Source organism: Vigna unguiculata, chromosome 4 (assembly GCF_037176805.1).
Source record: "Vigna unguiculata cultivar grain cowpea cultivar isolate G323 ecotype 2 chromosome 4, ASM3717680v1, whole genome shotgun sequence".
Classification (NCBI taxonomy): domain Eukaryota; kingdom Viridiplantae; phylum Streptophyta; class Magnoliopsida; order Fabales; family Fabaceae; genus Vigna; species Vigna unguiculata.
Genome location: NC_140795.1, coordinates 943,062 through 1,015,150, shown reverse-complemented (window position 1 = coordinate 1,015,150; position 72,089 = coordinate 943,062). Strand labels below are relative to the sequence as shown.

At 30.7% G+C, this 72,089-nt stretch overlaps 5 protein-coding genes and 2 pseudogenes across 6 annotated transcripts; 6 read left to right on the top strand and 1 right to left on the bottom strand.

The window, feature by feature from the left end:
- The first annotated feature begins 17,767 nt into the window (after positions 1-17,767).
- Positions 17,768-18,528, top strand: LOC114181612 (uncharacterized). The gene has a single exon (XM_028068113.2). It carries the CDS (start codon positions 17,828-17,830, stop codon positions 18,395-18,397), a length of 570 nt encoding a protein of 189 aa, XP_027923914.2. The 5' UTR covers positions 17,768-17,827; the 3' UTR covers positions 18,398-18,528.
- A 7,020-nt stretch (positions 18,529-25,548) lies between these two features.
- On the top strand, positions 25,549-34,396 carry LOC114182040 (golgin Putative 1). Its single transcript, XM_028068783.2, has 21 exons — positions 25,549-25,797; positions 26,289-26,369; positions 27,096-27,145; positions 27,220-27,831; positions 27,917-27,979; positions 28,103-28,180; positions 28,288-28,491; positions 29,038-29,094; positions 29,195-29,269; positions 29,355-29,426; positions 30,168-30,230; positions 30,338-30,436; positions 30,987-31,064; positions 31,176-31,244; positions 32,409-32,456; positions 32,530-32,625; positions 32,706-32,782; positions 33,377-33,422; positions 33,521-33,619; positions 33,711-33,755; positions 33,881-34,396. The coding sequence occupies exons 1-21, from the start codon at positions 25,770-25,772 to the stop codon at positions 33,950-33,952; spliced, it is 2,112 nt and encodes a 703-aa protein (XP_027924584.2). The 5' UTR covers positions 25,549-25,769; the 3' UTR covers positions 33,953-34,396.
- A 3,499-nt stretch (positions 34,397-37,895) lies between these two features.
- On the top strand, positions 37,896-52,416 carry LOC114182675 (putative RNA-dependent RNA polymerase 5). The gene is made up of 18 exons (XM_028069589.2): positions 37,896-38,420; positions 39,057-39,189; positions 39,723-39,797; positions 40,194-40,383; positions 41,423-41,621; positions 41,744-41,831; positions 41,915-42,055; positions 43,038-43,118; positions 43,230-43,301; positions 43,658-43,761; positions 46,368-46,516; positions 46,639-46,861; positions 48,086-48,311; positions 49,915-50,075; positions 50,443-50,614; positions 51,420-51,558; positions 51,755-51,915; positions 52,121-52,416. Exons 1-18 carry the CDS (start codon positions 38,059-38,061, stop codon positions 52,361-52,363), a joined length of 2,919 nt encoding a protein of 972 aa, XP_027925390.2. The 5' UTR covers positions 37,896-38,058; the 3' UTR covers positions 52,364-52,416.
- A 1,608-nt stretch (positions 52,417-54,024) lies between these two features.
- Positions 54,025-56,248, top strand: LOC114181842 (SNW/SKI-interacting protein A pseudogene; annotated as a pseudogene). Its single transcript, XR_014994629.1, has one exon. The product of XR_014994629.1 is annotated as an SNW/SKI-interacting protein A pseudogene (transcript).
- A 3,530-nt stretch (positions 56,249-59,778) lies between these two features.
- On the top strand, positions 59,779-64,565 carry LOC114182184 (NADP-dependent malic enzyme). The gene is made up of 19 exons (XM_028068985.2): positions 59,779-59,945; positions 60,500-60,620; positions 60,846-60,920; positions 61,114-61,265; positions 61,349-61,454; positions 61,563-61,628; positions 61,787-61,882; positions 61,967-62,038; positions 62,120-62,203; positions 62,281-62,379; positions 62,783-62,830; positions 62,930-62,983; positions 63,093-63,191; positions 63,272-63,361; positions 63,472-63,549; positions 63,675-63,749; positions 63,842-63,932; positions 64,073-64,201; positions 64,313-64,565. The coding sequence occupies exons 1-19, from the start codon at positions 59,794-59,796 to the stop codon at positions 64,399-64,401; spliced, it is 1,776 nt and encodes a 591-aa protein (XP_027924786.1). The 5' UTR covers positions 59,779-59,793; the 3' UTR covers positions 64,402-64,565.
- Positions 64,566-64,748: 183 nt separating this feature from the next.
- On the top strand, positions 64,749-66,642 carry LOC114182185 (pentatricopeptide repeat-containing protein At4g21065 pseudogene; annotated as a pseudogene).
- A 600-nt stretch (positions 66,643-67,242) lies between these two features.
- On the bottom strand, positions 67,243-71,431 carry LOC114182186 (kihadalactone A synthase LFS). The gene is made up of 11 exons (XM_028068987.2): positions 71,233-71,431; positions 70,971-71,166; positions 70,377-70,475; positions 70,188-70,239; positions 69,649-69,770; positions 69,441-69,541; positions 69,298-69,356; positions 68,891-68,947; positions 68,554-68,599; positions 68,007-68,086; positions 67,243-67,736 (listed from the first exon to the last, which is right to left on the bottom strand). Exons 1-11 carry the CDS (start codon positions 71,401-71,403, stop codon positions 67,646-67,648), a joined length of 1,074 nt encoding a protein of 357 aa, XP_027924788.2. The 5' UTR covers positions 71,404-71,431; the 3' UTR covers positions 67,243-67,645.
- Between the last annotated feature and the right edge of the window lie 658 nt (positions 71,432-72,089).

Sequence of the window (72,089 nt, the reverse complement as noted above, 5' to 3'; positions counted from 1 at the left end):
GCGTGTTTGAGATTCATTTGCTATATTAGATTGTCCAACAGGAATATCAATTCTGATTGGAGTATTAGCAGCGGGTATATGCGACTTAGTTACCCTTTTTGTGTCAGTAAAAGCATCTGGTAATTGGTTGGCCAATTTTTGTAAATGAATTATCCGTTGAACTTCTAGTTCACACTCTTTTGTACGAGGATCAAGATGAGATAATGATAATTCATTCCAACCAATATCTTTTTCCAGTTTCTTTCTTTCTCCCCCTAACGTTGGAAAAATTGATTCATCAAAATGACTATCAGCAAATCGAGCTGTAAATAAGTCACCTGTTGATGGTTCAAGATATTTTATTATCGATGGAGAATCATATCCAACATATATTCCCAAACGTCTTTGAGGACCCATCATAGTCCTTTTTGGTGGGGAAATTGGGACATATACAGCACACCCAAAAATTCTTAAATGAGAAATATTTGGTTGTTGACCAAAAACCAACTGTAAAGGAGAGTATTTGTGATAACTTGTTGGTCTGATGCGAATCAATACTGCAGCATGCAGAATTGCATATCCCCAAGTAGTCATTGGAAGATTAGCTTTCATAAGTAAAGGTCGTGCAATCAATTTTAGACGTTTTATCAATGATTCTGCAAGTCCATTTTGAGTATGAACATGTGCTACTGGATGTTCAACTTCAATTCCAATTGACATACAATACTCATTAAAAGCATGAGATGTAAATTCACCAGCATTATCAAGACGAATTTTCTTAATTGGATAATCTGGGAAGTGGGCTCTTAACTTGATCAATTGTGCTAATAACTTAGCAAATGCTTGATTTCGAGTTGATAGTAAACAAATATGTGACCATCTAGTGGACGCATCAATTAATACCATGAAATATCTAAATGATCCACATGGTGGGTGTATTGGACCACAAATATCACCTTGTATTCGTTCTAAAAATGAGATTGACTCATTTCTAATTTTTTCTGGTGATGGTCTTATTATCAATTTTCCCTGCGAACATGCAGTACATGAGAAATCATTGGACTGAAGAAGCTTTTGACTTTTAAGTGGATGTCCACATGAGTTTTCAGCTATTTTTCGCATCATGATATATCCAGGATGACCCAACCGATCATGCCAAACAAGAAATTCATTCTTATTTGTAAGCTTCTGGCTTACAATAACATGCGTCTCAATCGCATTAATATATGTGTAGTACAAGCCATAAGAGAAGGCTGATAATTTCTCCAATACACATTTTTTATTTGACTCAATTTGAGTGATATAAAGATATTCAACATCTCCTTCATTATTTGTCTCAATATGATATCCATTTAGACGAATATCCTTGAAACTTAATAAGTTTCTATTGGACTTAGGAGAATAAAATGCATTTTTAATATGCAATCTTGTACCTCTTGGCAGAAGTACTGTAGCTCTTCCAGAGCCTTCAATTATATTTGTAGTACCAGAAATAGTACTAACATTGACTTCTCGCATTACCAAAGTAGAGAAAAATTTATTACTCTTGAGAATTGTATGAGTTGTTGCACTATCAGCAAGGCACAGATCCTCATCATTGGTGTTAATGCCAATATTCATTCTTCATATAAACATAAATATCAATATTAGAGATTACTTTGTAAGAGGAGAGAAAGAAAAAAAAAAATAAAATAAAATAGAGGATTTTATTCATAAAAACATAAAAACTTGTACATATAAAAGCAACATGAATTAAATATAAAACATTGTCTTAAAAATTAATCATAAAATAAAACTATTTTCTAACACTCCCATCACCAATAAGGTGATCAATGCTTCCATCGGGTTTAGAAAAGAAATCACCAATATCAAGATGAGTAGTATCCATATGACCATAATCAGAATCACCATCTTCATAAGCAAAGTGTGTTTCTACATTCTTCTTTTTAAGTGATTCTTGGTAGAGTTCAACAAGATGCTTTGGTGTATAACAGGCACGGGTCCAATGACCTTTACTACCACAACGGTAACATATATTTTCAGCCTTTTTGCCATTATTTTCACCCCTTTCTTTTTCCTTTTTCGCATTCTTGTTCCACTTCTGTTGATGAAGTTTCTCTTTGAAATTTCCTTTATAACCATGTCCACGACCATGATTAATTGCACGACCACGACCACGACCATGGCTACGACCACGGCCAAAATTACGACCACGATTATTATTATGGTCTTGACCTCGTCCATGATTATATGGATCAGATGTTGCTGCATTCACTTCTGGGAATGGAGCAGAACCAGTTGGTCGGGCCTCATGATTTTTCATCAAGAGCTCATTATTTTGTTCAGCCACAAGAAGGCATGAAATCAATTCATAATATTGATTGCTCCATTCACTTCTGGGAATGGAGCAGATTAGGCGGATCTCATGATTTTTCATCAAAAGCTTTATTGCTTTGTCCAGCCAGCCATGCATAGGCATGAAATAAATTCACAATATTTGTGAAGTCTCTTTTCACAATATTTTTGTTATGAGCAAATTAGTTGCTTTATTTCTTTATTTAATGGTATCCCAATATCCATTGCATCTAAATATATTTCAACATTTAAAATCCAATATAAGGAATTCTTCCTTACAATATCAAGGGTCACAAATCCAAATTTTGCAACGTTTCGCGTGTTTAAAACTAACACATAAAATAATAATATTAATAATAATCATCATCATCAAAATAATAATATTAATAATAATCATCGTCATAATAAAAATATTATGACAGAGAATTTTGCAACGTTTCGCGTGTTTAAAACTAGCACATAAAATATTAATATAATCAAATTTCATGTATGAAATTATTAAAATCAAATAATAATAATAATAATAATATGACAGAGAAAAATAAATCAAACAATTATCATTACACAAAAAAAAAATGAGATAAAGTTTGTGAATGAGAAAAAGATTAGAAAGAACCTCGGTTAAGGAATATAGAGCGTTGTTCTTGGGGAGAAAAAAAAAATATGCCTTCACGCTCAGTTGGATAACCCTCGTGCTGATAACGTGTTATAAAATAAAGGTAATAAGAGAGACAAAGGAGAGGAAGAATAGAGAATGAGAGAGTAGGGAGCAACTTCTGTTTGTATGTGTGTCTTATTACTGATAGGACGAGTCCTATTTATAGGTACAATATGGTAACCCAGAAAGGATATAAAATCAAATAGTAAATACAAAATATTACATCATAAAGAGTAATGAATAATATGATTATCAATCATATGAGTAATTGTATAAATCAATGGACGACCATTAATTCATAACAGTATTCATTTATTTAAGGATAAAATAAGAATTATATATGTTTGTAATACTTAATTTTCACTGAAAATTAAAATTAACCTCTTTTTTAAATTTTGAATCAATTTAATTTCCCAATTTAAAAAATACATGAATTAAAATTGTATTTATAAAAGAATAAAAAATAAAAGATAATAACGCATTAATGTAAAAAAAAATATGGAGTGTCAAAAATACCCTTTTCATTTTTGAGAGTGTGCACTATTTAATATCCCTTAGATGATAGTCATCGTTGGGATATGTCTAACCAAGAAAATTGGACAACTCCATGAATGACTTTATTTCTGAGGTTTTGCAGAATACGACAAAGAGACATCGTACATTAAAATAGCCATGAGAATCATATTCTAAATCTTTCAACAATTGTACTACTAACAACTCTTGAATTCAAATATTCACTCCTTTTCAATATTTTCATTACCTACTGAATATATTCATGAATTTGTGTTTTTGCTCCCATCTAAACCTTAAATACTCATTAATGTTTTCTTTCTTCCTTTTTAAATGTCCTTTTTCATTAAAAACTCACTTCTCTTTATTTATTTATTTATATATATATATATATATATATATATATATATATATAGAGAGAGAGAGAGAGAGAGAGAGATATGTATATATATTTAACTATTTATAATATCATTATTGTTTGAAAATTTTATCTTTTAAAAAATTATATCATTATATAAAATATTTTTTAAAATTAAACAATATATCTTTTAATAAATAAATTATTTTTATATAAAATACATAAGTCTTAAATTTCCCTCCTCAGGTATAATTACATAATTTTTTTACTTGCATAACTTATATGTGCTTTTTATAATTTTTAAATTATTCTTTTAAAATTATATCTTTTGGAAATAGCGGAGCTCGTCTGTTTTGTGACTAGTAAATAAATAAAAAAAGGGAACACCGTAATTTATATTTAATATTCTAAAGTGTTACTTTTTTTCAATTTCCACGAGATATTGTCGGAAAATCATGCGTGTTACCTAATGTCCAATTCAATGTCTTTGTATTAAATTTATGAATGGTTGCTTATCCAACATATGTACGATTAATCATTAGTGTCACCCAACATTGAATGACTTTTTTATGCCTTCGAAAAATATTATTATCTAAATATAATGATTACTTTTTTTAATATCTTTCGGTTATGACTAAAATGTGGGAATGCAAAAGCTTTTAGGTCGAATTGATTGTAGAGTCATATAAAAGTAAGATTTGTATTTTATAATTTTTTTTCACTAAAATAAACTACTGTAAAGTTAACTACGATATAAAAATGAAAATATATTATTTTTTTTGTTAATTACTAAATAAAATATTAATGAGATAAGAGACTTATAAAAATCTTTATATATATATATATATATATATATATATATATATATATATATATATATATATATATATATATATTTGTTAGTAAAACTACCTCGTACAGCGAACATGCATGATCCATAATTCCAGTATATCTTCTATCCACAAATTCAATATTTTTATGTTTTAGAAGACAAATATATATATATATATATATATATATGTATATATATATATATATATATATATATATATATATATATATATATATTAACAATTGACTTTATTAGTTAAATGTAAACGTACTGAGTAAGGTATTTCATGAACGCAAACTCTCCAATTTATAATTCGATTTCTTATATTATTTTATTTTTAAGAACTTTTCCAATAAATATTGATGACGATTCCATAATATTAAAATAGCACATGTCGTCCAAACGTTTTTTTAAAAATCACTGCATTTTGAATTGGTCAAAAGTTGAAAAGTAGAGTTTCTAAGATATCATGTTAAAACTTTATATAAGGGGAACCAAATTTTGAAACACCACAAAACAAATCATATAGGCACTCATATGAGAATCACACTTTTAGGTTTGTATCCATTACTCAATACACACACACACACACACACACATATATATATATATATATATATATATATATATATATATATATATATATATATATATATTCTGTTATCAGCATTCAATACTCATATACTAACATTTAAGACTACTATTTAAATTTTATAATACTTTTGTGTCAAATTTTGGTAATACGATACAAAAAGAAGAGAGTTTTAATTAGAAAATTATTTTTTATTTAAAATTATATATTTACCAACAATCAAATAATTTGTAGTAAAAATATATGTTTTATAAAATGTTTTTAATACTGAAACAAAAATTGAAAAAATATCTTAAAAGTATAAATAAAATATCTTATTTATTTATATATATTGATATATACTTTTTAACAGTAGAATGAATATATATGGACAAAGTTGGTCTGCGCCAACTCATCTAATAATCACAAATCAACTCCATACCATATTAAGATAATTGAAAATATATTGTTTAAATAAATAAAAATAAAGAAAAAATAATTCGAAGAATTTCTCATAGTAAGATAATAAGATAAATATAATTATAAATAGGTTGTTTAAATAAACAAAGAAAAAATAATATAAAATTTCTCAACCTAAATAATTAGAGGAGTATATATATGAATGATGGAGAAAATTGTTGGAAAATTAAAGGAGAGTTTAAATCACACGTCAAATAAAGATAAGCAAATTAGACACATTATAAAATAAATTATACATAAATCCATTGTCTTAGAAGAATTGATGCATTATCTTATACGACTAAATTTAATCGTGAATGTCTCGAGATATCTATCCGTAGAATCAAAGGCAATAATAATCATCTTATGTAAATTATGAACTTGTTCGAATTAATCGGACATTTTTTTTTTAAATATTATTTGGATGAGAGAAATATATTTGAAAAAGTAGAATAAATAAAAGTTAACTTTAATCGAATAAGTTTTTTTTTTTAAATTATTAACATTTTTTTCAAAACTTTGTATTTCATTTCTTTAGATCACCATATTATTGAAAAATCAATTTTGACATCAATACTTAATAATTCGTATTGGCATCCAACCTCATAATCAATGGCGGAGCCGGAGTTTAGTGGGGGAGGGACCTTGGTCCCCTCCCACCATTTTTTTTTTATATTAATTAATATAATTTAAAATATTTTTTTTTAAAACATTGATATATTTTTATATATTTATATAAAAAAATTTAGCACCTTAAAAAAAACTTATAATCAATTTTTAGATGTGATTGGTTACATATATTATCTTTTTACTAATTATATTTTGTAATTTTTTATTAGATTATGATAAATTATTTTTTAGTTTATTTTTAAAAATAGGTTTATTGATGAAAAATAAATGAATTGATTTATTTTCTAAAATTGATAAAAGAAAAAATATTTGTGAAGATGAAAACATAACAATATGATTACTTGTCTATAACAAATAATGAAAGCTATTGAAAACTTGTTAAATTAATCTATACATATTAATAAAACGAAAATGAAAGATTAATTTCTTATCAATAATATAATGATGTGCATTGAAAAAAAAAACTGAAAATTTTAATTTCGATTCTATTAGTAATAAGTTACAAAATATAAAAATACAGAGGAAGGAAGAATAATTATTTATATATATATATATATATATATATATATATATATATATATATATATATATATATATATATATATATATATGTGACTTACTTGTATTGTAGGGTTAACATCCTTAGTGCTCATAATTATTCTTCCTTTCTTTCACATAATAGAGACAACACAGAGAAGAAAAATAATTCAAATTGTCATTTTATAACTTTGGTGCTTAAAATACTTTTTTAAAAGGATAAAATTTTCAGTTCTCCTCGTTAGAATAATTTATAATTATTCAATTTCTATTCTATCACAAAAATGTATTAGAGTCTATACGTTTACATAAATTCTAAAGTAAAAGATGTTAGAATTTATAATCCTCTTAACATATTTATCTTTTTCTTTAAATATTTAAATTTTTGCAGTGTGATGAAAAAGTGAGAAAGTGAAAAAAAAAAAATTAAAACAAAAACATGTTTTCATTAAGTAAAGATAATGAAAAGATAATATAAATGAATGAAAATTTTATAAACTATGTATATTTAACCACTCCATATTTAGCTAGATTTGCATTCATGATGACAACATAGTTAATTATGGTTAAACAAAGCTAATTATGTCCTATTTAATATATTTGTATTTAGTCAAGTACATAATAATTAAACTTACACTATGTATGAAAAAATTGATAGATTTGGACCTATCATGTACATCGCATATTCAATTATTTAAACTTTGTAATTATAAGAGGAACAAAGTCAACCTCACTTTCACTTACCTCTTTCGGAATATAAATCAGTTTATGATTCGCATCCACAATTTATTGCATTTTTTTTTCCTTTAATGAAAGAGCACAAGCACCTTTCATAATGGATTCTCCGATGCAAGTATAATAAATCATATCGGTTATTTTTAAACATAGATATTAAATTGAAATGAAAAATGATTTTTTTCTTAGATATATTTTTATTTTAAAATTTTAAATTAAATGAATATAATTATTTTAATTCAATAATCTTGTTTTTTTACGTTTTAAAATATATTTTAATTAATATTTGAGTTTAAATAATGTTAGAAGTGAGTTTTAAGCCTAACTCAAGTCCACGAAATTGACTTGTAAGATCAAATCTGCACCTCACCTATATATTATGAAATTATCTTATCTCTATTCGATGTGAGACTTCTACCAAATATATTAAATATATTTATATATATATATATATAACCTATATGGTCCAAAATAGAATTACTTTTTTTTTTGTCGTTGGAACCCACCTCTCCAATAATGGTAGTATTATATTTATGTGGCAGGCAAGAAAATGTATTTATATGTGATTGGAACTTTATTATATAATAAAATAATGTATAAATACATGGTGGCTGTTGCTTGATTATTTTTAACTTCACACTTTATTATGAAATTAAATAAAAAAGTTTATAATATCCAAATATCAATAATATTGATAGATTCTGTAATTAAGTAGTGGAAGTGGGTGGGTGTAGCTTTATACAAAAACACTTTTCAACCTTTTGCAAACCTAAACCATCCACATCCCACCACATTGTGTGTGACACTTACCAACAAGTTTTAAGACCCACCCTTACAAAATTGAAAAAAGACAAAAAAAATAAAATTGATCAAATTAATTTGCAGAAAAATGAAACTAAAAATCACTTCAGCCTTGCATAAATGAGAGGAAAATATGTCTGTAAAAAAGTGAAAATAAACTATTTGATTAAAAATAATGAAAGTGTAATTTATTAATTAAATTTAATTAGATTTTGTAAATCTCTCATTATCCTCGTACTCAAATTTTTTATATTTTTTTGTAGTCTTTGTAGTTTATTTATTTTGATTAATAACTTATTATGCGTCTTGCTTATTTTTCTTTATGTCTTAAGAAATATAAAGTGTTGTAGTTAATATAAAATAATATTAATATTAATATTAATGTAAAACGATAAATAACTTTTATCGTTCAATATATTTTTATGTTAATCGATCAATATCGTATTATTTACCATAAAAATATATGTAAGTAAGAGACGACGGGAAAAAAATAAAAATAATGTCACCTAGTTGAAAAAAAAGTTATAAAGACTAAACCGAAAAAAAAATACAAATTTTAAGTACTTCATAGAAACTATATTTAATAAAAAATTAAGTAAATATATTTAATTATTTAAAAAAAATCTTGAAACTTAATTAAATTTTATTATTATAATAAAAAATATGAGTTTTTTCACGTAAATAAACTCTAAGACAGTGATAATTTTAAGACTTTAGGTAAGGACAATATGCTAAAATGGAGAAAAGACAAATATATAAAATTAAAGGATAATATGCTAAAAAGGGAAAAAACAAATATATAAAATTAAAGAGAACAAGATATTTTTTTTAATATATTTAATAATAATTTAACAAAAATAAAAAATGCGTTTATCCACAAAAACTCGTGTACACCCTTATTTCTTCATTATTGTTACCTCTTTAACCTCATATTCTTCTATTTTTTGCGGTCCACTCATTCAAACCTAAGATATCGTAATAAAGCTGAAAATGACTTCTCATTTAAGAATGTTTCGCGTTCTCTCATGGACATCACTTTTGTGTGTTTTCCGTTTTAAATAATTATGGCTCCGGTGTAAACTTTTTTTCTTTTCTGTACGAAATTTTAAGAAAATGATTAATTTTTAAAAAAAGTTGAAATATTTTAAGATGAAATGTATAATTGGAATAAATAATTTTAAATTTCATTTAAAAGTTAATGATTTGAGAATTTTTATATTCTTAAGTTTATTATTTTCTTTTTATGTTCTTTGATTTCTCTGGTTTTGTTTGGAAAGTTAACTTAATTAAGATTAAAATATCGTTGGGGAGATTATTTTTAGAATAAGGTCACAACTACAATATTTTTATCAATGTCATTTAACAAATATTTTCTATTTAAATTTATATAATTATTTGTATTGTTAGTATAAATTATTATTATTACTTTTATTTGTGTATCACGGATATTGCGTTTATTCTTTATTAGTCATTTGTAATAGTTACAGGAAAATTCAACAAACATTAACTAAAACTTCTTGTTGATATAAATTGAAGAAAATTCTGGACAAATATTAGGTCAAAAAAATCTAACAATGTTGTTTGTAAGAATAATGTAATTAATATTTTAAACTAAACAATTATGATTGATATTAACTAAAAATAGTATAAATTAAAATAAATATTGACGAAGTTTGATTGAAAAATAATATCAACGATTACTAATATTAACATGTTTAAATTATAAATTACTGTTCAATATTTTAAAAAACTATATATTTTGTGATTATTAAAATAATTTATTCAGAGAAGGAAAACTTATATTCAATAATTTTGATTTTTTTAAATAAAACTTTTGAAAAGTTAGATAATTTAAAATAAATTCAATGTTTTTAAATATTTGAATAAAATTTATTATCCAAGCATAAAAACAACAAAATTAATCTAATTGAATATTTTGCAATTCTACTATAATACTTTACGAGTGTTATAAATTTTATCATTTATCTTCTTTTTGCATTTAATCACTAAAATGTCATTTTTTTTTGTCGTATTTCCACCATATTTTTTCTTTAAATTTATTAATTTTTTTTTCTTATAACCATTTTGAAATCCAAACAAAACTTAGGATTCAGTTTGTTTATAAGTATTAAAATGCGACTAAATATTATACATAAGGAATTAAAAATAAAATACACTAAAAATGGAAAATAAGAACTAAATTAAAATAAAATAAAAAGCGACAATATATCAGTAAGAAAGCACAAGAAACCAGAGAAATAAATATTAAAATTAAAAAAATATATAATCTTTTATCATGAACTGTTAAATGTCAATTTTTTTGGTAATGGAAAGAATCAAAACCACAATCCTTTTTCTTCCTTTTCATTTGATCGTTAAATCACTTCATCGCTCTTAGATATAATCTTTACTTTTCATTAAAAATATGAAAAAACAAATTACATATAAATATAATAAAATATTAATGTGTATAATTGATTTTTAATATACTTATTGTTATCAAAATAAAATCACTAAAACAATTAATAAAATAAATTTTATCGATTTAAAATTTGATATATAACATAATACATAATTGAAATATGTATATATAAATAATAATTAGATATTTATAAATACATTTTACTGTTAAATAAAATGAATAATCAAAATAAAATAAAATTGATCAATTTAAATTTAAACAAATAAATATTTCAATAAAGTCATTCACTCACTTTCATATATAACATTTTTATTATTTCTCATTTTCTTTTTTCAATTCAAATATCATCATTTCTCATCTTCTTCTCATTTTCCACGATTAATTTCATAAATATCTAATTAATCTTTAATCTAACTTTATCCGTACTTCACAAAATAATTGAAATCTGAATGTGAATCAAACATTTCCATAAGATGTACTTCTTTTAGTTTACAACGTTCTAAATGTGGTCGTTAATTAACACGTGCTAATACCACAAAGCTGAAAAGGGGAACACAAGTTCTAGGAACTTAGAGCAAATAAAACAAATAAAGTTACTTAATTTTAATTAAAATGTTATGAATTTAAAATTTTAATTAAAGAATTATTAGAGGATTTTTTTTTTGTAATTCAGACAATTTTTTTTAACCGTAGAAGTAGCTTACATGGTTATAATTCCTTTTATGCACCTACTTTTAAGGAAAATTAGTAAATATTTCATTAATGAATTTTACATAAATTAAGATTATAAAAAAATTATCGATCTATACATAAAAAGTGAGCTTAAACTTCTCAAAATTAAGAAAACTAATAATAACTAATCAAATATATATCAAAAGTAGTGTAATTTAAAATGATAAACTTCAAAATTAATATCACCGCAATCTTCTTGCTAAAGACATATACTTATTTCAAAAATATAATTTAGAGTTGCGTTAAAATATATGTTCGAAAACGCCTTTTCCGAATAAGTTCATGTTTTCAAAAAACTAAGTTTTGGTATTTTCTTACTTTATTTTATTTTATTATCATTTTGTTTGTAACTTTTTGTATAGCACTAGTTATTAAATAGTTATTAAATGGTGTGTGCGCATCCTTTAAAACATTAAAGGAAGTAATTTCAAATTGTTTTATTTTTCTAACTTATTATACACACAAAAAAAATCACAAATTATTTTAGCCAAATAAATACACATTTATCAACATTAATTTTACAAAATACAACCATAGTTATAATATTTTATTATGATATGAAAATTATTTTATTTATTATAATCATTCTTAATTTTTCCATTTCCTATTAATTCATAAGTATTAAATTAAACATATCTTTTAAATTTATACTCACATACGTTTACAAAAGAATTATAATTTTTTCAACAAAGTAATTTATTATAAATAAATACAAATTTATAAAACTATAAAAAATATGTTGTTAAGAATTTGTTCCTAAAAAATAAGATTCCAGTAACAAACAACTTGCAAAATTAGTAAAAACATGATACAAATATAGTTTTTTGCAAAAAATAAATAAAATTGTACTACTAGTGATTTATAACACCTGACAAATATACTCACATGTCAAAGAAAAAAAGTTTTAAACCCTATAAAACTTATTTCAACTCCTACGGAAACACGTATAATTCATCTACATAATATAATTGTATTTAATTTTTAATATTTATGAAAACTCGTTACATATGAGAAAATAGGAGCTTAAAACATAAGTATTTATACTCGATCCATTTAAAAAAAACGTGGTAAAATAATTATTGCACATACCAAGTGCCAATTATTAAATTGGAATATATAAATAACAGAGAATTAAATATGTATTTGGTTATTTAACTTCCAGTAAATTTGGAATTAGTTCATTTTGTAACTTCAGACTAATCTAGTCGAAATATGTGGATTTAGTCATTTTAATCAAATTTTGTTAGGTTTATTTGATGTTTCGTACATATCTCAGATTTGTATTTGAGTTGTTTATATTGTTTGACACATTTTATTTAATGTTAAGTCAAATACTATTATGAATAACGCTTCAAATGTCAAATAAACTTAATAAAATTTAATTAAAAGAATTAAATTCACGTATTTCAAAAAATGAATGACTAAATTAGTTCAAAATTTTAAAATGAATTAATTCAAAAATTTATAAAGAGAAAAAGACATATTTAATCCTAAATAATAAAAGGTGTCCACATTAGCCATGGAGTCTAGGTTGATTTTTAAATAAATGAATGTTTATTATCTCGTCCATATACAAAATATGAAAAAATCACGAGCCTTGATTTTTATATATTTTATGATAATTGTAACGAGCATTGTAATATATTTTAAGAAAATACAAATAGTTAAATCCAAAAGAACAAGATTTCGAACAGAGAGCGAGTAAAGTGTCGTGTGTGGATATGAAACACTTATCAGTTGGGCTTGTACGGCCCAGTATAAGCCCATTGGGCGGTGGCCTCATTCAGCATCTGAAACAAAGGAGGCCATAAAGAATGAAAAAAAAAAAGGCTGAACAAACATTTCTTAAAGAATTTGACTAAATTCAAATGCATTTACACTGTGAAACTTATAATAATCCATTTTCAAATCATATAATATTCTAAATATTGTAATTCTATTGATGTAAAGAACCACTTCAGTTGAAATATTTTTGCCGAAAATAGGATTTAGATCACTTTTGTTTTTAATTTCGAAGGGGAAACTAATAAGAAAATAGAAGGTGCATTATTATTCTTATATATAGTTTAAAAAATGATATTGACATCATAAAAAATTGGAAAGGTGTGTGATACATATACGATTGACCATGCAATGTTACACTTATAATTTGAATTTTTTTATCTCATAAATACATAAATAAAAATCCCATAAAAAAAAAAAAACTCAACTTTCGTTCAAAAATTCATATATTTTTCTAATTACATTACAAATATATATCCTTCACACACGCTAAATTTACATGTTAATATTAATCACCATATAGATTCTCTACGAGTTTTTAGTATCATTTTTATGTTGAGTTTTTAAAATATATTTAACTTTTATTTGATGTAATATATGGACCACGCATACTTTTCTAATATTATAATCATAAGATATAAATGTTACAATCTTTTTTCAGATAAGCACCAATTTTTTCGTGGCAGATGAATCTGAAGCCAAGTGTCAAGAAAACACAAATGACCCATAAATTACAAACTGAGACCACCATTGAAAAACTTAAGTGTAAAGCATTCTAACGATTCTATTTAGAAAAAATAAAATAAAAAAGTTCTAAAAAGCAAATGCATTACAATTAAAAGACAAGAGTTTACAATTATTACTGCTCAATGCATATCTTTTAGCTGGACCACTCATGATTTAGGACAAAATATCTGATTAATTTTAACCACTAATCACTTGTGTTTGACATTTGTCAGGTTTAATTAGTCGATTAAATGCAGAATTAAGCAATAATAATCTTTCACTAATTTTCTGTCTCGTGATAGTTACACGTGTGTGTCTCTTTCTCTTAAGTTTTCAAGACTTTCCATAAAGGAAAGTTTCTTTTCATTCTTTTGTTTATTCACCCATCGTTAATTCTCATCCATACAATCATTTGTTTTGAGCCCTAGCAAGAACATGGACATTGTGTGGAGAAGTTAACAAGGAAAATGATAATTAGGGTTAAGCAAACATTGATTAAACAATTAAAAATTAAAAGTAAAGCTTTTCTTTAACAAATATCAACACATTTCATGATAAAAAAAATAAAAAAAACTATACCACTAACTATTTAATAATTAACAATAATTAATAGTTCTTGTTTGATAGATCTTTCGAAATTATGATATTTTTGGATTTTAAAAAATTTATTGAAAAAACACAACAACAAAAATATGAGTTTAACTGGACTGATATTATTTCTAATTCAAAATTTTAGGACAACAAATTTGTGAGTTTTCTTATTTATATGATGTTCAATTATCTAATGTGAGACTTTTAGACCCAGACATAAATCTTCGACACTTAAAATCATTCAAGATCCAATTTACAAAATCATAAAACGAGTGAGTAAAGTAAATATTGGAACCAATAAATAAGAGAAACAAAGTCTATGAGATTTATGGAGAAAGATGTCGAAAGATTCCACACGAATGAGTCATAAACAAGTTTATATAACAAACAACGACACCATTTTTCATTTAAAATTTTAACACAATGTATAAAGTTATGAATTCTTCTACTTATATTAATTAGGTTTAATTAATCGGATGATACCTACTTTTGTTTATATATGTCAATTTGATACCCCGCTTATAAAAAAGGTGTCAATCAAGTCCCAATTTTTAAAAAAGTGTCTCAATTAGATCCATTTAAAAAAAATTAATGCCATTAAATTTATTCATAACTTTTACCATTAAACTTTAATATAAATATCAATACTTAATTTTGTAAGTCATTTTAATAAAGATATTATATATCTTATGTCTTTATTTATATTGATAGATATATCATATATTTGATTCTCTTTTATTATTATCAAATATTCTATTTTATTTGGTTTTACTTTTTCCTTTATATGATGAGACATTGTACTCTATGTATTGAATAAATGTTCTAATAAATCAATAAGCAAACAAACTCTCTTTGAGTTGTTTTTCACCAAACTTTTCTTGGACGTTTTTGTACGCATGCTTTCTTCTTCCTCTCATGCCTTATACATATCTAACACATTTTAAATATCAATATTGTACATTAATAATTTTTGTTTGAAAGAGACATAATTGGGGCATATTTTCAAAAGTTGATACTCAATTGACACATTTTTAAAAGCGAATACGAAACTGACACATTCGAACAAAAATGAGTATCATTCGACTAAATAAACCTATTAATTATCTTACTTATTTGTATACAATCTAAAATTTTCAACCGAGCTTAAATTATGAACAAATAATTAATTACTTCATCGTTAGTGTGCATAATGCATGACAATAACGATGGATTAGCCATTTTCAAGAACCCTAGAAGTACTTGTTTGCAAAGAAAGTGATACATAAATGTGTTGTCTTGGAAGTGTGTTCCTTTTTCTGTCTTAAACGTGTGGAGTTTAACAAATTGGGACCAGAATGGTGATGGATCAAAAGGGTAGCCATTGAATGTGTACATAAATGATAAAACAGCACTTCCAATTTGGAAAAGAGAAAGAAAAACAATGGTCCTGTGTTGGTGGTTGAGCAGGGAAAGTAGAAAGTTTTATTTGGAGCCTTATGAGTAGAAATTTTATCTCGCGAAACATGGTGCCAAAGATCTCAAACATATCTTATATAAACAACTTTCTTTAGAAAATCTACCCAATGAAGCAAAGAAATATAACACTGTGTTTAGACTAAAATAAATAGAGAGTGAGGAAGAGTATATTATACTAAATAATTAATAATTGAAGAAATGTAACTTAGTTACTTTACTACATAAAAACATTGCTTATTTTTATGAATAAAAGGAAAATAATTAATAATTGGAAAAGAACTCGGATAAAAAAAAATCTTTCTACGGTGCGTGTCAGAAAATTAATTGACTATGGTCAACACACGCATGCCTTTCAATTTTGTTACGTTGTGTATTATGTTATGACAAACTTAGTCTCTACGTCAAATGTTAACCATTGTAGTATCACTATTATTATTATTATTAGGGTTAGTTTCTATAGTGGAGACCTTCTAGTAAATTCCAATCCAACTTTCAAACAAACAATATAATACACAAACACAATCATTCATCTCCTTCTCAAACGCGAACCATTCCAACACCATTTCATTTCAATTAATTTTACCTTTATTTTTCTACTCTAACAAACGGTTTTTTTTTGTATTTAAGAGTCTTTTTTTATCTTGAATTTGTAAAAATGAGTCTGTTGATTTTTTTTTAAATGAAAATAAATTGTTAGGGTAGAGGATGACTTTGTAGATGAAATTGTTCTTCACTCTACGGATTTTTTTTTTTTAAAACAAGTAAAGTCATCATCTTAAAAACTGATTTCTATTGATTGATAAAGTGAAGTCATACTCGTAGAAGACAACTTCACTGTGTGACTCATGACTCTGCGATGATGCCTTTAAATTTCATTACTGCTTCAGTTGATTAGGATGTTGGTATCACTGTGTGACTCATGAGTTGTGCCATACAATTTTATTATTATTGCTTTATTTGATTAGTCAAAGAAGTGAAGAAGAAAAAAAAACAGGAAAAAAAAAGTTGAAAATAATTATATTGTCGTTCTATGATATTCATTGAGAGTGACAATTTTTTCTACTCTTTATTCTTGTGATCTGCTATGGATTAAACTTGAATTTCAAAAATGTTAAAATTGATAAAAAATAAAAAAATGAAATCGTCATGGGTAAGGACGAATTCACTTTTAAGATTATTAGAAATCGATTTTTAAGATGACGATTTCATTTTTTGAAAAAAAAAAAAAAGAAATCGATAGTGTAGAGGACGACTTCAAGTGTAATGTCGTCTCCCACCCTAACGACTTACCCTATTTTACAAAATAGTTTTGAACTTTCCTATTTTTACAAATTCAAAGTTAAAAAGGCCCTAAAATTTAAAAAAAAAAAAAACCCCAACAAATCCTTCTTTTTCCTTTAATATTATTTTGTAGTAAACTCACACTTCAATCGTGCTTTAGTTTGAAAAATAACCGATTTTCTATAAAAGATTAAAACTTTCATATACCAACGTGATTTTGATTCGAGTGAAAAATTATATTAAAAGTTTTAAGTTCTGAAAGTGGAACTTTAGAGCTTTAGATTATAATATCCCAAACACCACCCTTTATATACCACCAAACTTCGCATTCCACACTACACATTCCATTTCATCTCTTCCAACACATAACAACAACAGAGTCTCGTTCACCCACCACTCACCACCTTCGACCAATGGAAATTCAGGCAAGCCCAAGCCCAAGCCCAAGCCCAAAGTTGGTGGCGGCGAGGAAGCTCTGGAACGTAGTACGGATCGTGTTCTTGATGTTGAGAAAAGGCATAGCCAAGAGTAAACACGCCGTTGACTTCAACTTCAACTTCAACAGAGGCAAACTTGCCGCCGCCAAAGCCATCCTCCACCTCCAGCGCCACCACCACGACGCCGTCTACCCCCACCGCGACTACGAGTTCAGCTGCAGCAACAGCCCCGCCGTCACGAAACGCGGCAAACACCGAACACGGTTCCCGCAGTACCAGTACGACGACGCTTCGAGCGTTCGGAAAGTGCTGGAGATTCTGAACAGCAATAACCAGATGGAGGGTTCTCCTCCTCCGGTGAAGAGTCCGATTGGGAAGAAGGTGAGAATCACGGACTCTCCCTTCCCTCTGAAGGAGGAGGAAGAGGACAACCAGGTTGACGTGGCGGCGGAGGAGTTCATCAAGAGGTTCTACAAAGACCTTAACTTGCAGCAGAAAATGGCTGCTATTGAATCACCCTACCATTCTAACTTCTGGGGCAGATGATGATAACCGTTACTTTTTTCTTATCATCAAACCACATCGTATAGTTCGGAACTACTATGTATCCATCTTCATCTTTCTCTGTCACGTACATACTCATCTTGTTTAGATAAATACGAGTTTAATGGATATATGATATAGTGGTTTTGTAAAGTATATGTTCAGTAATCAGAAATTATACGTGATTATCTTAATATGTATGCATGGGTACGAGAGTGATAAGTCAAGGTATATTCTAGCAAAATTTATTCTTTGTTCATTATATTGTTTCAATTTGTTCTTGCGAAAACAAATAAGGAATGTCGAAAACACAAATAACATCTTACCCAAATATGATATAGTGTGGTCTCTTGATATTTGCGGTCCGGACCTTTAAGAGGTCATCTGCAAATAGGGTTTCGATGATCAAGTCAGCAACAATTTTCAAAAGTCAAATATCAGATTAGTGAATCAATGAAAGCGCATATTTAATTTCTGAGGTCCACGTGTATTTATAAAGTCACTAATTGTGGCTCCCATTTTGTGGGTTGGTCCCCTTCTAGCCATTTTGGACCAATATTCAGACATTTCGATGGACCTGGACTGAGCCCAAGTTCTGAGCACCTAGGACGGCCTAAGCGTGGAGTTAACGATTTTTTCATTATATTGTATCTTTTATAGTAGGTGGCTTAGGCCGTCATGTATATAACTTCCTACTGTTTACATCATAAGATTATATATAGGTGGTTTAGACCACATGGTTATCTGAATTTGCCTAGATATAATACACGATTGCTATTGAACTACTATTAAATTATTCATTAGTGTTTAGTCTCTAGTACACAAAATATATTCATCAGTGTTTAGTCTCTTATACACAAAATATATGTCTGAGCGTAAAATGAATATATTGAAAGTTTCACATTAACCAAAACTTAATACCAAATTTATAATATGTAATTAAATAAAAACTTTACTTTACAAGGTAGTATTACCTATAAAAATATTTTATTAAAACAAAATTAAAAGTTTGATCATATATGTTGGGATCAAAGGCACTTGGACCATCATGGTAATTTCTCCTTGTTACCATATGCACGTGGTGTTTGATTTTACCAATAAAAGTTATTTAATTTGACACGCAACTCATCTCAACCATGTTTTTTGTCACATCACCTTCTTCATGTTTTTCACAGCCTTTTGTCAAGTGAAAAAAGTTACACGGTGAGAGTTATTTGCACGAAGAGAGTACTTGGTTAGTTAAAGACACACCCATGGCTAAGTTGATGGTTCTTAGATCACAGTTTGAGATGGAGAGAGATTTTACGTAACTTTGTCTTTTGTTTACCTTTTTTTTCTATTTCTTTTTCATATGTTTATAGCAAACAAAAGAAAGAGTAAATTTCATCATTTATCATGATGTGAAATGTTTGGTTTTGTTATGTTATCATTATTGTTGATAGTAGTAAGTAACAAAAAGAATGGAGTATTGTCACACGAAGAAAAAGAGTTATGTTTGTGCTTGTCTTTGTACTTAATAGAATTTTCTCTCGGCTCTCAATAAAACTTTGCACTTTTTTTTCTCTCATATGAAATGGAAAATAAATCAAGGAAACGTTTATGAGAGAAAAATCTAAGGTAGATCTTATGTATGGTTTTCCATAGAAATTCACCAACATATATGTTAGCCCTAGTATACAAATAAGAAGAAAATAAATGTATCACTTTTTGTTGTTAATTTTTATTAAAGTCGGCATGAAGAAAAGGTAGTTAACATTTTAACGAAAAGAAAAAAGAAAAAAAAAAAAAAAGCACTAGTGTGGAAAAATGAATAATTTTAATATAGTGGTGCTCTATAATTGGAGTGAAGAGTAGTCCCTTGCGAGCACTAAAGGGTTATCTCACTTTTCCTCTCTACATTGTGTTAATTGGCTAAACTTAAGTTTTTGGAAGGATATTTTAACCTTTTCTTGAAGTTAATTTTAATATCTTTGACACATGGCATTTTCATATATCACTTCACGTTTAATTATTATTGTTTTACTTAAAAGCTTAATGTCACAATCAATTTCATAATTGGACATCAATCATATTCATTTGACACGTATGTGTATAGCCAAAATATTTTTTTAAAAGTTTTACATTGTAGGAAGAGTTTAAAAAATTAATGCATTTTGATTTGTTAAATGCTATGGTTTTTCTACCATTTTAGACACGTCATTTAAAATAAAATATGCTCGAAAGTCCCGTTTAACTTTTTAGGAGCATTAGATAAACCTATGAGATTAGTTCTACAATTAATTCTCTTAAGAAAATAACATAAAACAAAAACGTCCAACGTATTAGATAAACTTATGTTTTGTTTAATGATTTTTTTAGTAGAAACATCATTTTACTTATTGTAATGATAATAATGGAGAGTTACTTAATTAGTGGGATAAATCAAACGTAGTGCATTGATTTGTCCATTTGTATAAAAAGTAGTGGCAATGGCAATAGTAGACCCATTTTCTAAAAGAGAAAAAAAAAAGTTATGCTGCTTTTGGTTAATCACATAGGTAAGACAAAGAAGTGTTGCTTCAACTGATTAAGAATTGGTTTAAGGTTTCTAATAAACTTCAAAGTTTTGATTTTGTGTAGATTATTTAAATGTGTGCACGACTAACTACTACTACTACACGTATTTAATACGTGTGCCAACATGATGAAAGCTTTTACTTTATTAAAAAAAGGAGAAAATAATAATAGTTTTTATATATACCTTAAAAAAAATCATGAATTGCTGAAATTTTATACTCAATTTCATTTAATTACTTTAATTTGAATTATATTTGGTTTTATTTTATTTTTTGTTAGAATAAAAAGTATAAATAAGAGTTAATGTAAGGTCTTATGTCTTTCACTACTAGAAATTATCATATTACATGATTTTTTTTTTACAAATTTGTTAAAGTAATTCGTAAGAAAAAACTTTTTTTCTGTCATTTTCTTAAGATTTTTAATTGTCATGTAATTTCTTCGTGGGTAATCATTTCCTACAAAATTATAAATTTTGCAAGTATTTTTTACAAATTTGTTGCGAAAAGTGTTTTATACAAAATAAAAAAAATTGATAGCAATTTCTTGTAAATTGTTTTTCTCAACAAAATTTATAAATATTTTTTAGGAAAAAATTTTCAAAACAAAATTGACATGAAATATGAATTTTTTAGTAGTGCTTTTTTTTGCTAAGTCTAGTTTCTAAATATATTTGTTACAGTTTTCTTCTCTCCTCTCATATATTGTATTTGATATATCTAAAGTGATTATAAATATAAAATCATAACAATATTTGAAGTTCATTCTATTTTTTCTGTATTTTTCTCAAATGTTTTGATTTTTCTAACTATGTAAAATAATTTATATTATTTTTTCTTAGAACAATGATATTTTAACTACTAAATTTTAACAACTTTTTCTTACAATATGAGGTGTCATCTTTTAAGTGATTTTGGAATATTGATAATGAAAAAAAATGAAAAACCAGTTAACCACTTAAAAAATGCCACATAAGATTGTAAGAGAAAGTTGTCAAAATTTAGTGGTCAAAAAAACATTTTTCTTTCTCTTAACAAGCCTCGAGTTATCATTTTTACATAAAATGGGTGTTTTAGTTAATATCAACCATAGATGTGTTACATTAAAATGTGTACTAGGTGAGAAAAATCTAAAATCCCAAACAAAGAAAATAACTATCATGTTTTTACTCTAAAAAAAATTACATAATTTTAATTTTTCCATGAACCAAAGGTGTTAATTACACATTCTTCCTACTTAAGGGATGTTCATATTTTGCAGCCATTGGTCTTTATGTCAAATCGTGAAACAATCTAAAATTGAAGCAACTTGGATTCTCTTTTTCTTTTCAATCCAAGGGACAGGTAGAAGAAGATACAAAATAGAATCTCTTATCAAATAATTAAAAAAACCAATCAAATTGAAACTTTTGTCTATTATTTTAAATGAAAATTATGACGTGGAATTGGTTTCTTTAACTAATAATTTTCTCCAACTATACTTATCTTCTTAAATTATTAATAGAATTTAATTGTTATGGTGCACTAATTGGTTTTCGTTGTTAGTTATTTTTTCCTTTAAAATAATAATAATTTTATAGTGATTTTTTATTTATTTAACTTTTGAATCATATGTGACGTTGACGTGGGTGTAATGTATTGACCAAAAAGTAATTATTAGTGGTTATAATTAATTTACATTTAATTTAATGGATAAGGCTGGGCTCCTCCTGTCTCTTTTGTCTTTACAAAAGTACTTTTTTTTTGTTGTATTAATTTTTCCTTTCATATAAAAAATAACCAAATGAAAAAAAAAACTAAAAAAACATAAATTATATGATTAAAGAGAAATAATTAAAAATTTATTTTATTTATTTGTAGTAACTTTATAATTATATAAACCCTAAACCCATAATTATACAAAATAAACAAAACAAAATATTTCACAAATAATGGGAATTATTATATCTCAATCTCCTTTTGGAATATCTTTACTTTTTGAACCTCCCTTATCTTTGCGTGCTACAACCTCCAATTAAAAGAAAGCGCATAGATTCACACATGAAAAGACAGAAAAAGCTATTGTGTTGAAACATTGTTATATGTGTCTTTTAATTTCAGTTGACAGTTATTTGTAACTTTCTTTTTCTAACACCACCGATAATCATTAAAGTATTTTTATGTTATGAGGTTTATTTAAATATTAGTAAAAAAAGAAAATATTACCATAAATGCTTAAGTTCACATTTTGATCTATAATTACAATGATTATACTCTATAATGGATTCGAGTAATTTGACATATCTAACTATTTGAAGTGATATTTCAATTTTTTTTTTCATACACATATAGTATGAGAACAATTAACATATATAATTATATCATATAAAAAAATACACACATATTATTTTAAATCAACATATTCCATGTTATTTTAAATAAAAAAATTTGAGGTTATTTTTAAACCCTAAACCTTTAGTTAATTAAGTGATTATTTTTTAACAAGATAATTAGTTTTTTTAAAATTAATTTAATATTTAAAAAATAATAAAAAATATTTATATAATTTTAAATAATATTGTATTTTAAACTTTTAAATTTTATAATAAGCTTTTGAGTTTTTGAATTGTGTAATTTAAATATATATTTTAGATTATATAATTTGAAATGCAAATTTATATTTTAGACTACGTAATATAGAAATATATCGTAAATTGTATCATCTAAAATATATTTTAAAAATTAGGAGTGTATTTTGGATTTTCAAATTACATAATTCATAATCTATTTCTAAATCTAAAAATGTAATTTAAATTTATAGATTATGTAGTCCATCACGATTTTTAGATAAAAAAGAAATATAATAGTCTGTGTAATATAAAAATATATTTTAAATCACACGATATAAAATACATTTCAGAATATATAATCTGAATAATATATTTTCAAATTACCTAATCTAAATTACATTTTTTTTTAATGTATTGATAAATTATGTAATCCAAACTATTTTTAATAAATGAATAATTTAGATTTGTATATAAGAAGAAACTATTGAAAAAGTAAATGAAAGAGACTCCCATATCCGCTCCACCCCTCCTACTTCAACTTGTCTTTTGACAAGGGTGGAACTGAAATTTTAGAAATTATAGGAGTGCATGAAGCAAATATGGATGTGCAGAAAGCAATTCCCTTGGAAAGAATGAACATGCGTACAGTCCACTAGATTTGGGCCAATGAAAGCCCAATTAAGTTTCCGCGTTTTATTCATGGCTATTATTGCTCTCAATACCCTATAGTTATTTTTTTTCCATGAAGTGCACCAGTATTTTTGATGGACAAAAACATCCTTTTAGTAAATATTAAGATAAATAAATTACATATTCCGCATAATAAAAAAATATTCTAAAATGCATTTTTTTATCAGCTTGTAAAATCCATAATTAAAAAGAATATCAAATACATCTCCAACTATATATTTGAAATAAGATTAGACAGAGACATTTCTTTGCTGATAAAAACTGATTATTCAAAAGCTTAGAATGAATTTTTGTCCCATAAATATCATTTGCATAATTCTGAATAAGAAAACATTTTCGTTTTGAAATTATATTTTTTTTGTTAAACCGTATACTAGTATAACACGCTAGTATTCAGATCTTTTACACATCTGAAGCTGCAAAAATTAAATTAGAAATTAATAAAAACTTAACTGGAAGGAAATGTGTCTCTATCTGTCCCTATCATCAAAAGATCTGTAATCTCACTAAACATAGAAATGGACATGCCACCCTATTTTGGAGAGAAATTTTATATTTTATAATTATACTTAAACAGTTAATAAAACCAAAATATAACTGACACTTCTTTGATATATATATATATATATATATATATATATATATATATATATATATATATATATATTATTTTTAAAATACTTTCACTCTTATTCTTTTTTTCCTTAATTTTCGGTGAAAATAGAAAATATTTCTTTATCTAAATTTTGGATTAATTTAGTTCCTCAATTTTGGAAATGCGTATATTTAGTCATTTTAATATTTTTTGAAATTTATTTGACGTTTTAAATATATTTTATGATAGTATTTAAATTGTTTACATCATTTTACTTATTTTCGCTTCAATGTCTACTTAGAAATGCGTTTAAAAGTCAAATAGATTTGACAAAATTTGGTTAAAAGGACTAAATTCACTAATTTATTATAGATGAAAAACTAAATTGGTTCAAAATTTAAATCTAAAATTAAAAAAAAACTAATTTCAATTTTTACTATAAAAATTAAAAGAAAGGGTAACATATTTAACCCTATTTATTTTATAAGTGCAAAAGTTCTTATGAAAAGTAATGGTAACATTTTTTATTTTTAAATTTGTATGAACAATTTTTATATATTAATATAAGTAATTATGCACTACTTTTGATTTTGTATTTTTGTTTTCTTTAAAATTAACAATGATAAATTATTATGACATATATTAAATTAAGTTTAATATGTAAAAGAAACTTATTAAGCCAGTGTTTGTGCTGGTCAATATTGTAGTAATATTCAAGGGAATATTTATTTTAATTAGTGTAACACACCTGATAATAAGAAAATTGCGTTAAAGTAAGAAGGTGAATAGAGGAGTGGCGAATCAGAAACTCAACAACAACACACCGATAAACAACCTGTTTTATTATATTTCTCGCGCGATTCGTCTCAGGCAAGTGCAGAATCGAAGCGACGTCGTTGGTTGGGCGATGAAAGCAGCTCAATTAGTGTCGGATCTCTGAACACTTCGGTATTCGAATATTGAGCAACTCGTTGTTCGTTCTTGCAATGGATTCGTGGCTCAAAGCCGCTGAAGGTAACGGATCTCATTCGTTTGTTGTATATCGATCCTCCGATTCCGTTTCTGATTCCGCCAATTTTCCAGAGCTCAGATTTTGTGGCATCTTGTTATTGTTTTCAATCTCGATCGATGAACCTTCGGTAGATAGTTGAATGCTCATCTGTGAAATTTCATTCGATGTTATTTTAGTTTTGCACTGTGATGTTTATGTATTGGAAATTAGGAATGAACTGGTGAGTGTTAACGGTTTCATCTATGAAGTATAATACGTGCTAATGCTCTCTTATTCGCGATTTGTCACTTCACATTTAAGAATGAAGGACGGCATTGTCTGTTATTAGGAGTGTTGCTTCATTTTTGTTTGTTTTGGAGGGGAGAGATGGTGGTGAGAGGGAGTTATATCACTTGATGTATTTTCATTTCAGGATGTTACGGTTATGGATGCAATTATTTTCATGTTGAGCTTAGTTCTGACATGGACCTCTTTTTTGGCCTTGGTTGATAAGGTTTATTTGAAGTCGTTGATCGACGAGCGAAGGCTGTTGTCACTGACTTATCGGAGGAGCAGTCGGAATTGAAGTCTCCAGGTTTATATTTAGTTCTTTCGGTTTACTCTGTAGTTAGGCTTAGCCATCAACTTATGCTGAATACTTTTTTTCTCTGGAATTGGACTTGCGTTATTGCTGAAAAGCTGTTCTGTTATATAGACAAATATCCAGGCCATCATGGTCTAAAACATTTAATCTGTTTGGTTCAGCTTTTTTTGAAGAAATAATTATTTTTGTAAGCTTGCTTAAGTGATCTTTTGAATAATGAGTTATTTCCCCAAAATCAATCTAAAGGAAGCATGCACTATGCTAAAATTTTGTTAAGTCAGGAAAAGTCCAATGTAATTCTACAACTGTTAAGTTGTAAAAGCTAGAATCAGTGTGTTCTTAGAATTAGACATCCCTTTAAGGAAAGTGGTATTGGAATCATCTCCTTATAAACTAAGATGCCTAAAACTATATATTGTACCTTTTTACAGCTTTTCTCTCTCTAGATGTTACATTTCCCCCTCGGAACCAGACTAATATATAAGCGCAACACAAATAAATTGGGCATTAAGCCTTTTTAGATGCAAGAACTTTTGAGTCCTTCTCTAATGAAAAAAGTTCTATATTTCCCATGGGAAAGCTCTCAAAATTCTTCTAGCTTGTACGCAACCAGGTCTATCATGTCTTTCAGATGTACATTTATCTATTTAGCTGTACATTTTCTCCTATATAAGAAATGCTTACAATTGTTTTCTTGTCACCTTTTTAAACAATTAGCATCAAATGGGCAAGCATCACAAGGCAAGAGGGCAAAATCAAAACCAAAGGTATTGCCACTTCATTACCATCCAGCATCCACATATTATATTCACATTAAACTTGCCTTCTTGAATTTTTGCAGGCTCAAAAAGAACTATCCAATTCATCTACTACAATCAGTGATACTACCAAGGAGAAAAGTGGATCTCCACTAGCACCTGTGGTCATAACAACTTCTACAGATCAAGTTGATCCTGAAAATGACGGGATCACTCCCCAATCTACAGACCAACCAAGGGAGTCACGACCTAGTGATGCAACATCACCCTTGTTTGACACTTCATTATCAAACATGTTAGATGATGATGTCGCTAAACATGACAAAGATGATGCGGAAGCACTATTAAACGATGCAAATGTTGGAGTTGCCACTGTTGCTGCTAATGGTGATCCTCCCCAAGAGAATGCTTCAGATACTCGTGAGATGAATCCACTTCCTGCTCCCAAAGGAATTGAGAGCCCTCGTGATGAACCCACCAGTGCTGGCCAAATTATCAAATCTGGAGATTCAGATGGCAATAAAAATATGGATCAAGAGAAATCTGAATCTGTGGCTGCTGAAGCATCTCCTGATAATGACACCATACTAAAGGATTCTGATGTAAAAAAAGTTGAATCTGTTGAGGACAGAATAAATGCAGAAGATCATAAAACTGACATCTCCCCCAAAAAAGTACAGGATCAACTTGATGAGGTAATACTTATAATGGGCAAATTTATACATTCCCGTACACATTATAAAAAAATTCTCCTGACTAATTTTTTTAGTTGGTATATAGGCTCAAGGATTGCTTAAAACAACAAAATCGACTGGTCAGTCTAAAGAGGCAAGGTTAGCTCGGGTAAGGGTGTTGGTTAAACCAACATTTCTTTAGCTTCATGGGATTAGTTCTAGAATCTCAATAAGATTTTCTTCCTAATTGGTTACTATAGATGGTGGTTTGATATTTTCAACTGATGCTCAGGTCTGTGCTGGATTGTCATCCCGCCTTCAAGAATACAAGTCTGAAAATGCACAGTTGGAGGAACTTCTCACTGCAGAGGTGAAGCACCATCACCATTTCCTGTTTCAAGGAATATAAAATCTCATTTTTTGCTTGAATAGAAACATATTGACTACTGTATCTCGTGATTATTTCTAAATCTACAGAGAGAATTGGGTAAATCATATGAGGCTAGCATAAAACAGCTCCAGAAGGATTTGTCTGAAAGTAAAAGGGAAGTGACAAGAGTTGAAGCAAATATGGCTGAAGCCTTGGCAGCAAAAAATGCTGAAATTGAGGCACTTCTAAGTTCTATGGATGCAGTTAAGAGGCAAGCTGCATTGTCGGAAGGAAATCTAGCTTCCATGCAGGTTCCTCTTTGTCAATTTATTGAAGTGTGCCTAGGAATATTTTACTTACTTTCATGCAACAGCTGTTTTCACCTGAACTATCTTCTGTGCGATTTACTTTCATCTTGTAGAACTATTTATTTGATGAATAATGAAGGTTCGTATTTGCTTCTAGGAATTTTAAGATGTAGTTTATATACTTTTATCTACCAACAGTTTTTGGACTATGAATGATAAGGTTTGCTGGAATAGCATGTTTACCCACCTTTTTCCACTATCCAGAAAAATCCATTGGTACTTTCTTTATCGCCTTATTGCTGTCCAATGTCATAGCTATAAGATGGTCGTTAATTTTCAGTGTGTTTATATGTACGTGATTACTGATCAATTTTATATGTTTAACAGATATCAGGGAATCTTTTTACTCAACGAATCAGGAAAAATATTAGCTGTATTAGGACTAGTTGAACTAGGCACCCAAATGATCTTCCTACTTGGTTTCCTTCATTAATTTTTAATGTAGTGTTATTTATTATGACTTGGGTAACAATACTCATATCTTACCAGGCAAGCATGGAATCAATGATGAGAAGTCGAGAGCTAACAGAAACAAGGATGATGCAGGTAATTAGGTTCTCTTCTGCAAGTATGATTACTATATTTATACAATATATCCCATCTACATGATGAGATTGTATGAATATTAAAACTGCTGTTCTTGTAGGCTCTTAGAGAGGAGCTAGCATCTGCTGAGCGAAGAGCAGAAGAGGAGCGTGCAGCACATAATGCTACCAAAATGGTCTGTAACTGTAACTTCTGTCATATATTTCTCAAGTTTCTGTGTTTTGCATTATATTTTAGTGTTTCTCTCATTGGTAGAACAGGCTGCTATGGAAAGAGAAGTAGATTTGGAGCACAGAGCAGTTGAATCATCCACTGCACTTGCAAGGATACAGGTAATGTAAGCACTTGTGGTTTAGATCCACTTTAAAAGGTTGGCTCATCCCCACACTGTTTTTGTAAAGTGGATTTTTTCTTTCTTTCTCAACATGCATTTCTTTTGGGTTCATCCGGTTCAGTTCAGTTTGGTTATCTATTTTATACTCATACCTGGTTTGGTTTTCTCAAAGGACCAACCAGAACCTCTATATAAAATGGTTTGGTTTCTCATTTTCTCAAAATGGTTCATTTTTTACAATTTTGTTCAGTTTAGTTTTAGACACAGGTCATATACATAATTGCATATCCTAATTATCGTCCTGGTATGCAAAAAGTATGTGTAAATCTTCACTTGCCAGGGTGTTTGGGAATATGAAAGAGTGTTGTGCAATGGATATTTGAGATGATTTAAAATAATTTTCATTGACAAAAATGTTAAAATTGGTCACATTAAATTTGGAAATAGGAGTTGAGATCTTCTCAGCTAGTTCAATACTTCTACGCAAGTCTTGACTACATTCTCTCACGTTTTTGGTAATGTTTGGCGTCATATATGCCTTTTAGTATTGTTATTTAAATTTTTTACAGAGATCTACTTTTCCAGAAAAGGATGATGAGCAATATTAACAAATCCACAATTCTAAAGCATGTATTATTAAGGCTGCTTCAGTTCCCCTCTCGAGCTATTTTTCTTCTAGAATTGTTATTGACATTGGGTAAAATGTATGCACTGATTTGTTTGTTGCTCCTCTTTTCAGAGAGTAGCGGATGAGAGGACAGCAAAAGTCACAGAACTTGAGCAGAAGGTGGCACTTCTCGAGGTACAAGAATAAACGCTTAACATTTTCCTTTCTGAATTTTAGGGCTGATTTCTGATTGCTATTCCGAAAGATCTACTGAATAAGTTTTTGGTAACATCTGCGACCAGGTTGAATGTGCATCTTTAAATCAAGAACTACAAGATATGGAAGTCCGTGTGCGCCGGGAACTGAAAAAGTCCCCAGAAGAGGCTAATCAAGTAATTCAGGTATAACAGATTATGGATAGGAAAGTTGGTCAATTTGCAACTTATTAGGTTTATTTCCTTATATTTCACATCTTCTTCAAAGTTCATCAACAAATATTAGTGTTAGCATATTCCCAAGGTCAGCGTCCTTTTTGGTTATTGCATTAACCAATTCAAAGAACATTTGATTTTCTGTATAAATATACACAAAGCAGATATTTGTTATTTATTTTTACGTGTTAAGCTTCACTGTTTTAATGTAGACAATTACTCTATTTGCTACTTTACACAGCTTACACAACTGGATAACTTACTACTTTTATGTTCGTCTTGCTAATTCTTTTAAAATATAAAATTAGACCTAAATGCCATTTTTAGCAGAAGAAAATTAAAGAGAAGTGGGAGAGTGAAAAAAAAAAAAAATTCCATGGTCATGGTTGAACCAGGGCATGGCTGGGTACATGCGTAAAGTTGGCACAAACATTTCTAGATGACAATTATGACAGTAATATCAGTGATCATTTTTCATTCGGATGGAATTTATAACGATGGAAGTTTTACATATATTAAGATGCAAGCATGGCAAGATGAATTGGAGCGTGCCCGTCAAGGTCAGAGGGAAGCTGAAAACAAGCTATCTTCCTTAGAGGTAAGAATTTTTTTTATTATTTTGTTGTGAAGTTTTTTGAGATAATGTCTTCCTGTCTTGCAGGTAAAGTTTCACTTCTCATTGTTAATATGTTTGGTTTCAATGTTACAGGCTGAAATGCAGAAAATGAGAGTTGAGATGGCTGCCATGAAGAGGGATGCTGAGCATTACTCACGTCAGGTAATAATCGAGGTGCTTGTTTAAAAAATTTCTTACATGAAATTTAAATTTCCAAGTTTGATATATAAAAATAAATGAAACCTATTTGTTTCTTAAGTGGGCAGAGCTTAGACGTTCATACTGCTGCATTCTGGTGAAGTTTTAAAGTCATATTCTCATGGAATGCATAATTTTCTGTAGCTTTTTGTCATACAAGTGGTCTTGTTTATAAGTTTTTGAAATAACTGCAAAAAAGATAAAATAATGGCAAAACCATTTCCATCCGAGGAATAATTAGTTAATGGTTACTTATTAACCATCCAAGTGAGTGATTAATCGGTAATTTTTTCTAAACTGAAAATATTTTTAACAGTTAAATCCGTTTAGTAATTTTCTCTTTGATTTTTACCATGCATGAAAAAATATTTTGAGCATCAGTTCCTTTCACATGATATATTAACTCTTATGGAAGTATACGTGTGAGTTGTAATGGACTCGATTTCAGATATGAAGGTGCATCCTTTTTAGGTGTTATGGAGTGTTATACTATTTGTCTAAGCATCTACGGTTAGTTATATCCACCATAAAATGAAAAACTACGTTTAGTCATATCCACCATAAAAACCAAAATGAAAAGTTACGGTTAGTTGTATCCACCATCAAAAATACAGAAAAATATTTATGGAGTGTTATGCTATTTGTCTAAGCATCTACAGTTTCCATAACATTAATGAAAAAAATGTATTTGGTCATGTCCACCATCAAAACATAAATGAAAAATTACTATATGCCATATACACCATCAAAATACAGAAAAATATTTATGGTTGACTAATGGGTGATCTTTGACTATTTGACCTTGAAAAAAATAATTGCATCGGGTTTGAGTTTCAAATGGTTGTCATGCTTTACTTTTTAAATAGGGTAGGCATAACTGCATAAGCATCCATTCATCTTCTGCCCATACTCAGTCACATGCCATGTGTTTAATATCAATCAGATATTACACTACCTTGAGTGATGCTAGCAGTACTTTCTTCGACCTTCTTTTCTTGTGTTGGTTGACAATAACTGTGTAGGAAAATTGGAGTTATTTTAGTACTCGTAACAAGTGTATGTTCTGGTGTTGAGATCATTTGGGAATACTACTGGCTTATTCTAAACATAGTCTTAATCTTGTAACAGGAACATATGGAATTAGAGAAACGCTACCGGGAACTGACTGACCTTTTGGTAATTTATGTTATGATTAAATTTCATGCAAATTCTCAGTGATATTCAATAATTTGTGTTATTTTCATTTCAGTACTACAAACAAACACAATTAGAAACCATGGTCAGTGAGAAAGCTGCCGCAGAGTTTCAATTGGAGAAGGAAATCAAGCGCCTCCAGGAAGCACGGGTAAGTGATTAGGTTCGTATGGCTATTTGATTAGTAGTTTGACTGTACTGTGATTTTTATGTCATCGTTATATTGAACAGGCAGAGGCGGAACGGAACAAAGTTTCTCGTCGAGCATCATCATCATGGGAAGACGAGACTGAAATAAAATCACTGGAGTAAGTTTCTTCTTACTATCTTTATAATACCTAACTTGTTTTTCTTGTAATGCATTTGATTAAAATGACCATAAACTACAACCTCAGTGGTTGAGTTTGTTTAACTGTGCTTAAAAAAAAGTAATTGTAAAAAGCAGAAGTGACAGTTGCTTCTCAAGGATGTAGTTTTCTCCTTTTTTTTCTTGTTTCTGTTTTCTAGATAGGTTTATCCTAAAAATTGCTAATAAGTATTTTTTTTTTTATTAAAGTGTTTTTTTCTTAATTTTTCTTTTCAAACAAACAGACCTTATTTACCCTCCCGGCAGCGATGGAAGTTCCACAAATTCATTAAAATGTACTGATCCTTTGTCGAACTCTATTTGTTTACCCTCCCCGTGTTAAATCATCTGTCGGATTTTCTTCCTATTCTAATCTGTTCGTTACTTCATAAATGTTAAAGTTATGGCCGCGACTTGTTATAATAGCTTCTCAAATCATTTTATTACTCAATTGTGCTTCTATGTACCATTCTCTGTCACTCCAAATGGTTGTGCCGTCTGTTTTCATTTTCCATTGTAGAGTTTGGAAAGTTATCTTACAAAGTAAAAATTGCAGGCCCCTTCCTGTGCATCACCGTCATTTGGTCGGTGCAAGTATTCAGGTATAGCAGCTTACAAATCATCATGTTGCATTCCATTTCGTGTCATTTTCATTCTCCTTTTTAACAATTAGACTTTGTTTGTGGGATGTCTCGTGCAGTTGCAAAAAGCAGTGAAACTGTTAGATTCAGGGGCTGTCAGGGCCACAAGATTTCTATGGAGATATCCTACAGCTCGAGTTCTTTTATTTTTTTATTTGGTGGGATCAGTTCATTAAATATTTAAAATAGGTGGTAGATGAAATACCATTGAAGGATTGAAATTTTACTGACCTTTAGAAATTGCAACAGGTCTTTGTACATCTCTTCTTGATGTATCTCTTGCATCGTCTACAGGTAAAGATCCGAGTGCAACATGGGTAGAATATGTCAACTACTGATGCATGCAGTATCCATAAAGCTACTCGTTTGAGAAAAATCTTTGTGGAATCTGATTTTTTATTTTTTTATCTTCTATTTAGGAACAAGCTGACACAATGGCTGCCAGAGAGGTTGCGGAATCTATGGGACTCGCTAACCAGAATATACGATGACTGATAAAAAAATATTTCATCGAGTAGGGTCTTATGTCAGGTGTTAATACCTTCCAGACAGCACATATTTTCAAGTGTACATTTCCAATGCCGCTGCTTATGGTGTCTTTATAATGGTTCCGCAAAGGATTTCAGCATTTTAAACAACCAAAACAGAAACTTAGGTGAAGGCATCTATTGATCTTTTGAGAAGCTGCTGCGGGATACTGAACTGTTGGGAAAATTGGAGTTTGCTTTAGCCAAATGATACACTATCGAATGGATGGCAGCTTCTCTTTCTTGTGTAGTGACTGTCATCAGAATTGAATTGGTTAATTATATGTTTATTCGTTTTTTTCTTCATTGAAAATGTATTTCAAGTGGAACGTTGTAGATACCAACATATTGTAATATCCCTTTTCTTCGTTCCAAGGACATTTGCCAAATCTAAAGAATACATACATATATGGGTATCGTAATTAGAAATGTTATTAAATTTTTAAAAAATGTATATATAAAATTTTAAAAAAAAATAATTAATATATTAATAAAGTAAAATGATAATGAAGTTACCAAAAGTATAGTTATAGAAATCGTAAGCTTTTATTTATTAATGAAGATAATGAAACTATCACTTATATATATATATATATATATATATATATATATATATATATATATATATATATATATATATATATATATATATATATATATATATATATATATATATGAAGATATTTTTTATTGAGTGTACATTTTTTTCTTATTTTATCTAAATAATTTTTTTTTTAAATTGGTCAAGTTTGTGACAAATGTTAGAGCTAATAAAAGGAGAGAGATGAAAAAATTTAATTAATATCGACTTAATTCAGTAGGAATTATTTTTATTTCTACATAAACCATAATATTCGCAACATATATAAAAATATCATTTTAATTACTTTGGTCGACTATTTGCATTCTTTAACCTTTTTGTGATGTTCATTTGCAGGATCTCCACCCTAACATCTCAGTCTCCATTTAATGCTCTCTGCATAATTCGATGAAAAAATTTCAAGGTTACAACAAAATAAAAAGTTATTTGTTGTATATTTTTATGTCCACTCTAATATCTCTTATATTTTATTTTTTTCTCTTTGTCATGTCAAAGATTGGTAAAAAATTGTTTCTATTCTTTAATCTGTTTGAATTTATTTTTATGTTCCAAACTTTATACTTTCAAAGACAATTATGGAAGAACGTAACATTTGTCTTTTGTGTATGTGATATGTATAAAACCTATATCGGTGAAAATGCATTTAAAAGTCTTGCACAAACCTAAATTTTGTTCTAAAAGTGTAACCTATATCTTTGTTTTACCCAACCCAAATGAATGGATTGATGATTATGTGTTTTTAATTATTTCACAAATTAGACCTTGACAATAAGGTGCATCAGATATAGGTTTTAATTTTCTTTCACAAATTAGTCTTTGATTTGTCTTTATGTTATGTTTTTTAAAATTTGTTTATTCCAATCTGTAACCTACTTTTTATGATTTCAAATACTATTTTTGTGAAACTGTAACCTTCCTCTTTTTGTGAGTGCTATATGTATGAAACACATATTGGTGTAAATGAATTAAATAGTCAATCTATGCTGCATTGTATAAAAGTGTAACCTACATTTCAGGCTTCTCGAATAGGTAGGTACACACGACTTTCAATGATGTAATATATCTTGCTTTTTATCACTAAAATGGAAAGGTCAAAGAGTATAAGTTGTTTAAATATGTTTTTTATCTTTGATTTTCGGTAAATTTTAGAATTAGTTAATTTTAAAACTTTAGATCAATTTAGTCATTTAATTTTTAAAATACATAAATTTAGTTATTTTAATCAAATTTTGTTAAATTTATTTAATATTTCAAACACATTTCATAATAGTATTTGACTTAACGTTAAAGCAAAAATGCGTCAAATAATATAAATAACTCAAATACAATTCTGAAAACCACTTGAAACATCAAGTAAACTTAACAAAATTTGATTAAAAAGACTAAATTCACGTATTTCAAAAGATGAATGACTAAATCGGTTTAAAGTTTTGAAATAGACTTAGTCCACCAAAAATTAAAATAAAAAGACATATTTAATCTATTTATTTCAACTCTTTTCACTTATAATAATAATATTTTAATTCATTTTTTTATACCATTTTAATCAATCACTTTAATTATTTTTATATTATCCTATCATATCACTAAAAAAATAAAAATAATAATCTAAAGATAATTTGAATGATAATTTGAAAATGATAAAAAAAAATGTCTTTGATGTAAACTTACCACGTAAGAGGCATAACTTTATGTTTTTATAACCATTTTGTAAAAAAATAGATTAGACTTAAATTTAACTGATTTAATATAGTAGTACCATTAAATGTTTATTTTAGTAGATATTTGAATCTATGGCATAATCCACTTATAGATGTGATTATCATATTCATTATTAGTGTTAGATATTTAATATTGACTATAGATTGAAAACAGAACACCCAAATTTAAGTAATCTTATTTTTAGTTTTTATACAATTTTACCAAATTAAAATTTCAATTTTGTTTGATACCGATACTTATGAATTGATATTCAACAATTCTAGCGAAAATTAAATGTAAAATCTTATTTAGACCGCTTAAAATCTTTTAACATTAATCGAAGAAGGTATTATCTGTAATTTTGAGAAGTAGACACGAAAACGAGCCATGTTAAGACAAATCCACAGAAAATAAGAGAAGAAAAGAAAATGTTAAAAATGTGAATTTTGAAAGAATACTGTGGTAATTAGGCTTCCCATTTATAAATATATGTATATCTAATACTTTATTTATTAAATATTTGTGTATTAAATTAATCTTCTATATATATAATTGACTTTTTCACGATATTTAAATTTTGAAGAGGGAAATCTTATAAGTTAACGTCAATACAAAATAACGGTTGATAATTTAAAAAAAAATTTACATGACTTCACATATTCTTTTTATGGGTTAAATAAATTTTTGTTTTCTTAATTTTCAGAGTGGATTTTGGAATTAGTCTATTTTAAAATTTTGAACTAATTTAGTCCATCATCTTTTTAAATATGTAAATTTAATCTTTTTAATAAAATTTGTTAGATTTATTTGATGTTTCATATGCATTTTAGAATTGTATTTGAGTTGTTTATACTATTTGATACATTTTTGCTTTAATGTTAAGTTAAATACTATTATAAAACGTGCTTGAAATGTCTAATAAACTTAACAAAATTTGATTAAAATAACTAAATTCACGTATTTTAAAAAATAAATAACTAAATTAGTCTAAAATTTTAAAATAAACTAATTCTAAAATTTAATGAATTTCGGATACCAAACACATATTTAACTTTTTTTTTATCAATAAAAAAGTGCATATGATTTTACTTTCCACTGAAACAGAGTGCAAATTTAAAATTACCGATGAGTGTCACATTTATTTATTTATTTATTAAGATCCTAAAAAAACTCAACATTCATATTCAACTAATTTATTTTCACTCTACACACCAGTAGCTGAAAATCCATTTAAAGTTGTGTTCTAAAATTTTTTAAAATTAATTTATAATTAAATACGTTTTTAGTAAAATTGGAATTTATTTCTATATCAAATTTGAATATAATTCAAAATTTAAAAATGATAAACTCTGTCATTTTTATCAATTTTGTGCTACAATATATCAAACAAACAATGTTTGAATTTATTATCTAATATAAATTCTGTTTAATAGATAACAGAAATAATCGAAGTCATTAGATTTCAAAATTTAAATACTAAAATATATTAAATATATTTTATTTATTAATTTATTATATTGAAAAATAATTATCCGACCGGACTAAATAAATAAATATTTATGTACACTTCACTGTATATAGTAAGCAGAAAAGCTAGTAACGTACCTTTGCCTCCTTTGATTTGACTCTGTTAGTGAGGTATGGTCTTTTCGTTGCAGCAAGAGAAGCAGAAAATGATTCCATTGCACCACTCTCGCCACTTTCAATATAAATATTAATATATTCTTCTCATCACATTTTCAATGCCATTTTCGTTCCTCTTCTTCTCATGGCGGAGAACCACCACCACCACAACAACAATCACGTGCTTCTTCCCACCGCGGTGGAGGCTCTTCTAGACACCATCTGCCACGAGCAGAACCAGCTTCCGCCGGATTTCACCCTCCGCCGACGCCTCGCCGCCGTCGGGGAGCAGCAAGCGCTTCAAATTCTCCAGGTCATCGCTGGACAGCAAATCCGGTGCTCTCTCTCCGCCTTCATCGTCTACATGCTCAAAAACCCCGTCACCGTCACGCCCTCCCCGCCTCGAGCCCTCTCTCCCACGCGCCCTCTCCAACCGTCGTTGGCGTTGCACGCGCTCGGAGAATTGGAGTTCCGTAAGGCCTTTCTGCTTCTGAGTTACATTGGAAGGTAATTTATGCAATGCTGACCTCATGACTAGCCAGTTAGTTACTGCTTCCTTGCTGACTCAGCAGAACCCAATCTTTCTCTTTTCCTCTCTTCTCTGTTTCTTTGGTATAAATATTAGATCATCAAGCTTGGAAAAAAAAAGTAGAGAATGCTCCGCATCCATATTTTATTTTAGTTTTTTTTGTTAAAATAAGAAAAATATAAGGAACGAATTTTACAATGTATGTTTAGCTAAACTTCTCCTCAAACGCTGACAATGAGATAAATTTGTTTATAAATTAAAATGAACTTACATATAAATATATTTATAAAAATTTTCTGTATTAGCTTTGGAAGTCTAAGCATAAGCTAATTTTATAGATATGTTTTTTTTTTTTTGGAGAAAGTTTATTTAAGTTACAAATTAATTTACGCAATATAAAATTTGTTTTTAAATATATTCTCGAAAACTTAGATGCGCGAGTTTGATTTTAACTTACTTGAAAATCTAGATTTTCTTCTCTTCTTGCGAGTGTTTGTAGAACTATTTTCTCTCCTTTTATTCAGAATTTTTGTTTTTGGTTTTGAGGTGTTGATTCAGCTTGTGTATATAAGCTGATGAATGGAATGCATGTGGTTTTCTTTGCACGATTGCAGCGAGACTCTTGAGAATGTTACCGATGCTGATTATATTAGAAGCCTTAAAGACTTGCCAATGGCAACGTTTGAGAAAAGAGTATGGGAGGCTTTTGGGAAAGATCACATCTACTCTCAAAGTGATCGGCAAGTGGTAAACGTTGCTTTCCAATGACGGATTAACTAATTTTTATGGTGCAGTTCATTTTATGAGTTTTCATCTTGTTTAAATATTCCCAGCTACTTCATTTTGCAATAACTAAAGCTCAGCAACAAATTGAAATGATAGTTTTATTTTTAGGAGCATGATGACTGTATACTAATAGTATAAAACTGCTTTATACTGTCACCAAATCAGAAACTAAAACTGATATGACTTTTAAGATACGTATTGTAAAACTGTTTGACACAGTACAAAGCATATTTTCTGTAATTTTAATTAGAATAGAAGGTTAAAATGTTGAATTCTATGTGTAAGTGATGATATGGTTTAAATTATTGTTGAATGATTTTATGCTAGCCCATCCCTTGTACGCCCATATGGTCATGGAACGATGAAGAGAAAATGCGGTTTAGGCGTGGGTACAAACTTTCTCAGCACACAGTGCTGAATATAAATCATGCAGTGTTGGCTATCTTCTCTGATTAATTATTGCTTGCTTACTATATTACGTTTGGTTTCTGCAGTATCTTGATTGGGACTCTGGTAGGACACATGTATATCAATGTTATGTTTCTTCTGATGGGAGCTTAAGGTTCAAGGTTTGTATGTCTCTCTCCTCCTTTGGATCTTGTGTATTGTTAAATAATTGTCCCTATACGATGGCTCCAATGCTATATTAGAGAAGTGTAAAAGCATTCAGTTATTCAACTGATGCCCTTTCTCTTTCCCAGTCTGTTTTGCTAACAATAGGCTTTAAAGCCTGTATATACTATTCTTGTACTCTTGGATGAGTAAGTAAAATAATATACAATTCACAGTTTCATGTTTACTTTTCTCCCTTATATTCTTTTCTAATATGCTATAATACTGAATCAAAAAACTCCATTAAGATTGTTGTATGGTCAGTATACATTTTAGTCTTTACTGATTAAGTTGTGTATTTTTATGTGAAACATGGTTTATTTTATGGCCACTTTCTTTAAATTACAATTCAGGGACCCATACTACAAAGCACACAAACACACTTGCAGAGATCTCTTGGTGATGACAATGTTTTGCTAGTTAAATTTGCTGAGAATGGGAATGTGAGGAATTTAAGGACCAGTGTCGAAGAAGCAAATAGCCTCTATGGAAAGTTTGGAAAAGAAGGGATCAATGTTGGTCTACGTTTGTATCGCTTTTTTGGTAATTCAGCTTCTTGTGTTAGTTTTACTTGTTTTTATTTTCTTGCTTTTTTTACAGTTGGTATGATCTTGAAATCAGTTGTTTATCTAATCAACATGTAGCTGGTGTAAGTAGTCTGGGAAATTTGTATTTTCATTTATTCTGTGCAACATATAATCTAGACTACAAGTATACAACCCTCTGATCTTTTATATTTATTTTTTCCCTTCCTCATTCTGTAAATCATTCTACTCTCTGCTTATTCACATTTAATCTGCTCTATATCTTAAGTCATATTTATGAATTTTCACTTGCTTGATAATATTTTTGTTGCTTATGTGTCAGTTTTTGTGATCAGATTTTGTGGCAATTCATATGAAGCTACATTTTTATGACTTTCGTTATCTCAGGTTTTAAATTGTTGTTCCATTAGGTTCTTGTGTTATAATTTTTATTTGTCAAAGAGTATTTGTACATTCTCGAGTTAATTTCTGTAACTGTTTAGTATGCCCAATTTCTCTTCTCTCAATCTTTGGTTACCTTTCAGTCCTTGAAGAGTGTATGATTAAAATACAAATTCATTTCTTTGCTTCTTTCTTCTATTTGTTTATGTGGTCCTGTGTTCTGTGGTTAATAAATGATAGACAGATGTATGTGGATTTAGAATGCTGTTTATTGCATTTTATTTATTAGATCCTATATTTTGTTTTAAAAGTATTCTCATTTGGTGGTTGCCCTGACCACATGTTCCCAGCTCATTTCAAATTGCGGTTGTGTTGTGGCATTGGGGGCTAATACAGCTGTTGCCACTTGAGATAGTCATGTTAGATGACATAGATCAAGATTTGAAACTTGCATAAAGCTTTTCTTCCTTGGGTTTAGTGTACAAGCATCTGGGTATAAGACAAGCAGTAGGTATGCTGAGGACATTACATTGCAGTCCTAGTGACTGAGAACTACTGTAGCTGAGCTTCAAGTTGGTTGATGCTGGCTACTGAAAGCATTCTTAATTCATCTCATTGTCATGTGTTTGATGCTATCTCTTGATTTTGTATGACAGTTTTTAAAGATGGTGGAAAAGAAGAGAAGAAGAAGGACCTTACAAGTTCCTCTGTTAAGTGTTATTTTGTTAGGATGCAATCTTGTTGTTCTGCAGATGAGAGTGCAAATTACATTTTGTCTAATAGGACAGTGTCTGAAGCAAGAGCTTTATTCATGCATGCTCACCTGTTGCCCAGTTTAGACAAGTATATGGCTAGGTACGAGTTAGAGTTTTTACGAAAAAACTATCATCATTTAGATCTTTTATCTATTTTTCTGTGTTCTCCTGCAGTGCCGTTCAAAATTGATCTCATGCAATGTACTAACCTAAGACATTCAGGTTCTCTCTCATTCTGTCAAAGACCTTCAAACTCAGCATTGACTTGGCAACTGTGAATGTCCAAACAATAGAAGATGTATTTTGCCAGGTATAGTCAATTTTAAGTCGCCTTTAGGGATCTATGGCCATGTTTCGAGAAAATAATTTTACTATTTCTTTTATTGTGTTTAGGATAAAAATGGCAATATTATATATGATAATGAAAAACCACGTATTCTAACGGATGGAACTGGGTTCATCTCTAGCGATTTAGCATTGCTCTGCCCTAATAGTGTGTACAAAGGAAATAACTTGGAGAATAATTACATTCAGGTATCTTTACTTTTGAATTTGTTAATTCACTGGACTTTTCTTTCACTTAACTTCATTCATTTATCTATAGTTGGTCATAACTCGTGCTAAAAATCCACTTAATGAATAAATGTATATGTATTGTGAATCAGCCAGTTGTTTTTATCATAATCGTTGCCTGTTGATTATGTATCTAGTTTCCTTGATTCACGCATGAATACTAATGTCTTAGAAGGATAAAGCTTGACTTTTACATTTTCCAGTTCATATGCTTTCAATTTATGCTGCCTTCTTTTTCCTAGTAATTTGGCATGAAACATAGTTGATTGATGCAAAGCTACAGTAAAATGGCTAGAGATACCACACGAATTAGTGATACGATGAAAATAATGAATATAAGAGGGGGGAAACCTTCACTCTAGTTTTGGGGGTTTAGGCCTGTTATCAGGTTGTTGTAAGACTACCTACATGTGTCTAATCTTGTAAATGTTTAGTCCTGAGTGTGAGAGTGAGAAATATGGATTGGAAATTTTAAATTGATTATTTGTATGGTTAAAAATAGTGTACACAAGTGAGGGGAAACTTCACCCATTGAGGTATAGAAGAAAACAGTTTTGGTTGAATGTTTTTTGTGTTGCTTTTGTATTTTCATGTAATTGTACATAATCAACTATTTGATAATAGTAAAACATCTTAAATGAAATAAATCCATGCAGAGAAGAAGTGGAAGGAAATGTTTCTATTAGTAAAACTTTTTGCTAATTATGTTCAATCATATGCCGTTGAAGGAACTATTTCATTTTATACACACTTTTTATTAGATGTTTTTTTTGTCTCTTGATTGCCTGGACTTTCTGTTTTTCTGCTTATGCCTTTGTTGCAGTTACGTTTCTCTCAAAAAAACTTAAATATCTACTCGTGTTTCTAATATATTTCTATGAGTTTTATGATCTAGTTTTCTTTCTTTGATTATTCTGCGCATTGTGACTTCCTTTAAACTTAGGAAATTAACAACCTTGTGGAACTGGAGGATATGTGTAAGGCAATGGGAGAAACAGAGCAGAAGCTGGGCACACATCAACCGGTAGATTATTTGTTTTTCATTTTCCATTTCACATATTTTATATATGCATGTGTGCTGTGTGATTTGCTTATATGTTATTTTCAATAATTTTTTTTTTCTCCAATTGTCTAGCCTTTGCTGATTCAGTGCCGTCTCTTTCACATGGGTTGTGCAATTAAGGGCACTCTTTTGGTTAACAGAAAGGTATATCATCTGAATTTTATACTTTCGGGTATTTCGATATTCTTTCCCTTGATGTTTAACTGGAAGTTGGAGTTTTGTATGACAAAGTGGATGAGACAGAGAATATATTTATGATTTTTTAAAATAAAATTCTGGTGGACATGGAGAGGCTTTTGTGATCCAACGTTCAATATCATAGTCCGTCTGGTCTTATTGGTGTCCTCCTGTAAAATCTTCCTCTAAGTTTGATAGTTTCCTTGATGTCACAAGCTATACCAACAACATTCATCCATTTCAAGAGTTAATTATATGCTTTATTTATATTCTTATTTGATTCCAATGCTTGTTATTTGATACCATATTTTTTAATCTTACAGCTTCCTCCTAGGACAATACAAGTTAGGCCTTCAATGATTAAAGTTGAGAAAGACCTTAGTCTGAATATGCAAAGCATAAATTCATTGGAGGTAGTGAACACAAGGTATTCTATTTTACATCAATGAGGGGTTAATAGAGGTTTTTTCTCTTGTTTCTAATACGACATTTTGGCTTATTGGGATATGATGAGAACCTTGGAAGGTTGCTCTTTAATGAAGGGCTTTGGATGAAGATCATACTTGATGACCCTATGCAAGTTAGTCATGAACATTGTTCATAATCTAGTCCAACATGATAGATCTAAATATATTTATACTGATAGGCACTTCATCAAAGATAATCTTGACGACAGGGGTCTAGTGGTTACAACTCATCTTCCCATAGGATTTCAAATAAGGACATTTTTACTAAAGGATTTGTTGAGGACAAAATCCAGAATCTTGTAAGCAAGTTGGGAATGATTGATATTCATTTACCAACTTGAGGAGGGAGTGTTGAAAATAACATATTATTAGAACAAAAAATATTCTGAATATCTCTAGAGTAATTAGGAAAAGATGTCTTCAAAGTTTTCCTATTCATTTCAACATATTTTTATTTCCTTTTTAAAAGTTTTGATTATTGCAAATAGAGATGATAATAATGTAATTGGGGTGATTGTTATCAATAAAATAATTCTTTATTTTCTTACATAGTTTGAGTATGTTATCATTTGAGCATATTTTCTTATAAGGTTTAATTATGCCTTTGGTCCCCATTTTCGACTCCAAATCTCAAATTGGTACCTGTATTTTTCGAAATCTCAAAATGGTCCCCTTTTTAGTTTAAAAGTCTCACTTTTGCCCTTTCCGTTAAGTCTGGGCAAACGGCGTTTGTGGTTGCTGAGGTGGATTTCTGTTACTGAAACGTGTCAATTACAGGTGGAATGGTGTGGAAATCTTTATTTATTTAAGCCACCAGCATTAGAAAATGTAGAATCCCTAATTTTGTTGTCATCTTCTCCCTTCTTCTGTGATGAATCCAACCAGTTGTGTGTCTTGTGGGTCCTGTTCAAGTTCAGATCTTGGAGGAAAGCAGAAGAGCAACGTCAATTTTTGCAATGCACGGTTGTGATTGAAGAAAAATGTTGTGGGTATGTGAAGAATGAAGAAAAGGTTGGTGGCAATGTGAAGATTGAAGCAATGGGAATATGTATTAATTCTCAAAAACCTGTCCGAAAAAAAGCAACGGGAAACCAACCTCAGTAACTGGAAACTCCACGGTATGCTTTGATGCCTGCCTCACTGTGATTTCTGTGACAACATCGGTATTTGCGAACTCCCCATCTTTGCTTAATCCACCGTACTTCACCGGAAGCTGCTCCGGAGCTATGTATTTGAAAGTGCAAAGAGACAGACACATCAAAACCATAAACCAAACCAAAAAATAACAAAGATAAAGCAAAATTTGAAACTATGTCCTCACCTCAAAAGGGTTTCCGTTGATTTAGAAGGCCCGGCAAAGACAAACTTACTCTTAGTCCTTACAGTAAGAAAAAGGCTTATCATCCTATTCACTGTCAGGTACCACCATGGTATATTAATGAAAACCTGAACCAAAACAAAAACGAGGATTTAAAACAACACACATTTGAATTTGATTAGCATGTGTATTGTATGCTCGCAATCCCAATCTTTGCATTTAATCATTCAAATTCACGCTGATATCAAGTCAATAACCTCAGATTGCACGCGTGATGACGATGGAGAACGAGACAGATCACACTCCACAGCTTCCACCACAGTTTCCCCAAATTCTCCCGAGCTTTCTTTTTTAAAAACCCTAAACCTAATTTCACAATTCTGATTTTTTTGAAAAATAATTATCCCACCTTAAATTATAAAAACCCTAAACCCTAATTTAACATTTTAAATTACCCTAAACCTAATTTAATTACACCTGCCATTCCACGTCACTGTTTTTCTGTCAAGTCACTGTTCAATAACTGGTCAACCTTGCCATGTCACTGTTCACCAAACGCCGTCAACCCAGACTTAACGGAAAGGGCAAAAGTGAGACTTTTAAATTAAAAAGGGGACCATTTTGAGATTTCGAAAAATACAGGTACCAATTTGAGATTTGGAGTCGAAAATGGGGACCAAAGGCATAATTAAACCTTCTTATAAATAGAGATTCATATCCATGATCACATCAGGATATAAGCAGAGTGTCGGGAATTGAGACATATTTGTGTTTCACTTGAAAATATCCTTAGAAGGTGTATGAATTTAAAAGCTTAAACTGGTAGAATGTGTCCAATTGCAGAAACTTGATGATATGTTCATCAAATCATATGCTTTATCAAGATACGTCACATAGCTTTTCGCCAGACCAATGTTTGACATCTTCATATTTGGGTTTCATCATACAAGGCCAATTGCTTAACTGGTCTGGTGCACAATTGACATGGTGTAGATATACCCATTCAAAGTAAGAGTCTTTTAAGAATAAAATGGCTTGGAAATGCTTTTATCATCTGGAGTAAAACTTAGTAGTCTGGTGATGCGTTTATTTCTTCTAACAATATACGATAATAGTTATATTATTCCTTTACGTCTTGCCTAATGCTAGAAGATTTTTGGAGCTTTATCTAATCTTTTTTATTCGTTAGTAGGAAAATATTTTTTGCATTGTTTGAAAGCTAGCTGATCTGAAGTCTGCGTATTTCAGCATCAAGCCAAATAGAACTTATCTATCTAAAAATCTGATTGCACTTTTGAGCTATGGAGGAGTGCCAAATGAATTCTTCAAGGGTTTACTAGAAAGTAATTTGGAAGATGCAAATAACGTTTTCTCCAATAAGCGTGTTGCACTCAGAGGTTGCCCACCAATGCTTCTTTTGGTCACTTTTCTATCAAAAGCTTTTCTTTATTTGGATACAGATCTATCTGTACTGCTGCACAAAATATGAATGTTCTTTCATTTTTTGGTTAATTTGCAGCATCCGTTAATCATGGCACCATGGATGAATACAATGCAACAGAAATGATTTTATGTGGAATTCCTCTGGATGAACCATTTTTGCAATATCATCTGTCTATACTTGCAAGGGAGGAAAGAAAGAAGCTTAGAGGAGGGAAGCTCTATATGCCTGATTGTTTCTATTTAATGGGGACTGTAGATCCCACTGGATGCCTAGAAAAGGATCAAGTTTGTATAATTCAGTAAGCATAAATCTTTTAATTTTCCCAATGTATTGATCTTCTATCGAACCAAAATAAATCTTAAAAGTTAAATGTGCTTTATCTTCAAAGACTATTGTGAAAGGAGAATTTTGGTGAGGCATATCTTCTACTTAAGTTAATAAAACTGTACAAATGGGGTGCATTTTTGTTGTTCATTCTTTTGTACATTGCTTGTCAAATAGATTCAACATCAATAGCCTTATCTCACATTCTCTCTCGGTGAGGTGGGCTCCATGGATCATGTGATGCCTTTTAACCTGATTTAAAAGTCCTCATGGATATTATTCACCATGAAATCTCTGTCAATAATTTCCATCAATCTCCTTCTTGACCTCTATCCTTTTTCACATGACTAAAAATCCTGTATTTTACTTTCTTCATCAGTGTCTTCAATAGCCTTCTTTACACATTCCAAACTATATTAACCAATTTTTTGTTCAATAAGAGTCACATCAATATATCCTCGTATACATTTTCGTGAGTGTAACATCTTCACTTCTCCTACAACTGTTTTCTTCCATAATCATTTCAAAGCCAAACATTAATCATTACAGAGTGTAATTGATTGTATAATAATGTTAAAACTTACCTGTGAGCTTAGTAGGTACTTACGGTCACAAATAATCCGTGATGTGTTTCTTCCTTTAACAATCCAACTTGTATAGTTCTTAATAAATTCAAGAGAAGTATAAACATCTATGACTCTTCGGCAGTACCCATTAAATATTAATATGACTAATGTTGTATGAAAATTGGTCCAATTCTTACTATGGTAGTGTCTGACTTTTCTTTTTCATTTTCTTTTCTTCTTTTTAAAAGGAGAAGCATGGGGAAACAGATTTGGAGAGAAGCTCTTAAAAAATGAAGCAACTTAATTGTTATAAAAGAAAAGTAGAGAAACATAGTTGATGTTGGATAGTGAAATTAATCTTTTCTTTTGTTAAATGTGAACTTGTGTATCTGTTATATCTAGCTTTTGTTGTGTTATTGTAATGTCAATGGCAAACATAGAAGTCTATCTTTAGCTTATGAAATGGGGTAGGTGATATTACTCAACTTAGTGGGATTCAATATTGATAGGCAAAGATAAAACAAAATGATGATCATATTCAACTGTGTGCACTAGTAGATCTTTATTATAGGAAATGATGTTTGTAATTTAACATAGTCATATGTGCTGACTGTTTCATTCCTCATTTGTAGTGAGAATGACCAAATTACAGGGGATGTGTTGGTCTACAGAAATCCAGGTTTACATTTTGGCGACATTCACATAATGCGTGCCACACATGTGGATAAGTTAGAATCTTTTGTTGGACATAGCAAATATGCAATTTTTTTCCCGTGTGTTGGAACTCGCTCAGTGGCAGATGAGATTGCTGGAGGTGATTTTGATGGCGATTTGTACTGGGTTTCCAAACATCCTCAGGTTCCAATATCAATTTCAGTTTAGAAGCCCTCATTTTCTTACTACATCGAATGGTATTGAAGGAATTGCATTCCTTCAGTGTTTCTTACTAAATTTAATTGTCACATTTATATTTTCCATTTCCCCCTAAGTAAATTCAAACGAAAAGAAGATTAAAAACATTGCATGGAAAGATTGTAGTTATTTAAAGAGGGAACCATAGAGTAGTTCTTAATACAATTCTAAATTTTGAATTATATATTTATACCTCAATTTTGTCATAACATTTTTAAAGCTGGAAAAATAAGAAATAAGAAATTTCCTTTTTGAAGAGCATTTTCTGCTGCATCAAATCTGCTGCATGTGATCGGTGCCTCCGATATTGGTTGATGAATTCATCTGTACCTTGATTGACTATTGGATTGGCCGTTAGGTATTAATATGTTAAACGCATATGAGATAACGGAAACCTAACACAATTCGTGCAAATATCACTGCATTGTTTTTTAGAAGCAGAAAATCATGAACTTCGGATGGTTGGATGAATCAGAATATAGAACTTAGATTGAGATTAATTCATTGGAAAGGGATTAAAAAAGTGTTGAATTGAATGTTAATAAGATATAGTAAGATATTAAGATAAGATGGCCTGGTAACCCTTGAAGTCATACAACAGAGGAAATGAGGCAGTGTCATCATTTTGAGTAACTGAGATTTGGTTGTATCCTGTATCCTTTTCCACATCCTATTATCTTCAGAAACTGAAGCTCAAACTTCTCATCCTCTGAAAAAGTTGCTAGTACCCTTACTCGTTTTGCTAGAAAACTGAAGCACAAACTTTAATCAGAGCAATACAGAATATTTACTGTATTATAAATGAATTCAGATCACTACCAAAGTGATAGGAGACAGGAGATGAATATTTATAGGTTTAATTAAGTTGTCCCTCATAGATTTGGATATTTTCATATGAGTCCCTATTCAACTATTATATATTTTAAAGAGTCCCTGTAGTTTAATTTTTCTATTAACTAAGTGAGGTGGCTATTATCATGTCTCGATGCCATCTTATTTGTTTCCACATGTTAAGAAATGTGAGATTTTGTGTGTAATCTACAATGGTATTGCTGTTTATGTAAATTGGCAAGTGAATTTTATTGTTTTAATTGAAAATATGTTGGATAACAAGATCGTCATGCTTCTCAATGACTTCTATGTCATCACCTACAACAACTAAGAGGTTGTCGCTGTTACCACCATTGGTATGGGTGACGATGTCAGTCCTTGTTATCTAATATGTTTTCATGGAAGTTATAAAATTTATTTGTTAATGACAAAACCTCACACTTATTAACACATGGAGACAATTAAACAAGATGACTGAGCTGTATAACAATCTTGTCACTCTGATGATGAAAAAGTTAAATGGTAGGGACTTAATTGAAAAATATAAAAATTTGAGTACTCAATAAACAAAAAAAATTTAATAGGGACTCAATTGAACATACCTAAAGTTATAAGGGACTAAAACTTAACTAAGCCATATTTATATTTGGGCCCGATCATAGTTCTTTAAAATTTCCTTTATATTGACAAGTTTTTTTTTTTTTCTTAAATGTTTCAGCTTTTACAATATTTCAGAAAGAGTGACCCTTGGATGGAAAATTTTGCCCCTTGCCATTCTGTCCAATTGGACTCCAGTGCTAAAAGGCCTAGTGCATTTTCAGCCACGGAACTTGAGGATGAACTTTTTAGACTGTTCCTCAAAACTCGGTTCCAACCAAGGTGTGCATGACTGTTTACAATAGTAATTAAGTATTGATATCTTACTCTCTTAAGTAAAAAAGTTTTGCAGACATAATTAGACCTGTATGAGTCATAGTTACCCTGAAAAACTTTTAATGCATTCTAGTATGCAGATGTTAAGTCTTTTTATCAATTAAGTGATGTAACACTTCACCTTCTTTATAATTTTCTGTTGTGCAGTTATAGTAGTAATATGCATACATCTGGCATTTGAAATTCCATTTCATTAGTGTTTTCACTTTGTATATTGTTTGCTACCAAGAGGAAACATAACTGTTATAGGTAATAAGTATTTTTTTCGTTTTTAATTCTAAGATCCAAACATGAGAACTTGTTCTCTTTCCAGTAATGCAATGGGTGTGGCAGCTGACAGCTGGATGGCACTGATGGATCGTCTTTTGACATTAAAAAATGACTGCACCGAAGAGAATGAGAAGAAAAAAGTGAAAGAAAATATACTTAAGTTGATCGATATATACTACGAGGCATTAGATGCTCCTAAGAAGGGCGGGAGAAAGGTTAGTTTTGTATTGTTCTGTGTTGTTGCTACAAACTCTGCCTCTTTATTTGGGACATACCAAACTAACATATTCTTGTTATGATAATTGGTTGGGTTAATGTTCCCATACTGCATGAGATTATTATTTTCAGTAATGAAATCTATACGTAGCTAGACATTTTCAGTATGGATGGGATAACGAGGGTCTTATCACTTGTGCCCTAGGAGGTAGAGGAGGAAAAAGAATTTCTGGTGTGGACTTGTGCAAGGTTGACCTTGGGAGGTTCTCCATTTAGATGCCAAGAAATTTTACAGATATCAGCATTTTGGTTGTAGATAATGTCAGTGATTATATATGTTAAATTTCCATAAACTGGATGAAACTTGACCAATTAATTGTGAGGTTACAGAATCTTCATATATTTTTGTCAGTGGACAGTACTGTGATTAGTTGATTTCATTTTCAATTACCATGAGGATTGATGACCTTGTCTACACTAAAGAATGTTTAAGGAATTTTAGAACATTGGAAAACTTGTTGGGCCTGTGGTAGTCACAATAATGCAAACGAGATTAGTGTCTTCCTGACTTGTTTGACTGAAGAAATCGACAAAATAAATTCTGTTTCCCTTTAATGATTTCTGAAGTGGAATGGGTTTACTTTCTCATTATTAGTGTTCTTTTGCTTTCTACCATTTAAAATGTTGATTTTGGGTAATTGTAAGGGCGCATGAGTCCAGTTTTTGCTTTGTAACTATTCAAATATTTGAGTTCATAAAAACACCGAGTATTCAAATTTGAACCCTGTGGTAATTCTTTAACAGGTACAAGTTCCAGATGATTTAAAAGCAGAGATGTTCCCACACTACATGGAAAAAGATAAATCATTCACTTCAACCTCTATTTTAGGTTTAATTTATGATTGGGTTGGTACATGGCAAACAAAAGACTTATCTGGGGAAGGTGAGGGCTGGAAATTAACTCATTATAATTTAATTATTTCTGCAATACATTATTACTTCTGTTGGAGCTAGAGATGAACAACTCTTATATTTTAGGCAAAAAAGATAAATAAATAAATAAATAAACAACTAAAAAATTATTCACCCAGCTTTGTTACCTTAACATATGTTAATCATTTTGCTGCCCTTGCCATCAGAAATTAGATTGCTCTCCTGTTTTGACGTTGAAGTACCTCCCAGCTGTATGGAAAAGTGGAAAACAAAATATAAAGAATACAGGACGGATATGACAAATGCCTTGAAGGACATTTCTAAATCCAAAGAGGAGGCAGCTAAAGTCATTAGAAAATATAAGGAGGTATAGTTTCAGTCTCTTTCTTCCTCAAGCTTTATACTTTCATGCATTCGTTCCCTTTGAATTTCACCATGTGAATGTTTATAGATCTCTTCTATGAGATAAAAAATCTTGGAGTCTGACCAAATTATTCCTGTGCAATTATTCTAGTCATAAAAAAATTCCAAGAATTTTCAACATTGTGGCACTGATATGGACTCTCTTGTAGGAGTTATATGGTGCCACTGCTAAGATGGAGGATAGTCCGAAGAATATTAGTGATATTTATGAGGAGGCTTTGGCTATTTACCACGTCTGTTATGAATATGCTGTGCTAACAAAATCAGTCTCTAAATGTAGCTTTGCTTGGAAGGTTGCGGGTTCAGCTTTGACAAGTCTTTATATCATAAAACAAAAACAGAAGCCTCTGCACTGTGCTCCATCTGTATTGCGTGAGATTTTCGGTTCATGAATTATGTTATTATTAACTGTTGTTGTATAGTATGTGCTAACTCTTTATTTTCACTTATCCTTCTCCTGCACCATCTTTTATATCTCATTATTACTCTTTTCAGTTCACTTTTCCTTTCTTCATTACATCTCATTTCTTTCTCCAAAAATGTTTTTTTAATACTATATGCACCACTTCACAGTCCACTTTTGGAAGTATTTTAGTCATTCAAAAAGTTAACTTTTTGTATTTGTAAGAAAAAAAAGATTAAAGGATAAAATAATGAATATAGAGTGTATGGAAAAATTTGTTGGGGTCAAAATAATTGTTCTCTTTCTTGTTTCTTCTGTAATATAACAATATGATGTAATGTTATAACAATATGATGATAACATTGATATAATGTTATAACAATATAATAATACGATGTTATAAAGACGATATAACAATATAATGTTGTACCAATCAATAAAAATTTTCAAATTTATCAAAAATTTAAAACAATTAAACCTAAAATGTAAATAGGAATATAATAATAGTGTGTAACTATAACATGATTATTCATTACAAATACAAAACATAGACAAGATTGATATATAAATGAGGTGAATTGTCTTCACAGTTATAAAGAATCATATCTATTCTATCACATGAACTCCTTTTCTTAACCATTTATCCGTCTTGATTAATTGATTCATTTTTATATATAAATTAAGTTGTAATGTTTTAAATAAATTATGAATTGATAAAATAAATTTATAGCATGATTAAATTATTTATTATAAATTTAATTATATAATATATGAATTATTCATCTTGCCAAATATAAAAAAATATTTAAATTATGATGATGCTGATGATGTTATAAAATTCATAATCTAATAATTAAAAAAAAAGTTATGTACTACTCATCTTATAAAATTAAGTAAAAGTACATGCACGATAACATATGTGTAAGCATTTTTAAATTACTAAAATTTATTTAAAGTTTTTAAATATAATTATTTAAATATTTAAAATAGTAAATAAAGAATAAAATTAGAAAAATAAGAGGTATATAGAGTTATAAGTGAAAATTCATGTACCATAATATACGTTTACGCATATTTTAATATCTAAAAATTATTTAAATTCTTAAAATATAATTATTTAAATTTTTATTGTAGTAAATTAAAAAATAAATTATAATATAGGAGATATATATAATTATAGATATAATTGTAGATAAAATAAGTTTTAGTTATTAAAAATAACACATATTACATATAATATTGTGTAAATAATATTATAAGAATTATTTAAATTTGAAAATATAGTTACTAAAATAATAAATAACAAATAATTATTTAATAATAAATAATTATTTGAATTTAAAAATCTAATTTATGATAAAACTGAAAAATAATATTATGAATAATTATTTAAATTTAAAAGATAATAATTAAAAAAATAAAATTAAAAAAAATTATTTACATACAGTTATATATATATATATATTTATATTACTGATAATTATTTTTAATTCTAATATACTTTATATTTATATGATTGATATTATTTTAAAGATCGTAATTATCTAAGGATAAAATAATAGCTAGGGGTGGAAATAAAAATCGGCTTGTAAATTAATCTCTTGCAAAACAAATTTGTCCAAATAAACCCCAAAATCTCCTTTTTAGGGTTTTCACTTTTCACACGAAAAACAATCATGCTTATCGATTCACGTCCTTCTCGAGAAATCCTCTTCTGAAGGAGCTACTTCCTGGTGCGGTTCGATTTTTTCTCCAAATCAAAACCATGGCCACTCTGAAGGAGCTACTTCCTCCTGCGAAATCCTCCTCCACCACCTACTACGATCACACCAACGATCCATGGTTCAAGCAGCGGTTTTCCTCCGAGGAGGAGAAATCCGCCGCCGCCGCCATCAAGCAGAAACCCGTTCCACCGTACCTGAAGCGCGCCGGCTTCGTCCCCCGCAAAATCGAGGACTTCGGTGATGGCGGCGCGTTCCCTGAGATTCACGTGGCACAGTACCCTCTCGACATGGGAAGAGACAGGTCGTCGAAACCTGGATCCAAAATTCTTCCCGTCACCGTCGACGCACACGGCAACGTCGCCTACGACGCCATCGTGAAGCAGAACGAAAACGCGCGCAAAATCGTGTACACGCAACAGAAGGACCTCGTACCCAAGATCCTAAAAAACGACGAAGACTCCGATGATGACGACGTCGTTTCCGACGATGAAACGCAGAAACAGATCGAGGAAACGATGCAGGAGACGAAAGCCGCGCTGGAGAAGATCGTGAACGTGAGACTCAGTGCTGCCCAACCGAAGAACGTTCCGAAGCAGAACTCCGACGCGAAATATATAAAATACAAACCCTCGCAGCAATCCGCGGCGTTCAATTCAGGTGCTAAAGAAAGAGTGATTAGGATGGTAGAGATGCCGGTGGATCCGCTTGAGCCTCCGAAGTTTAAGCACAAGCGTGTGCCGAAGGCGTCGGGGTCGCCGCCAGTGCCTGTTATGCACTCGCCGCCGCGGCCGGTGACAGTGAAGGACCAGCAGGATTGGAAGATTCCGCCGTGCATTTCGAATTGGAAGAATCCGAAGGGTTACACTATCCCGCTTGATAAGAGGCTGGCTGCTGATGGGAGAGGCCTTCAAGAGGTTCAGATTAATGACAATTTTGCTAAGTTATCGGAGGCGCTGTATGTGGCGGAGCAGAAGGCGAGGGAGGCCGTTGCAATGAGGTCAAAGGTGCAGAAGGAGATGATGTTGAAGGAGAAGGAGAGGAAAGAACAAGAATTGAGGGCATTGGCGCAGAAGGCACGGTCGGAGAGAATTGGAGGGGAGAGAATCGGTGTTGTGCCGGCCCCACCTGCGGCTGTGCCCGTTGATGACGATGATATGAGAGTTGATTATGAGCATGAGAAGGAGAATCCGAGGGAGAGAGATAGGGATAGGAGTTTTGTGAAGGAGAGTAGAGAGGAGAGGGAGGAGAGGTTGCAGCGCGAGAAAATTCGAGAGGAGAGGAGGAAGGAGAGGGAGAGGGAAAGGAGGTTGGAAAGTAAGGATGCTGCTATGGGGAAGAGGAGCAAGATCACACGTGACAGGGATCGTGATATTAGTGAAAAAGTTGCTCTTGGTATGGCTTCTACTAAGCCCGGGACTGAGGTTATGTATGATGAGAGGCTCTTTAACCAGGATAAGGGAATTTCATCTGGGTTTGCCACTGATGATCAATACAATGTGTATGAGCATGGCTTGTTTACTGCGCAGCCTACTCTCTCGACCTTGTATAGGCCAAAGAAGAATGTTGATGATGAGACTTATGGAGGTGCGGATGAGCAGTTGGAGAAGATTATGAAGACTGATAGGTTTAAGCCTGATAAAGGCTTTGCTGGGGCTTCTGAGAGGACCGGTCCGAGAGATAGGCCGGTTGAGTTTGAGAATGAGGAGGCTGATCCGTTTGGTTTGGATCAGTTCTTGACAGAGGTGAAGAAGGGTAAGAAGGCCATGGAGAAAGTGGGTGGTGGAGGAACTATGAGGGCTAGCGCTGGATCTTCGATGCGGGAAGGTTACGATGGAGGTTCTGGTAGGACTCGCATTGGATTTGAAAGAGGGCATTAGGGAGCATCATATTTGATTTGATGATTCATGACCTGTTTCTTATGCTTAGTGTTGTTAAGGATCCATGGAGGTTGGTGTGTATGAAATGAACGGTCCGGGACAATGTGCTTCTGTTAGCATTTCGGTTTTTATCCAATCCTCCTAGTTTGTTTAGGTGGGGAGAGTTACTTGTTTTTTTACACACTTTTTGCTCTTGTTAAACTGGTTATGGATGTCACGAGAGTCTATCTTTCAGCTAAGTTATATATTGAATGAAATGTAATATTCATGATAGATCCTTGTCTGTTGGAGGCATATATTTGCTCTGTTTTTCTTAAGCTTTGGTGTTGTTTATGATCTCAAGTTTGAAAATCTTGTTCTATTACCTATTTGTGTTAGATTGTTAATAATAAGTTTCATTTAGGTTAGTGTCATTGAAGTGTGTTTGTTGATTCTGGAGTTACTTTGTGACATAGTGAATATGTGACTGATAAATGCATTTCTTCTATATGTTATATGTATGTGTATATTCAGAATGCTGTTCCTTGTTCTTTCCTTTTTTTCCCCGGATCAAGCTCATTCCAGCTGATGCGTTCCACAATAGTGGGGGTGTTGTGGTTGCTGAAGCAGTAACAGTTGATATATGGCTTCATCAACCTGGTATGTGTGCAAAACTTTTGCAAAATATTTCTTTTTCAGGAGTTATATTCTCAGATATATTACCTAGGAATTTTGGCTACTTTTTAATTGTTCTAGGAATATTTTTAAAATTTAAAATATTTCAAATTAAAGTTACAAGTGTGTCAGAAAATAAGTTTTCCTATTTTCATGGAAAAGTAACTTAAATTCCTGAGCGTGATTTTTCAAATTTTTTAATAAACATGAACATATCTTATCCATCCATAAGCGAACTGCATGAATTATCATCTGAATAGGGTAGAGGATGAAGCCTACTAAACAAGAATATTTTTGAATTATAGGTTTATTCATAGGGAAAAGTTTGTGGGGGAGAAAACATAACAGAATGAAGTGACTAAATCGTAATTATGTACATTGGTGATCGGTGATCTTTGATCTATAAAGAATTACCTGAAACATTAGGCTCATTAATTAATGCTTTGAAAACGGGTAACTCGGTTCAATTTGATTTAACTTATCAAAAATCGATCATTTAGTGAGTCAATCTAATATGGTTTATTTATTATTGAGTAAAAAAGGAATTCGAATTCAACTTGAATTATTGTAGGTTGGTGGGTTAAACAGGTTGATTTATAAGGTCACTTAAATATAAAAAATTACAATTTTTTTTTTATGTCTTTCAATCAAAACTAAATTTTAATTTTAATTAAAATCTAAATTAACTATATAATTCAAATACAAACCAAAATCACAAAAATACAAATGATCTGTTTTGGTTAAAAAAACAACTTCCTTCTTTCGTATTGCAATTTTACATAGGGATCGAAGTATCATTTATTGCTTTTAGGCATTCACTCGTCATAGATATTTTGTAGTTACATTCTCAAAAGGTCTCACTTTGATCCATAAATTTTTTAGAACAGACTAATTGAATTTTCTCGAGAAAAATTATGTAATTTTAATTTATTTTTATTTGTTGAATAAAATTAAGATTGAGTAAAACGAACTAAAGTTACATAATTTTTTTTTTAATTTATGGATGAGGGAAACCTTTTTTTCCATAATTTTATAATCATTTATTGAAAAGACATTTTTTTGTCTTACTTTTATATAACATTTCATGAATATTTTAACAATTAAACGAAGACGATCATGCGCACACACTATTTTTAAAAGAATAATGATTTTCTTTTTCTCAAAAAGTTTGACTATTTTAAAAATTTTCTCAAATCAAATTATATTTATTGATTTTCCATAACTTATAAAACTATCTGTTTAGTTAAATTTGTATTTAAAATAAAAAAAATTAATCCGATCCAATGATTTTCTTTCTTCCAATTATTAGAACTTTCTAAAGAAAAGAAAGAAAAAAAGAAAAACGTGTAGTTTAAAGTCAATACTAGGGTGCTGTTGGGGGACCACTGCATCATTATTGTCTATCTTTTCTACCCATTAAGATAAGGTCATTCACTCATGACTCAGATCAACAATAAGTCATATTCCATTTAATTAAATAATTTCTTTATTTATACTAAAAAAGTCTAAATTATAACAATTTGACAAATTGTTTAGGCAAATTATGACAATTTCATACAAAATGACATTAATTTGGACAGATACTTGGAGGAGATAATATTTAAAAAAAAGTATGCTATTTTAGTATAACTAATGATTAAGTTCTTTTCCGATTCTTGTATTTATATGTACCAAAATATTTATTAAATGTCAATTCTATAAACGATTCTTTGTTTATTGAGAAGTTAATTATTTCCTAATTGTTTAGTTAAAACAGTCATTAAGTCATGTGCTTCATTGTAACAAAAGTCCTCGTCTTTTTATTTTGGTTTAATTATTTTTTGTCTTTATTTTTGTTCAAAATTTTTAAATTGATCTTTTAATTTTTGTTGAGTTAATTTAGTCTCAATTTTTAAAAATTGATGCATTTTGATTTTTTCGTTAAATTTTTTTAAAACGAATGAATGATTTTTTTTTTATCAAAATTGTTACTATGACTATTTTAAATACATAAAAAAATAAATCATTTTATTAACAACTTTAATTTTGATAAAAAATTCTCAATTCATTTTAAAAAATTTAACAAAAAAATTAAATTGCATCAAATTTTTTAAAATCGGATCATATTGAAGTTAAAAAAATTGAAAGATCAATTTAACATTTTTAATAAAAAACGAGATCAAATAAGTAATTAAATTTTTTTTTTCAATTAAAGATGCAGGAAAAAATAAAATAAGAAAAATGGTTATTTTAGGTTAAATAACAGTGTATTCCACTTCATTATTCTATTTTTATTTCAATTATTCCATATAATTGCTTCATAGTTCTCGAAGGATATTCGGATAATGGCGCAGACATGACTTTACTCAACCACTCCTGTTTTTGTCTTCTTTCTCTCTTTTGTTTCTTTGACAGATATTTTCATCTTTTCCCCTTTCATAAGACCCCACAATTAAAATTGTGTCGGTAACTTCAAATAAATTTGACCAAAAACTTAACAATCTAATCGCATTTTAAACCTGATTTAATTTTATAAAATTAATTTTTAAAATGAATTTTATATTTAGTTATATACTATAAATCACAGCATTGATATAATCACTTATTTAATGATAGCAACAAGATTAAAAAGCAGTAGAAAAAAAAAATAAAAATACAAAGCTTTCTACTTCTGTTTCTAACTCTGTCGTGTTGTGTGGTTTGTCAGTGTTTTTTACTATTCTTATATTTTCATAGAACATTTTCTGCATATAATCAGTTCGTGCTTTTCATGTATATCATGTTATGTATTATATAAGACACGACAATTTTTTCCCCAACATAGAGCATATGACCAATATAGTATTCAAAAGTACATGTTTTCGATTTTTCTTTTCCTCTGTTATAACAACCCCTTTAATTTTAATTAGGTCCACTTGAATCTAACAGCGCAGAAGCACTGTAAAAATGATTTTTTTAGTGATGGAATGAAGTAGAAGTGGTGCATTCGTTCACATGGTTCACTTTTCGAAGAGAAAACGACACAAACACTTGTTTACTTTTCTTCCCTTGACTCCCTTTATTTAATGTATTGCGAGTCATCATGGAAATACATAAAAGCAGTGTTTGTGGTGTTTGTGAATCATTGGCATTGTTTTTTGCACTTCACAGTTCAGAATTGTATCAGAGAGACAGTGGTGAGTTGAATGGAGAGCATTTTAAAGCCCCTGAGAGATGGTGAGTCAGTGCTTGATCTGAGTCCAAGATCAACCGTGAGTGGTGGTGTTGAAGATGTCTACGGTGAGGATCATGCCACTGAGGACCAACTTGTCACCCCATGGACTTTCTCAGTTGCCAGGTCAATCTCTCTAGCTTCTTCAATCTGTGTTTCTTAGTTTCCACACTTTCAGTTTTTTTACATCATGGCTTTAATCACTTCCGTTGAAAATCTCAACTAAAGATAAAACAAGTTTATCGTATCTAATAAGTGACCGTAAACCTCAGCACACAAGTCGATTTTGTAAGTTTGATTTAAATTTAAAGTTCAGTTCTTAACGAGTTTTACTATACTTGACTTTAAGATGTCTGCGAAAGTGGTTAATTAGCAGAAATTGAAGTTGTTGACTTTAACAAAGCTTTGGCCCTTCACTTACAACTTCCATACATAACATATATGAAGTTAGATGAGTGAGTTTGTGTAGAAATTAAGTATATAAGTTGATTCTAGCTTGTGAAAGAAACTTAGTTCATGTCATGTTCTTATTTTCTTCTTTGTTAAGTGTATATGAACAAAAAATATTCAGACAGTATATATAAGATGTATAGGATATGAATGCTAGTGATTATTATATTTGCTCTTTTTTGTTTTAGCTGAAATTGTGGTCTGAGTTTCTGTATGTTTTTGTGGTGCAGTGGGTACTCTTTACTTAGAGATCCACAGTACAACAAGGGGCTTGCTTTCACTGAGAAAGAGAGAGATGCACACTATTTGCGTGGACTATTACCTCCTACAATTATCTCCCAGAAACTCCAGGTTTGCATTGATTGATGATGAACTGTGATTTCTGTCTGTTATCTTTTTAGTTTACTTTCTCCATTAAAAAAAATGTTTTTACCTTCTGATGAAAGTTTCCTGTCGACTAAAAATAAAACCAATTAAGTGTATAAATATGGGTGCAAACTTTACTTTCCAGACCGGTTTTATAGGGTGAATCCTTTTCCTCTTGTTTTAATCACTTCTTTAAACTACTGTTTTCAGGAAAAACAGTTGATACACAATATCCGACAGTATCAGGTGCCATTGCAGAAATACATAGCTATGATGGAACTTCAGGCACGTTTCTCTATTCATCATATCTTCCATGTTTGTGGTTAAGTTTGTCTTGTTCATGATGTCAGTACCCTTTAATATCATTGCAAATATTTTATACTAATGCTGTCTTCTATCCATGGAAAGTGAAAATGAAAATAAAGCATTTCTCTAGTTCTGAAAATGGAAAAGTGAAACATGTTTTGCTGGTACACAGGAGATGAATGAAAGGTTGTTTTACAAACTTCTAGTTGACAATGTTGAAGAACTGCTCCCAATTGTGTATACTCCTGTTGTTGGTGAGGCCTGCCAGAAATATGGGAGCATCTTCAAGCGTCCTCAGGGTCTTTTCATAAGTTTGAAAGAAAAGTATACATTTCTTTATTCATGTGCTTGTATGAAATTTTGTGCTACATTTGATGCAGGGTCATTGAGTTGTTGAACTTTTTCAGGGGGAAGATCCTTGAGGTGTTGAAAAACTGGCCTGAAAAGAGTATTCAAGTTATTGTTGTAACAGATGGTGAACGAATTTTAGGACTTGGGGATCTTGGATGTCAGGTATTTGACTTAGAAAAACTATGACTCAAGTTATGAAGACAATATATAGATATATTATGACAGTTTACATGATTTACTCTTTACATAATGATGTTGAATTTGGTTTAGGGAATGGGAATTCCTGTTGGTAAATTGGCCTTGTACACAGCATTAGGAGGAGTTCGTCCATCAGCAGTAAGAATTATGCATATTTTCTGTTTATTCTCATTATATGATTTATATCAACACATGTATTCTCTGTCTTTTTTGAACATTTAACATTAAGAACTTCATTAAGTGAGTAATAAAGTAATCAAATTCACTCTTGTGAGTTTTCTTGTTTTTGTGGCTAGTGTTTGCCTATTACGATTGATGTGGGAACAAACAATGAGAAATTACTGAATGATGAGTTTTACATTGGGCTTAGACAAAAGAGGGCAACAGGACAGGTTGGTGCATGTGGCTTTTATTAGCATCATTTTTTTTAACTTGCATCAATCTTGATGCAATCTTGGTTTCTGCTTTCTCATTAGGAATATTCCGAACTTCTGCATGAGTTCATGACTGCTGTCAAGCAAAACTACGGAGAAAAAGTTCTTATACAGGTTTAAATTTTTTGTATGATTCTTAACATTTCTGAATCCATTCAATGCAGTATCAGACTACTGAAAATTGTTGTTCTGCAGTTTGAAGATTTTGCAAACCACAACGCTTTTGAGTTGCTTGCAAAATATGGTACAACTCATCTTGTTTTCAATGATGATATTCAGGTACTGAGTTGCATAAAGGATGACATCTGCATCTTGAAGATTTTTATGTTCTAATTATTAATGCATTGTTGTGTCAGGGAACTGCATCTGTGGTTCTTGCTGGGGTTGTGGCCGCCTTGAAGCTCATTGGTGGTACTCTGGCTGACCACACATTCTTGTTTCTTGGTGCTGGAGAGGTATTTTGACCCTTTTCTGACTTATTATGTATACAATCTTTCCCTGAAGCTGAAGCAAAGAGAAACAACCAGTGGAGTAGAATAAGTAGTATTTAGTTATGAAAACTTTTAAATACCGTTAAGAAGTGAATTTTAAGTCTAACTTAACCTTACAAATTCGGCTTATAAGGTAAGATACCCACTTATATGTTTTAAATTCGTCTTATCTCTGATCGATTTAAGATTTCTAACAAATACTCCTTTATTTTTTGTATGTATTTTTGTTTTGAGGCATATGCATGCAAAATCTCTCTCATTCTTTGTTGTTTATCTAATCTGAAACTTAGACTCATACTTGAATTATTACCAAGAGTCTGTAACTGACAACTTAGTTTGTCTAACTTATGTTCTGTCATGTTTTCAGGCAGGGACAGGAATAGCAGAGCTTATAGCTCTCGAGACATCTAAGCAGGTGAATAGCTATTTATTGTTTATGCAGTGGTCAAGTTGTGTTTTTTACTTTGTTTTAAAATCGAAATTGCTGATTTTCTTCTACTTAATTCTTGAGCAGACAAAGAAACCTATTGAGGAGACTCGCAAGAAGATATGGCTTGTCGATTCAAAGGTAGTATAAAAAATCATAGGCTTCAATGAAACTATGTTTTATTTAATTTATGTTATCTTTTGTCTTAATAGTTTAAGTTTCTGCAACACATTCTCTTTTACTCTTTCAGGGTTTGATTGTTAGTTCAAGAAAGCATTCACTTCAACATTTCAAGAAGCCATGGGCTCATGAACATGAGCCTGTTGACACTCTCTTAGAAGCTGTTAAGGTGTCAAAATATGTCTGTTTATAAGTTGCAGTAGGTTGTGTTTTGATTTGTGTCTGTCCTTAATCAGTGTACATCTTCAGGTAATCAAACCTACAGTTTTGGTTGGATCATCAGGAGTGGGAAAAACATTTACAAAGGAAGTCATTGAGGCTTTGTCTTCCATCAATGAAGTAAACTCTAATCTCCTCTTGAATATGATAATCTGTGTGCTTCTTTAGATAAACAATCTTAGTAACATATAAAAACCCTAAATCCTACCTCCTAAATCGTGTTTCTGCAGAAACCTCTTATTTTGGCTCTCTCCAATCCAACATCACAATCTGAGTGTACAGCTGAAGAGGCTTACCAATGGAGTGAGGTAAAATAAGACAAAAGTGTTTGTTTCTTGAACTGGTTGAAAGAGTTGTTTGATTTGATGCAAAATGATGCCTTATTTGCAATAGTAGCTTCCATAACTTATCTTTGCTTGTCCTCAAAACACAGGGTCGTGCAATTTTTGCTAGTGGAAGTCCATTTGATCCTATAGAATACAAGGGCAAAGTGTACTATTCAGGCCAGGTTTTGCAATCCTCTTCATATTCATCACCAGTTACTCTTCTATTTAGTTATACAATAAAGAATCATGTCTAAGTCTTGTCTTGTCCATTCAGGCCAACAATGCTTACATTTTCCCTGGTTTTGGTTTGGGTTTGGTAATCTCTGGAGCAATCCGAGTTCATGATGATATGCTTCTGGCAGCATGTAAGTGGAAAACAAATTAAAACATCAAACAGACATGATGTTTTATGATGTTCTGTTCTTTCTATCCTCTTTGTTTCATTCTCTCAAGCTTCTTCCACTGCACATTATTGATTCTCAACATTATTGATATATATATGCAGCGGAAGCCTTGGCTAAACTAGTGACTGAGGAGAACTATGAAAAGGGTTTGATTTATCCACCATTCTCTGACATCAGAACAATTTCAGCTAACATAGCTGCAGATGTTGCTGCCAAGGCATATGAACTGGGTTTGTGCTCATTATCACAACAACTCTGATGCTTTGATCTAGTTTATCACAATTTCAGCTAACATTTGACATGTTTTGAGACTAACAATTGTGTTAAACCTTTTTTTTTAGGCTTGGCTACACGTCTCCCTCGTCCTCAGAATCTTGTGAAGTATGCTGAGAGTTGCATGTATACTCCTGTGTACCGAAACTATAGGTGAATTAAGGGGCAAATTTGGCTGTAATAAACATGAATCTGTAGGTGCCATATGTGAGAGTGGTCTTATGCTTTTTCTTATGTAATCACCAAAACTACTGGTGAAGTATGCTTTTGGCTTTTGCTGTAACACAATGCTTTGTATTATGCAATCTTAATTTCATCTTATGCCATGCCCAATAAACCTTCTCATTCAATAGTTTTCAACAACTGATTCATGTAATTAATATAATTGCACCACATTCTATTTCTATTTGATCAATTTTACATGCATAAATACGAAATAAATAAAAAAAATGTAATCTTTTAACACACAAAACACTGAAAGTGGCCTGAACTGAAACATCCCGATTCTCACACACCAACCGTCGAACACCTTAAAGTCACCCAAACCGCGATTGAAACGAGACTCCCAAATAACAACCCAAATGAATGGGAACGAGATTGAAACAAATAGAATGAATTGATGAGAAAATGCAGAAAAGTGGAAGGAGAAGATGGCGAGATATTACTCCAACATGAAGAGAGTGTACGAGTTACACGCCACGCTAATCAAACGAGGCCAACACCAGAACCCTCTCTCCCTGCGCGCCTTCATTCTCCGGTGTGCCAACTCATCATCACCGCCGGACACCGCTCGTTACGCCGCCTCCGTGCTCCTCCGTTTCCCCATCCCCGGCGACACCTTCCCCTACAACGCCATCATCCGCCACGTGGCAGTTCACGCTCCCTCCCTCGCCCTCGCCCTCTTCTCCCACATGCACCGCACCAATATCCCCTTCGATCACTTCACCTTCCCCTTCATTCTCAAAACCTCCAAACTAAACCCCCACAACATCCACTCCATCGTTCTCAAGCTCGGTTTCAACTCCTCCATCTACGTCCAAAACGCCCTTATAAGCTCCTACGGAACCTCCTCCGGCGGATCCCTCCAACTCTCCCTTAAACTGTTCGACGAAATGTCCCACCGAGACTTGGTCTCTTGGTCCTCTTTAATCTCATCTTTCGCCAAACAAGGGTTCCCCGATGAAGCCCTTACGCTTTTCCAACAAATGCAGCTCTGCCAGAGTCATATCTTACTACCCGATGGGGTCATCATGCTTAGTGTGATATCCGCTGTTTCGAGCTTGGGTGCCTTGGAATTAGGTATCTGGGTTCACGCTTTTATTTCCAGAACTGGGCTTAGTCTTAGTGTTCCATTAGGTACTGCACTTATTGACATGTATTCTCGATGCGGGGACATTGATCGTTCTGTTAAGGTGTTTGATGAAATGCCTCACAGGAATGTGGTAACGTGGACCGCGCTCATTAACGGGCTTGCCGTTCATGGACGTGGTAGGGAGGCTTTGGAGGCCTTTTATGATATGGTGGAGTCTGGTTTGAAGCCTGATCGTGTTGCTTTTATGGGTGCATTGGTGGCTTGTAGTCATGGTGGGCTTGTGGAGGAGGGACGGCGGGTTTTTGAGGGCATGTGGACTAAGTATGGGGTTGCACCGGGGCTTGAACATTATGGTTGTATGGTTGATCTTCTTGGCCGCTCAGGCATGGTGGTTGAAGCTTTTGAGTTTGTGGAGGGGATGCTTGTTAAGCCAAATTCGGTTATTTGGAGGACCTTGCTTGGGGCATGTGTGAATCACAATCATCTTGGGTTGGCTGAGAAGGCCAAAGAGAGGATCAAGGAGTTGGACCCTCATCATGATGGTGACTATGTGCTTTTGTCAAACGCTTATGGTGGAGTTGGTAAATGGGTTGAGAAGGAGGGGGTGAGGAATTCAATGAAGGAGGGTAAGATTGTGAAGGAGCCTGGCCTTAGTTTGGTTCACGTTGATCAAGTGGTTCATGAGTTTCTGTCTGGAGATAATTCTCATCCGAAGTGGGAGGAGATTACAAGATTTTTAGGTTCGATTATTGACACAGTTAAACTTGGAGGTTACACCCCTATTACTTCTAATGTGCTGCATGACATTCAAGAGGAAGAGAAGGAGCATTCTCTGGGCTATCACAGTGAGAAATTAGCAGTGGCTTTTGTTCTTCTTTATCATAGGGATAGAAAGACCATTAGGGTCATTAAGAATCTTAGGATTTGTTATGACTGTCATAGTTTCATGAAGCACGTTTCAAGTTTCTTTGATAGATATATTGTCATAAGGGATCGAAGTCGATTCCACCATTTTAGCAAGGGATCATGCTCTTGCCGAGATTTTTGGTAAGTTAATCATGTTCAAATGTCAAAATTCAAGTTTTACTAGCTTCTACGGTTATATACGATTCCATAAATTGCAAGTCGAGCATTCGCATCCTAATCACTCAAAGACAGTGTTCAGTGTATAAATATATTCAGTTTGTTACCAAATACTAATTTTTAGCTTTATTTATTAAATATTTAATCTAATGGATTGACACATTGTTTTGGGATTGAAATGCTTTCTTTAAAGCAAAAAGACTCAATTTTTGAACACCCACTTTTCCATAATCTCTTGACAGGGCCATTCTACATCTTTCTCTCTCTATCCACAATTTTGCATACTTCATTAATAGGTGTGACCATGAATAAATCCAAATAGGATAAGTAATTGGGTACAATGACATAAGATTTGGATGTTTCTGCACGTGTCTGACAAAGAAACCAAATTGGCTTCTGGACCACCATCATCACACCATCCACAAAAAAACACTTTCTTTACCTCTTTCAAAGAAACCCCACACAATTTCAACATCATTTCACATTCTATCACCAATACACGTCACACATTCGTACTACCTCTTCCTTCCACATAAAACATTGATGCTTAAAAAGAATACCATTGTGTAAAGCATTTGGAGAAATAAAAACACTAATAAAAGGGAGTAAAACATAAACTTTTGTTTGCAAAGTATATTTATTGACTAGAAGCAGTGCTAACTTTCATCTTCATATCCTATTCCCAGCATTGGGCTGAATAAAAAAATACATCGCTTGATTTCATTCATGTTTTTCTTTTAGCTATAGCAATAAGTACCAAACCATGTAGCTATCTCCCCACCCCTTCCCCAGGACTATCTAATTTGTCATTCCAACAAAATCTAAATAACATATCTAACATATGGTGCTGTTGTCTCTAAAACAACATGCAGTTTAAAATTCCCTGGCTACTCAGCTCCAAAAGACAAACTACTTAAGCTTCTTGTTTATGGTAAATATCCAAATCAGTGTAAGTGAGTGTTCTTGTGAAAAAACACTAGGCTGTTAAGTTCCAAAGGTTGACTACTCAAGCTTGCTGTTTCTTGTAAATTTTCAGATCTGCATGAGTGTCCTTATAGCGCTGAGTCAGGTAGTCCTGGCATAAGATGGGAGGAAATCTGGTAAAAGAGAAAATGCAAAGATGTTAAGAGCCTCTACAAACAACACAGATTTTAATACCGTGGTTGCTTCCTATTGATTTATGTACATAACATTTGGGTGAACAATTAGGCAATTTCCTTCACATTGCTTTATATTACAAATGGCCTGTTTTAGTACTGTAGTGACCAAACAAACAAGCCTCAGAATGAAAGTATAGAATCTGAATGTGCGATTAACTTTCTAACATACACTATGCTGCTAATTTTTAGATGACATGTTTAACTTACTTGGCAGGATTACTATCAGACTTGCAGGTTGGCAAGCACTCTACTAGACAATCATGACTTGGCTCCAAGAAGTATGCAATCTGTAAAAGGAAACAGCACAGTGATGAGCATGTTGCATGATTTTCCCAAGCTTTGCAAGTTAAAACTGATATGATATACATAGATGCATAATCAAGAAAGAGACCAAATTTTGGAATATAATAACATAGTGATGGTTCATGTTGTCACAATCAATGAATAAAAAAAGGGAAGACCGACTGTGCTGGAAATTTCAACGACCGTGACAGAAGTCAATCCTGGAGGCTGTAACCAGTAGCCAATAATTGTCCTCAGCATTATGAATTCCAATGCTGGCAGAAGATAATAGAGAACCACAAGACCACAAGATAAATATTGAAATACTATTTATATTTGACCAGATAAGTGCTGAGATATGAATAAATATTGAGGTCTTTATGGAGGCTAAATATATTATGTATTAAACAATTTAATACCGATTTTGCTATGAATATAAATGATAGAAGGTAAATAGTAAAAAGAGGCTTACAGAATATCTTTCTTGACCATTTCCTAGAACTCTGTGCAGTGTGGACCTGACCATAAATACAAAGTAATTTGTTGATTACAAAATTTAAAGAAAAAAATGGCCTATGAGAATACACCAAAGGTCCAATCACATATTCATAAAAATACTAATCACAAATCACTTGTGTATACATACACAGTCTAAGCTACTTCTGAAGCTTACAATTTTCTCTAGAGAACAGTAACAGCAGTAGCTCATAACACAAATGAATATCTGTCTTTTGAATTTCTCTAATCTCAGAAGTACGTCTGCCTTAATTCAAAATTAGAAATATTCAAAAGTGGGAAAGATTTCTTACTTAAAAACACAGTTGCTCCAGCGCTCCAGCATGTCACCAAGATTCACAATGAAGGCTCTGCAATATAAACAGTCTGTCAGAAGGGCATGACAAAGGTAATAAAATTAAAACCTAGTACCATACATAGTTCTTGTCTTCGCATAGTACAGCTCAAAAAGAACTAAAATTTCAGAAACATATCAGTTGTGCAGATAAGTGTAATTTTACAATGAATACAATTGCAAAAACTGGTTACGAAACTACCATAAACAAATCCAGAAAAAAGCTAATCTTGAAAGAACAAGGGACTGTCAGAAGAAGTTTAGAAATTAACTTATGAATTAAAAGGTAGGGATGAAGAAATAAGGATTCTCACAACAATGTTGCATGCAAATAGAAACAAAAGCTACAATGACATATGGACTAACCCCTTCAATGGTGCCACATCCTCCCATATCTGAGGTTTAGCATCCCTATTCTTGCATATCTACAATGGAAGACATTATTGGTCTAAGTTCATAACACACAAATGTTTGTAATATTCAAGAAAAAAAATCATTCGCTTTCTTACTTGAAGGCCTGAAACATCATCTGTTGCCAACAGTGTAATTAAACCATAGTCAGTGTGAGCTCCAGCTCCATATAATCCTTTTGAGGGATCTGATATTTGACCTTCATTGAACAAAGATGAATACAATGACACAGTGACACAGTTCGGAATTTGTGAATTTCTACATTAAAATTACAAGACTTATTTTGAAGAAGATCCCATACAATACCTCCATAATGCAGCAAACGCAGAGTTGCAATTGGCTCTCCGAACATTTTTGGCTGGTCAAAAAAATTTTCATCCAAATCAAGTGCAAGGGCTATTATCTTTGCTACAGTTTTCCCCACTTCTCTGGATTACCCAACAAAACAGACAGAAACAAATTATACTAGAGAAAACAAAGTGAAGCCCTTTTCCCCCAATGCAGAATTTGAGTCCATATGAACAACCAAGGCAGTTAAACATGATCTATAGTTTCCTTCATGGGAAGGGAGTCATAACATTGACAAGAAAATAAACAAAGTAAGACCTTGATCATGATTTTGTTGAAATGGAATGAACAGCCAACAAGAAACACAATGGAAAGTTTTTTGTTGAAATGAAAACCAAACACTGCTCCATATCATGGTTTTAAAAAACAGTCCATGATCATGATTCTGAGAAAAACATAATGTTCAAGCCAGCCGAGTGACTGCACAGGTCTGAATTATAGAAAAAAGTATCAAAAATCATAACTGCAATTCAAAGTCTTGCATCGGTAAAACGTACAATGTCTCTCTATGGAACTTTTCCATGGTCTCCCTCCACCCCGGCAAAACATCTACATAGGAAAAAAGTTCAACAAAAATTTAAAACAACAAAATAAAATCCAAAATGTTGGAAGACTCAGCTGGTAGAAAACAGACTTTTTGTATTTGTCAATAAAAGTTTCGAAGGCAGAAAAGTTGACTCGTTTACCTGGTGCAGGCCATTTATTCTGACCATAGAAAGGCTTCTTCGATTCTGGGTCATCTTCACCTTTTTCAACTCCAATATAATACCCCTCTTTGTAGTCTCCTGTTTAACCAAGCAGAGCAGAGGTTATTAAGGTTTTGAAAGACAAAACTTGCACACGGTTATTTCAAAACTTCTAGTGCTTTAGAATTAGAATTTATTGTAATACTCGGCACAGTAAAGGCTTACATGAAATATCAACATAGATCTTTAATGCAAAAAGCTTCAATTTTGGTAGAAAGGTAACACTATAAGCACGTAAGAAACCGACCTTAAGTTTTGTTCAGTTTGATCAAAACTAAGATACAGTTCTTTCTGTACTCTTGTGTTGATTTTTAATTAGAATTGACGTTTTATTTCGGTAATACGTGACAAATTCTTGCATCAAACATCAATATCAAGATAGATTAGACATGCAAAACTTCAATTATGACAAGACAGTAACACCAAAAGCAACCATTTTTCGGTTCAGAATCAGCAAAAAGAAGGATAAGAAAAGAGGGTGGTGGAATCCATGCAAACATGCAGAAAAATCTGAAATGGGTACTGCACACATACCACGAACTTGATTTTCAGGATCAAGAAGTTCATCAAGAACAGGGGTATATCCCCTGTGTTTTTCATTCCTGAGAATCTTCATTTTTTCCTCGAGGGGGAGAGAGAAAAACTTCTTGCTCTGTGTAAAAACCTCGTCCATGAATTCCTGGCTTATGCCATGGTTGACAACGTAGAAAAAACCGGAATCCAAACACGCCTGAAACAGAACAACAACATAAGATCACAAGAAAACAGAGAGATGAAACAGAGTAAAAGAGCAAACCTGTTTGAGTAAACGAACGGATTGGTCGATGTCGGAGTTGGAAAGGTCGATGCAGTTGAGGACAGAGAATTGTGTACTCTGTTTTCCCATGTTTGAAGAGCAAAGAAGGACAGCCTCAAATTCCTGAAACCACTTTGCACTTTCGAATGACCACCAAATAAAACTCAACATCACCTTTGCTTATATAAGGAAATTTTGTAGCAGCCATAACTTTTCTTTTTCGAAAAAAATAATTTTTTTTTCTGCTTGTTTACGAATATAAATTTCTTGGTTGGAGGTTACTGTGGAATCATAGATCTGCTTCCTTTATTTTTTGTTCAAAATTAGAATTTTATCCTTATCTTATCTGGATGATAATTTTGTTCTTAATTACAGTATGTATAAGTATATATATATTTTTTTAAAAGGTTTATTTAAATATGTTTTTACTATTTAAATTTAAATGTGAAATTAAAATTTATTTATATTCTAAATTTTGATATATTTAAAATTTTGATCTTTTAAAATTTAAGAATGAACAAATATAAATTTTTTAATTATTCTTTAACGTGTTAAACCGTGTTTTTGGTATTTTAGTATATAGTTTTAAGGGTTAAATATATATTTTTTTTATAATTTTTAGTGAAAGTTAGAAAATATTTTTTTCAATTGATATTAATATTTAAACAAAAATTTGTTAAATAGTGTAAACAAATTAAATATAATAATAAAATATGTTTGAAATGTTAAATAAACTTAAAAAAATTTATTTAAAAAAATTAAATTTACGCATAACTAAATTAGTTTAAAATTTTTAAAAAAATTAATTTAAAAACTTTTACTAAAAACACATATTTAATCCTTGTTTTAAATATTAA

What these genes read in the sequence shown, in the direction of transcription:
- LOC114182675 (XM_028069589.2), top strand. Translation starts at nt 38,059, where the DNA reads ATGGCGGAGAACCACCACCACCACAACAACAATCACGTGCTTCTTCCC. An exon ending in TGGAGAATAATTACATTCAG is followed by an intron (nt 42,056 to 43,037) that starts GTATCTTTACTT and finishes CTTTAAACTTAG; the next exon opens with GAAATTAACAACCTTGTGGA. An exon ending in AGCTGGGCACACATCAACCG is followed by an intron (nt 43,119 to 43,229) that starts GTAGATTATTTG and finishes CCAATTGTCTAG; the next exon opens with CCTTTGCTGATTCAGTGCCG.
- LOC114182186 (XM_028068987.2), bottom strand. Translation starts at nt 71,403, where the DNA reads ATGTTGAGTTTTATTTGGTGGTCATTCGAAAGTGCAAAGTGGTTTCAG. An exon ending in CCGTTCGTTTACTCAAACAG is followed by an intron (nt 71,167 to 71,232) that starts GTTTGCTCTTTT and finishes GTTCTGTTTCAG; the next exon opens with GCGTGTTTGGATTCCGGTTT. An exon ending in GATGTGGCACCATTGAAGGG is followed by an intron (nt 68,948 to 69,297) that starts GTTAGTCCATAT and finishes TTTATATTGCAG; the next exon opens with AGCCTTCATTGTGAATCTTG.
- LOC114181612 (XM_028068113.2), top strand. Translation starts at nt 17,828, where the DNA reads ATGGAAATTCAGGCAAGCCCAAGCCCAAGCCCAAGCCCAAAGTTGGTG.
- LOC114182040 (XM_028068783.2), top strand. Translation starts at nt 25,770, where the DNA reads ATGGATTCGTGGCTCAAAGCCGCTGAAG. An exon ending in GTGGCTCAAAGCCGCTGAAG is followed by an intron (nt 25,798 to 26,288) that starts GTAACGGATCTC and finishes TTGGTTGATAAG; the next exon opens with GTTTATTTGAAGTCGTTGAT. An exon ending in TGGTCGGTGCAAGTATTCAG is followed by an intron (nt 33,423 to 33,520) that starts GTATAGCAGCTT and finishes TGTCTCGTGCAG; the next exon opens with TTGCAAAAAGCAGTGAAACT.
- LOC114182184 (XM_028068985.2), top strand. Translation starts at nt 59,794, where the DNA reads ATGGAGAGCATTTTAAAGCCCCTGAGAGATGGTGAGTCAGTGCTTGAT. An exon ending in TAGCTATGATGGAACTTCAG is followed by an intron (nt 60,921 to 61,113) that starts GCACGTTTCTCT and finishes GCTGGTACACAG; the next exon opens with GAGATGAATGAAAGGTTGTT. An exon ending in TGTTTCTTGGTGCTGGAGAG is followed by an intron (nt 62,380 to 62,782) that starts GTATTTTGACCC and finishes TCATGTTTTCAG; the next exon opens with GCAGGGACAGGAATAGCAGA.